Genomic DNA, 72,089 nt, shown 5'->3' with positions numbered 1-72,089 from the left:
ATCTAGCACAAAGCCCACTTTACATTACTCCTTATTTAGTCATTTTGATAAGTTACAAGTATGATATCATCACATGCACAGTACACGATCTAGCTAGCCTACATATATAAGCGATACATGTCTAGAATATAATCACTAATACAATGGTCTTTCGGCATCTGTCATCAGTTTCTTCATTTTACCATGGATATTATTAGACACTCGAGTATTTACCCAATGTAACTGGATGTACAACTTCACGAGGAAAATTTGTTTCCAAAACATTATAGCCATTTAGTCATAATTAATATACCTTTCAAAATAAAATTTTCATGAACACACATAGGTTTACATATAGTATTTCACATATCACATAAGGTATGCATGAATCACTAGTATAATTTGAAATCGTAAAATCATCTTTAGTCGTATAAGGGACATGTATTCGGTGGTTACTCACCTTAATAAATTAATAAGGTATCCTACTTTATTTCATGTTATGATGCTCTTAAACACCGACTATTCATCATCATCAATACGTTAAAATTACCAAAATAAACCTTAAAGGATTCTAACCTTCTTCTTCTCATAATGTCATTAAAACTTTATTTTAAGTCGTTATGGAAGTTTTGGAGGCAATCGGATGTCTATACACGTATAGGCATATGCCAAAAGCAACTTATTTCCAAATCCTAACAGGATAACGTATGACATGTGAGTTTTTACTCTTGAATTCCATATGCCTAGTAGGTCTTCTACGGGTCATTAAAACATGAAATTTCTTTTTAAGGTATTGTACTTTGCTCCAATGGCTTCCAATCTTTCTGAAACTTTCCCATTTGATAATATATTGTACAATAAGTATTCTCTAGTAACTCTTATTTCATTCATGTCTTAATACTCAAATATTTTAATGTCCCATGGAATCAAGGATGTACACATAAAGACATTAATCGTCCACTTCAAGTCTTATGTTGTCAATACTACATCGGTACCTCTATATTATTTTCTTACGACTTAATGGTCAATAATTATCGGCTTAATCATAGTTAAATCATCAAAGCGAACCTAACTCTATCCTTATACCATGATTCCAACCATTCAAACATGATTCCTAGTATTGTAGAGTTGTGAGGTTCCATTTCCATTCATAGAGTTTGCATTATCATTTAAATCCTTCAAGTTACTTTCAAAACTTTCTACATAACTTAATTTAAAACAATTGATTTTTTACCTAGAGTTTTGAAAAAAAATAGTTTTTGTCTAAAAACTATTCATTCAATCCATTGATAATTTATAAATGGAATTGCCAACTACACTCACAACATCAATATGATCCTTAGAATCAACATAAGGACTAGAATATATACTTATAACTCAATTAATCTTCCTAAACTTCCTATATTTGTATTCAAATCTACATATACAAGTTGAAGTATAACTCATTCAAGCTTATAATACAACTCTAGATCAAGCCATGGTTTCTAAATCCCCACATTCCACCATTAGAGGTGGACTTAACCATACAAAGAATGAAATGGTTTTACCTTGACGTTCTAGAGTATACTCTTAGCATTAAAACGTACTCAAATCATCTAAGGACATTGCCACTTTGAGAAATCGGGTTTGGGGACTAACCCAAACCTTAGGTCGAATTTATAAGAAATTCAAGAGGATAATACCTTCCAGATCAAGCTAGAGTTTCCAAATCCCCAAATTACACCATTAGAGGTGGACTTAGCCATACAAAGAATGAAATATTTTTACCTTGACATTCTAGAGTATACTCTTAGCATTAAAACATACTCAAATCATCTAAGGACATTATTACATTAAGAAATCGGGTTTGGGGACTAACCCAAACCCTATGTCGAATTTATGAGAAATTCAAGAGGAGAATACCTTCCAATGTCTAATGATAAAATATCTTTCTTTTCTTCTTCTAAACATTTAAAAACACGTCTCAAACCTTCAAATCTCTCTAAAGATTGCCATAATTCCTCTCTTTTTCTCTCATGGTCAATTTTAAGGAAATGAAGTAGGAGGGAAAAAGTTCTAGTTGTAATAATTTGATTACTTAACACTTAAACCCCTCTTGTTCTAGGTTTATTCATATTGATGACAAAGTTAGGAAAGAGTTCTAGTTGTAATACTTGTAACATCTATTTCAAGGATTGGCTGGAGTTTACCATTTAAGGGGAATTTTATGCATGGACTCGGCGAGTTGGGAGTCCAACTCGTCGAGTAGGGTCGTGACATCTTGGACGCGGGTCGGAACTGACTCGGCGAGTCGGAAGGCCCGACTCGGCAAGTCAGAGATGTTTAGAGAAAACCCTAATTTCGGGGTTTGCCCCCTATATAAACGTTATTTTCTGCCCTAGTAGCCTCCCTTAACACCATAGAAGAACGTCCACGGCCGCAAACCCTCTAGTGTGTGAAGTAAGAACAATTGGGAGCTTATCTTTGAGATTTTAGGGAGGATTCCAAGTTTGAAGAGGAAGTATCAAGGGAGAAGTGTTAGATCAAGCATCTATTTCGTGTTGGCCATCTGTCTGAGGTATTAATCTGCTACCTTAAGCTTTGATTTCTTTGTGGAGGTTATGGCCAACCTTGAGGAGATGGAAGCAAACTTGGATCTGGACCTATCACAAGGATATGATTCCAGATCTAAACCTCCTCAGGTCCCAAATATCATAAAGTTGCACCTTTTATTAAACTTATTCCCTCTCCAAGAATGAAAACCTTGTTTGAAGGTTAGTCTTGGTGTTATGGCCATGTGAGGCCTTGCATGCACGTAAAGTTTGCAACTTTACGTGTTATCTACACTAGTAGAGGATAGATCTGAAGTTTGGGACCTTCAGTCCCACTGGAAAAGGCCGTAAACATAATGGACTAAGAGAATCGGCGAGTCGTGCAAGAGACTCGACGAGTCGAGAGGGTTTCCTCGTTCACGGCCAAAGGTTCACGACCAAGGGTTCACGGCCAAGGGTTCACGGTCAAGGGTTCACGGCCAAGGGTTCACAGTCAAGAGTGTTCAGTTGGGAGTTTACGGTCGTAAACATCAAGGAACTCGACGAGTCTCTCGGATGACTCGGCGAGTCAATGAGTTAAGCAGGGAACCTGATGAGTGGCTGATTGCACTCGACGAGTCAAGGTCAATATGGACTGTTGACCTTGACTACAAACCTAGACATTGACCAGGTTTGACTCATAGGAGCCTTAGGGGCTGAGTTAAGATTATTTACTTGTTGGTTATAGGCAGTTTGGGAGGAGCAGCGTAGGACATACCTGAATTCAGTTGCCGGTTCAGCTTTGTGAGGTGAGTTTTTTCACCATACCAATGGGTCTAAGGCACCAAGGCCGGCCCATTTTACGTTAGTCAGTTTACTTGCTATGTAGAGGTGTGATATGTATGTATGCATGATATGCGGTAGAGATAGCCTTTGTGGCTAATGGTAGAGATAGCCTTATGGCTAACGGTATAGACAGCGTTTATGGCTGATTGTAGAGATAGCGTTGTGGCTAACGGTAGAGATAGCTTTATAGCTAATTGACGTGTGATATATGGTAGAGATAGCTTTTATAGCTAATGTGATATGTGGTTTGTGTGGGGTATGCTCTGGGGGACTCACCAAGCTTTCATCTTACCGTCTGTGGATTTGTTTCAGGTACATCGGAGCCGAAGGGCAAAGGCAAGGCGTGATGATGCGGCATGCACTCTATCTTTCTTTTCTGACATGGTTCGGGGGACACTCTGTTGTTTTGAAAATAATAATGTTGTAATGTTTGTGGTTTTGAAAACAATTGTTGGGATTTTCATGTTTATGAAATATGGTTGACTAATTAAAAATGAAAATTTTCTTTGTAAAATTTGGGTCGTTACAAGTTGGTATCTGAGCCCTGGTTTGAGGGATTCGGGCACACTCTCGGGTGTGTCATGACTCAAACTAAGGAAATGGTAAATTGTTTTCAAAAATAAATAAATAAATAAAAGTTAAAAACTTTTAAGGAATTGAAAAGATGAGAGTGAAACGCGCGTGATCAGCCGAGCCAAGTAAGTAGTTCCCCAATATGTTAGCCACGTTATATTGATATTTGAGTTGTGATAATCATATGGAACTTGCTATGTGTATGCTTTTAAAATTGTATACGGTTAGGAGCTTATAGCCTTAGAATGATTGATTTGGCCTTATTTCCTGTTCCCCGTCTGGTTGTGGTCCTAGGGTAGAATCTCTTATTCGAAAGTCTATTTGATCCTTTTCTGTGTATAATTTGCATGCATAAAGGCAACCTGTTATGATTGGTCTGTTTGATGTGGGTAGAGAAAATCTTAGAACAGCCTAGGATTTGGGTTATGCGGTGGTTTGTAGTATATGGTTTATTTTGGGACGAATTGGGGGTTATCAGGTAGAGCGTTGGGGAAAGGTACATGTAGGAGTGGAAGGTAGTATTGGGCCCGTACTACTGAAAGCACAGGACCTGTACCCGAACCAATGCTAGATCTGATCACTCTAAGGAGAACCAGTGTGGGAAGATCCCATATATATAATGTGTCCTGATTATTATGGTATATGACATTCCAGTTCAGCTTGGTGGTGACACGTTTCAGAGCGGGAGGATCAGGATCGGGATCCGGATCCGGGAATGGATCGAGTGACACTACAGACGTCATAGATGAGAGGCTGCGCGAGCTTATTGCAGCCAAGGTTACCAGGGGCATCCTTGACGCTACCCTAGTCATCTTTGGGACGGTCAAGGAGGGCATTATGGAGATCATGGAGGAGAGACTCAGATCATTCAGGGATGAGATTGCTTCGGGCCAGATTGGGGCCCGGACTCCCTCGTTCTGGGAGTTCAAGGCGTGTGGGGTGTCGGAGTTTTTCGAGGTCAGGGACCCCATTGTCAGCCGACGCTGGGTGGCAGATATCGAAAACGCCCAGTGCACGATTTCTTGCACGGATGTGGCAAAGGTTGGGTTTGCTTCTTGCATGCTGAGAGACAGAGCCCGGGATTGGTGGGGCGAGGTTACTAGACATGTGGGACCAGTCGGGGTGGCTGAGATGACATGGGCTGAGTTTTTTTGGCGATTTGATTTGGAGTTTGCACCACCCATTGAGGTGCAACGACTAGTGCGAGAGTTTCATGATTTGCAACAGACCACCGAGACTGTGGTGGAGATCACCGCCAAGTTTTGGGAACGAGCTTTGTTGATCCCACAGTATGCTACCGACGAGGAGATGAGACACACCCCATATCATTCCATGCTGAGAGATGATATTCGGGAGTTTGTGAGCTTTACGGGGTGCAAAACCCTAAATGAAATGGTGGAGAAGGCCCGGGAACGGGAAATGGAGTTGGAATCCCGCACGAAGCGGAAGCCCGAGCAGGCTCAGGCAGCAGTAGGACAGGCTAAGAAGCCTAAGACGTCAGACACTCCCAGCAAGGGTCAACAGGGTCGGGGCGGATGTGCCAAGTGTAGTCGGGTACACAGTGGAGCTTGTTGTATCGCAGGCTCGGGATGTTATGCATGTGGCCAGCAGGGCCATATGAGCAGGGACTTCCCCGTGAAGGGCTTAATCTGTTTTCACTGCAACCAGGTCGGCCATAAGCGGGTCAACTGTCCGAAGTTGCAGGGAGGAGGAGGAGCGGTGGCGGCGCCTGCACCCGCCACAATGAGGATTACCGATGGTCACCCTGCTAAGGTGGAAGCCCCGGTAGTTAAGATTCGCGCGTTTCAGCTGACCACCGAAGAGGCTCGAGCAGATGTTGTAGCTGGTATGAACCTAATATTCCATGCCTATATTACCTTTCTATGACTTATGTGTGATCTATGCTTTCATAGGGAACTTTTTGGTCAATGGTATGTCTGCTCATGTCTTGTTTGATTCAGGTGCTACCCGATCGTTTGTGTTACTTGCACTTAGCAAGAAGTTTCGGGACACGCCAGGAGCTTTTGTTTCCCTGCTCGAGGTAGAGATTGCGGATGACCGCACCATTAGTGCTGCGAGGGTGTATCGGGATTGTGTCCTGAATGTGCTCGGTGAGAGGTTTCATCTTGACCTAGTCCCTATACCGTTGCGAGGGCTGAAAGTGATTATCGGAATGGATTGGTTGGGGGCCAACGGGGCCATGATCGACTGCGAGCATCAGTTGGTGAGGGTTCGGACCCCAAGTGGGGGAGAACTGGCGATATACGGTGATAGGGCATCGTAACGGCCGACCCTCTGTTCGGCTGCGAGGGCTAGGAGGTTTCTACAGTAAGGATGTATGGGATTTTTGGCTTATATCTCAGATACAAGGGTTGAGACCCCAACGGATATATGCAGCGTGCCTGTTCTTCAGGACTTTCGGGATGTTTTCCCCGAAGAGTTACCAGGAGTGCCCCCGGAAAGGCAGGTGGATTTTCGCATTGATTTGGTGTCGGGTGCCGCTCCGACAGCAAAGGCACCATATCGGTTGGCACCACCCGAGATGCAGGAGTTATCTACACAGCTTCAGGAGCTGTTAGACCGAGGGTTCATTCGTCCGAGCAGTTCCCCGTGGGGAGCACCAATTCTTTTCGAAAAAAATAAGGATGGATCCCACAGGATGTGTATCGATTATAGGGAACTAAACAAGCTAACGGTGAAGAACCGTTATCCGTTGCCAAGGATCGATGATTTGTTCGATCAGCTGCAGGGTACATCTTGGTTTTCCAAGATTGATCTTCGGTCGGGATACCATCAGATGAGGATTCGGGATGAGGATATACCGAAGACGGCTTTCAGGACTCGGTATGGGAATTATGAGTTTGTAGTGATGCCGTTTGGGCTCACCAATGCCCCAACAGCGTTCATGGATCTTATGAACAGGGTGTGTAGACCGATGCTGGATCGATCGGTGATCGTTTTCATTGATGATATCCTGGTCTATTCTAAGACCAGGGGCAGTACGAACAACACTTAAGGGAGGTGCTGGAGACCCTAAGGGCGGAGAAGCTGTATGCCAAGTTCTCCAAGTGTGATTTCTGGCTGCGAGAGGTATAATTCTTGGGGCATATCATCAACAGGGAAGGTATTTCGGTTGATCCAGCCAAGGTTGAGGCTGTGATGCGGTGGGAAGTACCGAAGAATGCATCAGAGATTCGTAGCTTCTTGGGTCTAGCGGGTTAAAACTGAAGATTTATCCAGGATTTCTCCAAGATTGTTGTGTCATTGACCCGTCTGACCAAGAAGAATGTGACGTTTCGGTGGGGTACGGATCAGCAGTTAGCCTTCGAGACCTTGAGGCGGAGATTGTGAGAGGATCCGATCCTTGTACTACCGGAGGGATTAGATGATTTGGTGGTGTACTGTGACGTATCGATTTCAGGGTTAGGTGTGGTATTGATGCAAAGAGGGCACGTGATAGCATATGCCTCGTGACAGTTGAAGCCGTATGAGGCAAATTACCCTACTCACGATCTGGAACTGGGGGCAGTGGTGTTTTCCATCAAGATTTGGAGGCATTACTTGTATGGAGTGTGGTGTACCATTTACACCAACCACAAGAGTCTGAAGTATTTGATGGACCAACAGAACCTAAACATGTGACATAGAAGGTGCTTGGACGTGCTAAAATACTACAATTGCGAGATTCTATACCACCCAGGGAAGGCCAACGTAGTGGCCAACGCTTTGAGCCGTAAGACGGCAGGTTCCCCGATTGGGAGTGTGTGTTTGAGGATGACGGTGATCTCTCCATTGTTGGAGATGATCAAAGAGGCTCAGGTTGAGGGAGTGAAGAAAGAGAATTGGAAGGTAGAGAGGATCCGAGGACAATATCCTTTGTTTGTTAAGGATAGTCGTGGTCTCTTGACGCAGTGTGGCCGGGTGTGGGTACCGATGACCGGGGGAATGAGACAGAAGATATTAGAGGAAGCGCATAAGTCCAAGTTCTCTATACATCCAGGAGCTACGAAAATGTATAGGGACTTGAGGCTGAGTTATTGGTGGCCCTGCATGAAGCGGGAAATTGCTTAGTTTGTGGAGCGGTGCTTGACTTGCAGGAAGGTCAAGGCCGAGCATCAGCGGCCTCATGGTAAGGCCCAGCCGCTACCCATTCCCATGTGGAAGTGGGAGGAGATCACGATGGACTTCATTACGAAGTTGCCAAGGACGGCGAGGGGTGTGGATGCCATATGGGTGATTGTGGATAGACTGAAGAAGAGTGCCCATTTCATTCCGATATCCGAAAGTATATCCGCAGAGAAGTTGGCGGATATTTACGTGCGTGAGGTGGTGGCTAGTCACGGGGTGCCTGTGTCGGTAGTTTCTGACTGCGATGTTCGGTTTACATCTAGGTTCTGGAAGAAATCCCACGAGGAGCTGGGCACTCAGCTACACTTTAGCACGTCATATCACCCCCAGACCGATGGTCAGAGCGAGAGGACGATTCAGACGCTGGAGGATATGCTACAGGCATGCGTGTTGGATTTTGGAGGGATTTGGGATACGTATCTTCCACTGGCAGAGTTTTCATACAATAACAGTTATCATGCCAGTATCGAGCGAGCCCCGTTCGAAATGTTATATGGTCGAAGGTGCAGGACCCCGGTTTGTTGGGATGAGGTTGGACACCGAGTTATGGGGAGCACTGAGGTAGTGCTCAAGACTACCGTACTGATTCAGCAAGTGTGCGACCGACTGCGAATTGCGCAGAGTCGTCAGAAAAGTTTCGCCGACCGTCGGCGTTCAGACCTAGAATTTCAGGTGGGGGATTTTGTACTATTGAAGGTGTCACCCTGGAAGGGGATCATCGGGTTTCAGAAGAGGGGCAAGCTAGGGCCCCGATATATAGGACCGTTCCGGATTATTGACCGGGTAAGTAAGGTAGCATACTGCTTGGAGTTTTCGGCAGAGCTTAGTCAGATTCACAACACATTCCATGTGTCGCAGCTTCGGAAGTGTGTCACCGACGAGGCTGCGGTTGTCTCGTTGGATGACATTCAGGTGGATGAGAGCTTGAATAACATAGAGAAGCCTGTTGCAATTCTGGATAGGAAGACCAAGGTTCTTCGGCACAAGGAAGTAAGGTTGGTAAAGGTGAAATGGTAGCATCGAAGGGGTTCCGAATGGACTTGGGAGTCGGAGGAGGAAATGCGAGGGCACTATCCGGAATTGTTCGTTTCAGCAGACTTCGAGGACGAAGTCTAGTTCAAGTGAGGAGACTTGTAACATTTATTTCGAGGATTGGCTGGAGTTTACCATTTAAGGGGAATTTTATGCATGGACTCGGCGAGTTAGGAGTCCAACTGGTCGATTAAGGTCGTGACTTCTTGGACGCGGGTCGGAACTGACTCGGCGAGTCGGAAGGCCCGACTCGGCGATTCAGAACTGTTTAGAGAAAACCCTAATTTTGGGGTTTGCCCCTATATAAACGTCATTATCCGCCCTATTAGCCTCCCTTAACACCATAGAAGAACGTTCACGACCGCAAATCCACTAGTGTGTGAAGTAAGAACAATTGGGAGCTTATCTTTGAGATTTCAGGGAGGATTCCAAGTTTGAAGAGGAAGTATCAAGGGAGAAGTGTTAGATCAAGCATCAATTTCGTGTTGGGCATCTGTCTGAGGTATTAATATGCTACCTTAAGCTTTGATTTCTTTGTGGAGGTTATGGCCAACCTTGAGGAGATGGAAGCAAACTTAGATCTGGACCTATCACAAGGATATGATTCCAGATCTGAACCTCCTCAGGTCCCAAATATCATAAAGTTGCACCTTTTATTAAACTTATTCCCTCTCCAAGCATGAAAACCTTGTTTCAAGGTTAGTCTTGGTGTTATGGCCATGTGAGGCCTTGCATGCACGTAAAGTTTGCAACTTTACGTGTTATCTACACTAGTAGAGGATAGATCTGAAGTTTGGGACCTTGAGTCCCACTAGAAAAGGCCGTAAACATAATGGACTAAGAGACTCGGCGAGTCGTGCAAGAGACTCCGTGAGTCGAGAGGGTTTCCTCGTTCACGGCCAAGGGTTCACGGCCAAGGGTTCACGGTTAAGGGTTCACGGCCAAGGGTTCACGGTCAAGAGTGTTCGATTGGGAGTTTACGGCCGTAAACATCAAGGAACTCGACGAGTCTCTCGGATGACTCGGCGAGTCAATGAGTTAAGCAGGGAACCTGATGAGTGGCTGATTGCACTCGACGAGTCAAGGTCAATATGGACTGTTGACCTTGACTACAGACCTAGACTTTGACTAGGTTTGACTCAGAGGAGCCTTAGGGGCTGAGTTAAGATTATTTACTTGTTGGTTATAGGCAGTTTGGGAGGAGCAGCGTAGGACATACCTGAATTCAGTTGCCGGTTCAGCTTTGTGATGTGTGTTTTCTCACCATACCAATGGGTCTAAGGCACCAAGGCCGGCCCATTTTACGTTAGTCGGTGTACTTGCTATGTAGAGATGTGATATGTATGTATGCATGATATGCGGTAGAGATAGCCTTTGTGGGTAATGGTAGAGATAGTCTTATGGCTAACGGTAGAGACAGCGTTTATGGATGATTGTAGAGATAGCCTTGTGGCTAACGGTAGAGATAGCTTCATAGCTAATTGACGTGTGATATGTGGTAGAGATAGCTTTTATAGCTAATGTGATATGTGGTTTGTGTAGGGTATGCTCTAGGGGACTCACTAAGCTTTCAGCTTACCATCTGTGGATTTGTTTCAGGTACATCAGAGCTCAAGGGCAAAGGCAAGGCGTGATGATGCGGCGTGCACTCCATCTCTCTTTTCTGACATGGTTCGGGGGACACTCTGATGTTTTGAAAATAATAATGTTGTAATGTTGGTGGTTTTGAAAACAATTATTGAGATTTTCATGTTTATAAAATATGATTGACTAATTAAAAACGAAAAATTTCTTTCTAAAATCTGGGTCGTTACACTTAGATTACTTAACACTTAAACCCCTCGTGTTATACGTTTATTCATATTGACCACAAAGTTGAATAAGAACGAACAACTCTCATGTTCACCCATTAAACCTTACATCATAATTATTCTTTCAATATGATCATTTGACTAGTCAAGCTAGTTATTGTAAGTTTAACCAACTTGTCACTTCTAGTCCCTATTCCAAATTTACACTTTTAATCTGAATCTCTTTAATTTAGATTTTCCTCATAATTTCCTATAAAAATTCATTTTTATTTATCAACGTCATTATTTAATTAGTTCAATTTTATATCATTTACTTAATTTATTTATTTTTTCAATTTTTTTTACAAAAATAGTCAAAAAATTTAGACCCGAAATGAATATATTACAATTTTAGCCTTGTTTGCTAGCGATTTCATTTGCAAGCTAACTTATGATATGGATTAAGCTAACTTATGATATAGATTGAACGTATTACCGTGACTTCATAACCTTTGATTTAACTTATGATACGGATTGGACGTATTTTGATTTTCTGAGTTTGGTGACTATTTTTATAATGAAAAAAGATTACATGGTTACTATTTATAAGCGTTGCAAAGTGCTACAATTGTTTATAGGACATCGAGGCTTTTACCAATTTATGCGTTAGAATGTTTCCCTCTTTCCCATAAATATACCCCTCTCGAAAGCTAACTGAATTTACCCGCCACCGTTCCTTCACCTTCTCCTTCTTGCCCCCCTTTACACACACATACGCCTCTGTAAATTCTTTCAATGGCTGCGGATTCGAGAAAAACCACTTCGGAGATGTTGATCTCAAGAAGGCCCAAGAAGAATCGGAATCGTGTTAATTCAATTTCTGGAACTGGAAATAGAGATCTGAACATTGCCGATGCTCCTGATAGAAGTCCGATCTTGGTTAAACCTAAAACAGAGCAGGCAGCTGTGGTAATGGCAGCTAGAAAAGTTCCAGTTCTGTATTACCTCACAAGGAATGGCAACCTTGAACATCCTCATCTCATCGATGTTCCTCTCTCTTCTCCCCATGGTCTCTACCTCAGAGGTACTCACCTTTTGTTTGATCGTTTAACTTTTAAGTAGCTCGAATTCGAATTTCTTCTCACTTACTTTTACTGTTTTTGTTTGCAGATGTTATGAATACAATGAATTATCACAGAGGAAGAGGAATGTCAAACATGTATTCCTGGTCATTCAAAAGGTAACTTCAGTTTGTTTACGTTCTCGTTGTTGATGATTTGTTCTAAAAATTCGTGAATCGAAATTAGGAGCTACAAAACTGGATATGTATGGCACGATTTATCGGAGGATGATCTGATTGAATCGACAAATGGTCATGGTCATGATTACGTCCTTAAAGGATCAGAGCTTCTTGAAACATTACAAAATCCGACGGACACGAATCAAACCGGCGGCGATTGCAACTCTACAACAACCGCGGCGGTGGCCATGATCAAGCGACGGAATCAATCATGGAGTTCATTCGACAATCCACAAGAGTACATGGTCGTGAAGTGCGAATCTAGCAGAGAACTCGCGGCAAAGTTCGCCGCCGATGCTGCTACACAAACGGAGGAGCAACGGAGACGCCGGAGTTTCGAACGAGAAAGGAAAGAGCACGTGACGATGACGCTGGGTAGAGAAGAAATACCATCTCCACCGCCTTCTAATTCGAGCTCCGAGGTGTCAGAGGGAGCGAGATACATCGATCCGACGGTGGACGTGCGAAGTGGAGATCTGACGGCGGAGGATCGACATGACGCTGGTGGAAGGATGAAAGCTTCTGAAGTTCTGATGCAGCTGATTACGTGTGGGGTCCATAAGTCCATTCTCGGTTAAAGATGTAAGTAAGCTCCATGAAGGGTGCATGGTCGGCGAAGCACAGGATCAATAAAAATATGCATGTAGACATGACATGTAATGTCACTATTTTGTACATCCTATCCTATATATTAATGTATTAACTAAGATGAAATCTACTCTTTTTTATGATGTAATTATTTAAAAAATAAAATTGAAGTTTTATTATGTATTTATAATCATCCCTTTAAAATTATGAAGTGAAAATCCAATCCGGTTTTTAAACCGATCCGAAACAATTTGAAAATTCGGATTTGCTTAGCTCTTAGTTAAATAACAGTCACATAAGTCACATAAGACCCGATTTTTGTTTGGAATCGGTTTGTGAAGATAAAGCGATCCGTACCACTAAGGAATTGACCACCTCTTTCTTCGTATGAATTAAAAAATACAAACCAATAATGGATGCTTTTAAAAATCAAATTTGAGATCTTTTATATTAAAATGCGTGATTAAGTATTGTCAAATTTCAAATAAAATTGCCATAAAATACTTTAGGTTAGTTGAAACAAAGGTTTTCAAAATTCTTGTAAACAATATTGGATTGACCATCCACGCAAGTTTTTTTGAATGGTTTAACTAATGAGACTGTAATTTCAGAAAAAGCACGCAAAATTTTGAATTATATAAAAACCATTATTAGTATTTATTCGGTTTAACCATCTCAGTAATTTATTTTTAAAAGTCAACAATTATTATTGAAATTAAAAAGAACAAAATAAAAAATAAAAAATAAAACAACTCCTCCAACAATATTTTTTCAATTGTTTTTGCACATTCCCAAGAAACATTTACGATGTATCTTTTCAAAACAAACTATCAATCGGTGGTTAAAAAAATCAAAATAAAATGGTTTATAAATGTAGATCGGAGAGTTATAGAATTTATACCAATAATATTACACTTTTTATATTAAATTTTAATAAAAAAAAACAAATAAAAGGTTACCAATAATTATTATACTTTTATATTAAATTTTAATCAAACTACTATATACGAATCATTAGTAATTGTTGAAACAATTAACAATCCCTGTCGAATATAATTCTTGAGGTTTACTAAAACTGATTAGTTTTTCATTTTTTTTAAAGGAGTTTCATGGTGAGGTTTTTCGGATCAGTTTCGTGCACTGACATATTACTATGAACATGAGGTTATGTCTCATGTAGTAGAGTCACTGCAAGCAAACGAACTTTCATGGCCACAATGGTTAAATCAAGGTTCTAAATAACGTAAGGCGTGACTTGGCGGCAATGTCAAGCCTCACGCTTTTCCGAGCCTTGGCGAGTCACGACGTTTGTAAGGCGTGACTTACGGCGGCAATTTTCTATATAATTAATATTTGTATATGTATTTTCAACTATTATTCATTTTTATACACATATATGAGTTAAGGCGGCGTTTTGACAAAGCTTGGCGGTAGGTGCAAGCCTTGGAGCCGTGGCGCACCATGGCGGAGCCATGACGAGCTTTTTAGAACCTTGGGTTAAATACTATCAAGATTTGAACATAGGTTTCATCACATCTTTAACATACATTATCAAGTCACCACATGATTATTTATATTGATATAATGATCTGATATGATTGTTAAAGAAAATAGAACTCAACAAGAGAACACGTAATTGAGGTTGTTTTCTTGTTGTATAAAGAAAATAGTCACGTGGTGAAATTTCAGAGCAGTACTGTTTATGAACATTTCTTCCTCCATGCAACTTATATAAAGAAAGAAGACAAGAAGTATACGTTGTAGTTTTGTGTATTTATTGACCTTGTCATTGGAAAGTGTTTTGTGTAAGTAGGAAGGTTTCAAGATAAACAACTCAAGGCTCTGTCTCTATGCAACCTGTATCCTATGGTGGCATTCATGTTCCTCGTGATCCCTAGTCTAACCCTAAAACATATCATTAAATTCACCATATGGTAATAAGTACAAGTAAATACACGCATGCCCACCTAAGAAAATAGATTCTTATTATTTTTTACACAAACATTTTTTATTATACATCACAATTTATGTATGAAATAGTTGTACTATATAATTATATAAAATATAAAATATTGTGTATAATTAAAATATATTATTTTTGGCGGTCCACTGATTTTGAAGGTCCTGTGCGAAAAATAAAAATGGACCCTATATATAATTTTTTTATATAAGAAAATTTTATTAATATTACAATAAAATTCAACATTTAGTACACTTTCGTTAATTATATTAGTATGTATATTTACAAACGAAAAAAATATTCATCTACAAATAATCAAAGAAGATAATTAATAATGGATTCCTGACATAAGTCACTTGACGGAATTATGATAGATTGGTAACAAAGTAGCAACCGTTTACAATGATATTCTCCAAATACGTAAAAATAAAATAAAATTAAAATTAAAAATAAAGTAAAATTAGACCAATGTCGTGTGGTCTCACACCTCGCACTTCCTCATGGTCGGCCCTGCTCTTCTATATATTTTATTTTTTTTTATAAATTCTCATATTATATCGTTATTAAATTTTCACCATACCATATATTGTTATTTAAAATTTCAATAAAAATGTAAAATTTCACTTTTCATTTTGTAAAAAAAAAACCTAATAAATTTATTTTTATTTTATTCAATACAAATAACAAAGAAGTTAGAATTGACCAAATTAACTTTCTTATTTTATTCGATACAAGCAAACAATGAAGTTAGGATTGAAGGTCAATTAATTTTGTATTATAAAAAAAATTATGTTTGAAAAAAAGGCTCAGAAACGAAGTTAAAAAAGGCCAATTAAATTTATATTCAAAAATCATATCATCATATCATATCATACTATATTATAAATGAATCACTTTTCTTTTCACCATATTTATTTAAAACTCCCATACATTTTTTCTTTCACCATATTCATTTGAAACTCTCATGACTTTTCATTTTCTTTCTAATAATAATTATAAGTTGGTTAATAAGGTTAAATAAATATCAAATCTAAAGTGTAATCATATATAAACTTAATTTCAATATTAAAATAATAGTTTTACTTCTACTTATATAGTTATGTTTTTTTAACTTTTAATATATTATACTTAATTTATTAATTTTAATATAGTATTGTTAGTAAACCATTATCATTTTAAAAATACAATTTCGCAACAATTTATATAAAATACTTAAATTATTAATTTAAATATAACATTACAGGGTCAACTTAAATATAAATTTTAGTTTAACTTAAACAACCCAAAAAATATTTTGTAAATAGTTAAAAGTGATAAATTGTAGTGTCTTTCTAATAATTATTATAAGTTGGTTAATAAAGTTAAATAAATATCAAACCTAAAGTGTAATCATAAATAAACTAAATTTCAATTTTAAAATAATATATTTACTTCTACTTATAAAGTTATGTCTTTAACTTTTAATATATTATACTTAATTTATTACATTTAAAATGTTGTTGTATGTAAACCATTATCAGTTTAAAGCTATAACTTTTGAACAGTTTGGACAAAATACTTCAATTATTAATTTAAATATAACATTACAGTATCAACTTAAATATAAATTTCAGTTCCACTTAAAAACCAAAGAATATTTTGTAAATAGTTAAAAGTGATAAATTGTAGTGATAAATGCAAAAACTAAACTGTAATCTCAATTTAACTAAAATATTTCCTAACGATATTTTTATAATCGTTAAAAATTTTCAAATAAGTAGCTTAAAATAATTTACAATAAAAATAGTTAAAAATAACTCTATATAAATGATTATATTGTTACCTTTAAAATAAAAAAAAACAATGTTTGATGTTTTAAAAAATTATAATGATAGAAATTAAAACATTAAGCAAAAAAATTTATAAAAATTAATTAACAATAACAAAAACTATAAATAACATTAAACCATATATTATATTTAATTTTATTTATGTGTAACTCGCGAGTAGAAGTCATTCAAACGATTGACTAAACTACAATATCAAAATTTCATATTATATTCTATTTATAAAATTATGACTTTAACTTTTTAACATATTATAGTTAACTTATTAGTTTAAATATGTTGTCGTATGTGAGCAATTATCATTTTAAAGTCACAACATTTGTATAATTTATGAGTTGATGCAAAATAGTTAAATTATTAATTTCAATATAATATTAAACAATTAACTTAAATCAAAATTTCAGTTAAACTCGAAAAAAATCGAGAAACTGTTTTATAAATAGTTAAAGATTATAAATTATGGTGTTAAACCTAAATTGTAATCCTAAATTAACAACAAAAACCATGAAACTGTTTTTTATAATCATTAACTATTTTCAAATAAATAACTTAAAAATAACTTACAATAAGAATAGTTAAAAGTAATATTATATAAAAAAAAACTATAATATTTTCTTTAAAAACAAAAACAATGTTTTTGTTTTAAATAACTACAATCATAGAAACTAACAATATTCATCAAATAAATTTTAAAAACGTTAAATTTCTAAAACCAAATTAAAATAATTAAGAATTTCAAAATATGTTATTTTAAATAACTTACAACAACAATAGTTAAAAAAAATTATATACAAAAATTATATTATAGTCTTTAAAAACAAAAACAATGTTTGATGTTTTAAATAATTACAATGATAGAAATTAAAATCTTAAACAAATAAACTTTTTAAAATTAATTAATCATAACAACAATTATAAATATCATTAAATCATATATTATATTTAATTTTATTCATAAGTAATCTGCAGGTAGACATTATTAAGGCACTTAGGATTATATAATTTTAAAAGATATCTACATTATCATATAATTCAAAACAAACAATGTTTATACCAACTTATTATAAGATTTATTATATAAAAGCTAATAACAATGTCATTGATATATTTAAAAAAACATATATTTGTTAAAATTTTAAATATATTGTTGTATTCTACGCAACGCGCGAGTATTCCTCTAGTAGTTTGTAAAGGAAAAAGGCTAGCAAAATCATCCACCGTAAAGAAAAAAGGTGTCGAACTAAATTTAACTTCACAAAATGCATCGAGCAGGGAAAACCAGGAAATCGAACATGTGATAACATAACGTATAATGAAGCAAGACTCGCCCACCCTTTTACTAGCTGAACTAGATCTTTTTTTTTCTAACATTTTTAATACATCGTTATTTATATAAATATAAAATAGATAATACGGTTAAAACTTAGGCTTTATTTTTTCCAGGGCCATGTACGACCACACACCTTGCACCCCTTAGGACCGGCCCTGATGTTTGGATCATTACTCATTAGTAAGTATTATCCAAAAGTCTAGAGGGATAATAACTTTGTAGTTCCTAGGATAATAAACTATCATTTCATAAAGTAACAAACTTTTGTTTTTATACATATTAAATTATTTTATTTTATTGTATACCATTATCGGTAAACATGCATTTCGTGTTAAAAAGAAATCTTGTATTACCTGTTTCATCCATAGTTTTGAAATTAAAAGGCATAATTACATGGATACTATTAAATATTAAGCAGCGTTGGATTTGAAAGTGCTTCCTCAAACTTTAAGATTTTCTAACATTTCCAATTCTATGGCGGATGTGGAGTATTCACCGTTCTAAGGAAAATCACACATGTTAATCTTCGTATTATAAATATAAATTTTCTTAAACTTATAATTTATAGTCAACTACTTGTTTTTGTTGGGTTTAGTTCAAAAATAGTTTCTAAAAACTCTTATCATAGCAAACGGAAGACTTTAAATTTCGAACATAACATAAACATTTTATACCCACCAAAGATCATCTTCCAAGTTATAGAAAGATTTAAACATCAACCAAAGAAAATGATGAAGAAATAACAACCTTTGTTGTTCTTTGGGTCCTCTTGGGAGACTTGGAAGTTGATGAAGAATGTGAAACCTTTGAGATACCAACATGAAGCCAAACATGAAGCCAACTTGATGTAGTTGCTAGTCAAAACTCTTAAGCTTTAAGTTCATATCCAAATATGACTTAAAGAGAGCAAAATGTAAGCAAGTAATCTTCTAACACTTCTTTGCAAGAGAGAATATGAAAGAGTATGAGGAGCTACGGTTTTGGTGAGTAAAAATGAAGGGATGAAAGCCTTCATAAAGCTAAATCATTACCCAATGGTTCTTAACACTTTAAGCACTCCATATCCTACAGCCTATATGTCTCTCATGCCTTTTAAGCCATGCTTATTTTCTCTTATTATATTCAAAAGAGCATGTCTTGTTTCCTAGAAACTAGCTCATCTTTTTTTTTTATAAATAAAAGAGAAGAGAAGTTTATAAAATTCTTATAACTCTTTATAAGATATAAACTTTAACTTTTAGCTAAAAGACAAAAGAGTCTTTCTAGTCCAAAATAATATACATGACTTAATAAATCATACCATATGATATATATTATGTTACTTGCTAATGAAAATTAGTATTTCCAAGAAGTAAATAATTTTCAATTAATTATAAGAGTTTATTGAATATTTATTAAAATTAATTTCTAATAAATAATCAATTATATCAAGTTGTTGTTAGTGTGACCCATTAGTATCATATGTTAATTAGCAATATCACTTTAATATGATTCTTGAGCATACTAGATATTTCAATCTCCCACTTGCGCAAGATTCATATTAGACTAATATAGACAGTGGTGAACGTCTAGCAACATTTCAATGCCCCCAACAACATACGACTTTGTGCCATTCTATCAACGCCCAATTCCCAGAAGCCCAAGGCTACAATTGGTGTATAAGGTAAGTTTATCAGTTATCCATTTGCTACAGACATCATGTTGAACATGAGATATGGATCGCGGTCAATCTCATTAGTTGTTCAACTTTTGGTAAGGCGCCTTAGATGTCTAACTCTTAACCCATAAGAGGAACAAATCACATCTTGACTACATAAGCCTCTTGCATAGTTCACATGATACTTGAAAATGGCTTTTATAACTTCCCGGATAAGGAACAATATTTGACCATATCAAAGCATAGTACTCCATACACTTAAGTCCCACTATGTATCTCAGGTGTTAAGGATACAAAGATAGTACCTTTTAATCAAGTATCATTAATGATAGCGATCCATGAGATGACCTTGATGCGAGTCAGTTCAGTACTAGTTCTCTGACAAGTACCTATGAAACTTGGTTACAACCACTTGCCTACTTTCATCTAGTGAGAGTCAATCAATCCAATTCATATTAGTCTTACTTTATAATTGCTCCCACAATTATAACCGACTATGAACTTTTAGAATAATAACATTATTCATGGATTAAACATGTTAATATAGAACACAACAAGTATTAATGTGATGACTATATCCCAATATATATCATAACATTATCTAATAGTTGTTATAATGTTCCAATATCCAAATACCAAATCCAAATCAAAATCCTATTTCTAGAATAATAAAGTTTTACAGCTGAAGTGTGGTCATTCATACTTAGCTCAAAAGAAAGAATTTATCAATGGGTCTAACAAAATTTAATTTGTGTGAATTCTGTGAATACTGTCATATCCATACTTACTTTACTCTAAGTATAGTTAAATTTCTTGGAGAATATGATTGGTGTTCTTTCGTGACATAGAGTCTCTTAGCTTGATAAAGTATAGTCTTGAAGTCATAAAGATTTCTATGTGATCTTTGAATGGAAGAGATCAACATAGTTTTTCAATGATCTCATTCACCCACTCATATTTGAATTCAACTTCTAAAGTAGTGTATTCTTGTTATGTAGTAGATTGTGTCATTATGTTTTGCTTGGACCTCATTCCAACAAGACTTACCATTCATTCCATAATGAAGTCAAAATCCAATTATAATTCATACTATTTATATTTTTTTAGAAATTAACATCTTGTGTAGCTCTTTCCATAAAGATCCTTTATAAATTGATTGTCTTATATACTTTCTCTTAGTTCTTCTAAAGTGCTCTTAGAATGCTCTCTTAATCATTCAGTGATTTAACTATGTATTCAATTAGTATCCTATGAGATACTTACAGCATGATCATATACCATGTCCTATGCATAATATGGCGTAAATGATGAATTCATTTGCCAAGAAAATGGAATATAAATTATTTTACTAGTTCAAACCTATGAGCTAGGTACTTTTGAGGCTAGCTCAAAATGGTGTCATATGACAATGCCAAGAATTCTCCAAAAGAATATTGTGTCTTGATCCCTTTCAATATATTGCTAATACATGCATGAAGACATAAAACTTTTAACATCATTTTATCTATCTTTTATAGATTTCACATTCCAATAATGTATCTTCTCATTCCTAAGTCTTTCATTTTAGAAACACTTTCCGAGTCAAGGTGAAAACGATCTTGCTTAGTCATAATGTGATTTCAAATGATTAAGTATGTCTCATTCATACAAGGTTAGGAATTTCACTATGCTCTCACTAGTTCTTAGTAAACACACATGTTCTATTCATTTTGATATAAAAACATACTGTGACATCCGTCAAATTTTGGTCAACAAAAGTCAACAAGGGTAAAAAAAAAGCCAATTGTGCATATATTAGGTCAAAAAGGCGAAATGAGATTTTCGTAACATCCCTAATGTATTATTGAATATTATAATACTACGTACGCTATTTTGAATCCATTATCGAATAAACGCTTTTATTGCAAACAATAAACTACGGTAATGTAGAAATTCGATAAAACACACAAATATTACCGGGAATTGGGTAATATTCATAACACAAGGTTTACGTGTTCGCAAATCCTTAAACATGTTTTAAACATCATATGACCTAGTATTTAGTTGATACTCCGGTTTATTTCCGGGAAAAATGTCATACGTCAAGAAAACGGAAGTTATTGCGTTTAATGCACGTATTTTATACAACGAATTGGGAAAAAACAATTAAATCATAAGGTTTTAATATTATTGTTAATAATATTAAATAACAATATTTTTATTAGTTATTAAATCATACCAATTTCTTATAACACATTACACTTTTATAAAAATATCAAACTTTGATAAAAGGTAGACTAGTTTTATAAAAACTATATGAGACAAATTATGTCTCTTCTCTCCCAACATATCTCCCAATATCCAACATTATCATATCATCTATATAATAAAGAAATCAAGAAACCATGCTTGAATATTTTAATCAAGATGCCTTACTTGATTAAAATAAGCTAGAAAGCTTACCCTAAATTAAATATTCACAACACCTTACATCTTCCTTTCCCCATGCAACCCACCCCACTCTCATCCCTCCTCTTTATAAGTTTAGGCCGAAGCCCCCTCCCCCCTCCCTCACTTCATCTTCAAAATCTCTCTAACTCTCTCTAATCCCTCTAAGAACTCCCTACTTGATTCAAGGCTTTTTGGTAAGTGTTTTGCAAGGATTTTTCGGTAAGTTTCTTCCATATTTTCGAGTTCTATCACTCATCCATCATCATCTTTTGGTTATTTTACTCATAATCTTGAATCAAAAACCCTAGGCGATATCTTGAATTTCAAGGAGGTGTTGTCTTCCAAAGATTGATTCCTACCTCATCTTTCTCGCCATTTCTTGTCATCTTCTAGGGAAAGCACAAAAGATGAGTTCAAACCCCCTTTTCTACTAGTTTTCACTCGTTTTACTCTTTCGAGGGAGGTTACATGTCATGCAAACAAAATACATTTTGGACAATAACTTTACACAAAGGTCCTAGATCTAATATATGTTGGAGAAAACCTTTAACCTTTGGGTAATACTATTACATGCATGTTTATGTTCTTTTATGAAGATATATACGTATATTCATGTTTTCAAAGAAACCACACAAGTCTTATTCTTTCATATGCACAAGTTTCTCATATTGGAGCTATTGTATGGTGGATAATATCTTTATCCATTGGATAATATTATTACACAATGGATAAACACAAACTAACATTTTTACCAAAAGTCTAGTTTTGAAAGATTAAAACTTTGTGTTTACACATTGGATAAAACCATTACCCCTTGGATAATACCGTTATCCATTGGGTAATACTATTATACACTATATTAATACTATGGAAAAGTGATATTTACACATATAAGGGTTTTCATTACACCAAAACGTAAACTTGTTGAAATAATTATGTAAGACAAAGTCTTCACCATACCTACCAGAGTACACACTAAAGTCCTTAATTATAACCAGAATCTCGGTAAGAGAGCATGATACTTGTGTATAGATCTATACAGGACTGACAATCCCGCACCTAAGCTGCTAGCTAGAGCTAGACCGGCAGAATCTCGGTAAGAGAGCATGATACTTGTGTATAGATCTATACGACACCAACGCCTGAAGAACGTCGCAGCAGTCCAACTTCGGTTTTAGCATGGTTGTAATAACTCACATGGGAAATCAACGATATATTTAGTTTACGGGGTAACATGCGTTCAAATGGTTTTATATAAAAATAAAACTACGTAGTACTACTTTAAGTATAGAAATACTTATACATTTTTGGTCTTAGGGTTTTTAAGACTACAACTCATATTAAAGGAAATATTGGATTTTCTGGGAACAAACACTATATTTTTAAGTATGGTTATTTACTTATACACTACATTTATAAGTAAGGTTATTTACTTATACACTACATTTATAAGTATGGCTATTTACTTATACACTACATTTATAAGTATGGTTATTTACTTATACACAACATTTATAAGTATGGTTATTTATTTATACACTCGATTTTTGGATAATAAAAATCACATGACAAGTCACACTTTTTATAAGTTTAGAAGTTATGGGAAATTTTATTTTATAAATGCTTTTAGATACATACTACACACATACATTCTTCTTTTACGTTGAAGGCGTACAAATACAAAACATTTTACAAGGATACGATTTCTACACAAGGAAAAATATCAGATTTTTCTACAATTGAACTCTTATGAACTCACCAACTTTATGATGACTTTTAAAACGACATGTAATCTTAAGAAACAATTAAGCTCGGGTCAGCGGAGCTACTTTTGAAGACAAGACACCAAATATCATTACGAGAACTACTTTATTTGATAACATGCAAACCTTGTAATGTATTTTGATACTAAGTAATATTTGGGTCGTGTAACTGATATAATCATATTATATGATGGTTGTCTATGTACTTGTGTTTCAATGTATACAATTATTGTGATACTGTGATCATAATTCCACCCCGGACATTTCCGCCATCCGGTTTGGGGTGTGACACATACCTTGTGGTTTTATATAAAATGATGATTTCAACATTGAGATGTTTGCTTTATATCCACATGTGGATCTCAAGATCTACACATTTTGTTAGGATAACATGGATTAAGAAAACCTTCAGGTTAATCTATATAGATATCTTCCAGTAGATATTTATTAGAAAAAGCGGTCTTTCTTGAAATCTATTTAGTATATCTCATATTAAGAATATTAATTTATAGTAAATAATATCCTTGTTGATCTTATCATAACAACTTGTGAAAAAGGTTTGATCACAGTCAATGTCATGAGTATGATGAGGACCATAGTCAATGACATGAGTATGAGAAAATCCTTTTACTACAAGTCTTGCTTTAAATGTGTATTGTTATCCATGTAATTTATTCTTTCTAAAAGAATTATTTACTCCTTCTAGCCTTGCTATAGGGGAAATTTTTAATCAAGCCCATACTTGATTCTCGTACATGGATTACATCTCATGTTCATGACTCTAAGTCATTTATCAGATTCGAGATCTGACATAGCATCTTGTTATTTGATGGATTCTCCAGAAACCATCAATAAGAGCTCATATATGATAGATTCCACATTTATCAAGTCATAGATGAATTCTACCATTAATACGAACAATTTATGTTTATGAATTGCTATTATACAAGTTTAACAATCCTTGTTAAAACTAGTGTCAACTATTACTACATAAGGTTATGGTTCTTGAGCTGCTTCAAGTTCCATGCACCTCCCACTCGCTTTGTCATTAGAAGCTTGCTTTCTACTAATTTAGCTTTCACAAGAATAAGAGAACGTATTCTTGGTGGGTTTGCATATAATAATCTAAGCCACATTTAGAGTATTATATACAAATATGTATTTAGTAGATTTTGGGTTTAGAAGCTTTAGTCTAACATAGGCTTCAGATCCATAGAACATTACGTAAGATGAGGATGGAGCCTTTCCATACTAAATCTTATAAAGTATTTAATCTACTTATTAGTTGGTATTTGTATTCAAGATACAATTAATAGTGATTGAAGTATTATCCCAAAAAGATTAAAGGAGGATATCTCTACCAATTAAAAAGTAAATCATACCAAGTTAGATTTAATTCATCCTTTATTATCATTAAGGCCTTAGATAGTTCTTACTGGCTTGTATCTTGTGCTTAATCTCAGACATTCATTAGAAAGGAAGTTGCACACCAAAGTGTATAGTTCCTTAATAATTATTTTCTCTACACTTTAGTGAAAATATCATTAGGAATCCTTTATATATAAATAAGATTTACATATGTCAAATAAACTACATTATTTGCCTTCAAGTATCCCTTTCTTGAAGTTGGAATATGTGAATGCAATTTATATAATAAAGATAACAATGTCAAAGATAAGTTTGATTTAAAACAAGTTTAAGTCAAAAGTGCTTGTATATAGAACTTGATTTTATTTATAAAATGTTGATTTTTACTTTATAATTCTATTAAGAAATCTAGTCTCATAAATAGAAGTTAATCATTTCAGAATATGAATATTATCGTTATGAAAAATGATTAAGTAAATGATCAAACATTTTAATAAAATAACTGATACATAAATTTAGACATTCTAAATTAAAACATACATTGTTCCAAAACAAATACTGTTTTACATTACAAGTACTTTATGTTCTAAGCATAAATAATAAACTAAACTCCGAGAGTGTATTTCTAACTTACTTGTGCTCAACTTGGTTACTCTTCAGTAAATATCTGCAAGCCATTTACAAATACTAGATTAACATTTAAGTACCAAGTACCTAAGTGTTATATGAAAAGTACGAGTTCTATCTAGTAGATACTAGAAGTACTAGTCTCTTCCAGACTTTCTTTCCAAATAAGAGAAGTAAATCCTCTTCTAGTGTCCAGTTTCTCCACAAAAGAAACAAGATACATCTATGTGGTATTTAGTAGATTTCTTGGGCTTAAAGGTGTTCAATCCATAAAACATGGGCCTCCTGGACCACACAAGGTGATTCTTTTGGGCCTTGTACCTTTCCGAGTTTGATGTTAGCGACATCTTTAGCGTCACAGTGATGCCTTACTAGGTTTCATGTTCAGACTTACTTCTCAAAGAAAATAGTTTAGGACTAAGACCTTTAAGTGTATATAATTTCATATCCCTCACGAGATTGTCTTTTAATACATGAACCCGTTCATTGAAGTTGTATCTAGTGAATTTTATTGTTTCATTAAGTCAATAAAGAAAATGACAATTCATGATAATGAGAATGGATTATTTAACTACAAAATATTAACAAAATTCATTTAGTATTTTCAACATTTAATATTCAATAATTAATACCCTTTTAGTTTCCAAAAACATTAATTATCAAAGTCTAGGATTCAAGTTGCAAAACAAATAAATGGTTAGGTATCATTTATCCCATCCATTTGAATCCAACCCCGTAGATATCGATTATCAATTATATCTTACTATATAATTCCTAGATTTATGGGATCGGTAATAACAAATTTAATTAGACATGTTTGATCCCATCTATGCCTCAGAACTCTCTTGCTTAGGTATCATTTATCACAAAAGATTTCTGATCAAATCATCCAATTTGAAAAACTTGTGTAATCGGCCTATAACTTGGTTATAGAAATCGCGAATACACCCCGGCCATAAAAAGATAACACTAAACGGTTAGGTATCATTTATCACACTAATGCATCAAGAGATGTGCGAGTGTATTTAAAAAAAGGATTGCATAGATTTGAGGTTTGGTAAGGGGTCTTTTATATGTTTTATAATTCTAGTTTTAAAAAACATATGATATCATGGTTATTACATGCATATAATAAACCATGGTATCAATTTTCAAAAGAAAATCACTTTTAAAGGTTCTATATAAAAAGCTACTTTTTATATAATTTGATGCAATTCAATTTTAATAACCGGTATTAAGTTTGAGTGCATTTGAACCTTTTATATCTTTAATAAAACTTCATTTTATTACTTATATATTTAGAGTTTGTATAAGTTACAAAAATCACCATTTTAAAACTTATAATTGAGTATTTCAAAATTTGCCGTTATTAACGTTTTATAAAACTGAATTTTATTTTAAAAAACAATAACTTGGTACATCTTATGTCCAATTTTGAAAACCAAACTCCATGTGATGTTTATTTTGTCCAAAATTATTTTAGCATGTGAAAAACTAATTTATCAACAACATAAAATAATGCATAAAATAAACAACACAAACATGCATAAAAAGATATGTGCATAAACATAACCAACTAATGACATTTTTGTGAGCCAACACAAAAGATGTCAAGTCCATTCCTAAAGGGACATTTAAGGGGACCAAAAATCTTCTTGTAATGTTGTTGTAAAAGCTCCCACTTGAGTAAACACTCATTGCTTGCAAAAGATTAGAAAATCTTTTTTAAATGAAAATTTCAGCCACATGCAACACTTTTCATAAAAAAGTTGCAGAAAGTGTTGCATTAGGTCAACAGCCCTTTAAAGAAAATGTTACTGTTGACAGCATTCATGACACTTTTCAGAAAATGTCATCTTTCTGTCCAGCACTTATGTAGTCATGAAAATTGCCTTTTCGTTTTCAAAAAATGGCTTCAACTTCCTTTCTTGTTACATCTTTGTACAAATAAATTATTTCTAAAAACTAATATATTACTTTACAAAAATAAACCAAGAAAACTAATATATTTAATTATTACATACCATATTAATAAATAAATTATTACAACCATTTTTATAACAAAAACAACAAACACAACAGCAAAACAATCATAATGGTCTTTGGCTAGTTTATGTACATCATACACATCAACATACATATAAAACAACTTTTGTTTTTTAAGACAACTTTAAATGACAAAAGATACATGAAACTTTTGTCACAGAAAAAAAATAACAATTATAAAGTTGTCATAGAAAATATGTATGAACTAATTTTTATACAAAAACAAGTTATCCATATTCACCAAAAACTAAGATTTTCAAAAATCAAAAAATCTAACCAAACTTGCAAAGTGGCTCTTGATACCAATTGTTGGGTTTTAGTTCAAAAATAGTTTCTAAAAATTCTTATCATGGCAAACGGAATACTTTAAATTTCGAACATAACATAAACATTTTATACCCACCAAAGATCATCTTGCAAGTTATAGAAAGATTTAAACACCAACCAAAGAAATGATGAAGAAATAACAACCTTTGTTGTTCTTTGGGTCCTCTTGGGAGGCTTGGAAGTTGATGAAGAATGTGGAACCTTTGAGACACCAACATGAAGCCAACTTGATGTAGATGCTAGTCAAAACTCTTCAGCTTTAAGTCCATATCCAAATATGACTTAAAGAGAGCAAAATACAAGCAAGTAATCTTCTAACACTTCTTTGCAAGAGAGAATATGATAGAGTATGAGGGAGCTACGGTTTTGGGGAGTAAAAATGAAGGGATGAAAGCCTTCATAAAGCTAAATCATTACCCAATGGTTCTTAACACTTTAAGCACTCCATTTCCTAAAACATACATGTCTCTCATGTCTTTTAAGTCATGCTTACTTTCTCTTATTATATTCAAAAGAGCATATATTGTTTCCTAGAAACTAGCTCATCTTTTTTTTATAAATAAAAGATAAGAGAAGTTTATAAAATTCTTATAACTCTTTATAATATATAAACTTTAACTTTTAGCTAAAAGACAAAAGAGTCTTTCTATTCCAAAATAATATACATGACTTAATAAATCATATCATACGATATATATTATGTTACTTGCTAATGAAAATTAGTATTTCCAAGAAATAAATAGTTTCCAATTAATTATAAGAGTTTATTGAATATTTATTAAAATCAATTTCTAATAAATAATCAATTATATCAAGTTTTTGTTAGTGTGACCCATTTGTATCATATGTTAATTAGCAATATCACTTTAATATGATTCTTGAGCATACTAGATCTTTCAATAATCCCAAAATAAGCATCTAAATTTAAGTATATGTGTATATTAAACACCTAGTTCACATAATTAATGTTTTGATACCATCTGAAACACCTCTCGTATAGATAAATAGTTTTAGTGATAACTTGAAAATACTTAATAATTTTTTAAAGAGTTGATGTGGAATTTCGGTCACAAGTATAGCAATCAATTTAGAGTTATTGTTTTTAGACACGAGGGTATTCAGTAGTATTATAAAAAAAAGTTAAATGAACCATTACAAGTATGTGGTCTTCTAAGAATATCTTATTCATGTGTCTAGTTGTGCATCCATCTTCTAGTTTAAGTACATGTCAAAATAATATCGTTAAACTAGTAAACCTAGTTAGTAACCGAGAGTCAGACTTTATAATGGAATTAAATAATGATTAACACAATTCAAAAAATCAAAACTCCCAAAAATATTTCAAAAATCATTTGTATATAATAATATAAGTAGAGGTAAGAAAATTTTAGAATCAATCATTCAAAATATAACTAAAATGTAATGCACATGCTTTTATATTCCCAACAAAAGTTAGAAAACTACAAATGGTGCGACATGAAAATTACAAGGCGATGTAATTCTATACATGAAATACATTGCATGTATTTTTTGTGTCAATGATTTTATTTTACATTTATTTATTTCATTTCAAACGTCATTTTGGCACTATATTTTGGTTACTTGCTCTCTATCACTCTTATAACCAATTTCCAATAACTTATATAGGTAGTTTAACATCAAATAACATTGCTTCCACTGGTTAAACATCAATTAATGTAACCCAATGATGTTCTAGAAGATTAAAGTTGCATTGAAAGATTTATCTTAAACTTCAAGTTTCATTAGAGCTTATAAAGAAGCAATATTGCCCAATAAGCTCAATACCACCATTAGTTTGATACATTAAACTCATGAGAATAAATTTATGCTTCTAATTCAAATTCTAAGTAGGTAGGATATGGATAAAACTATTATACCAAGAACCTATTATGAAGCATGTATGTACCAAAAGTGGGTAAGACCATGTATAAGGGAATAAAGGTCTTACTCATAAATGGTACATGGGTTGTTAGTGTCTTACCTATTGGTAGAAAATTTATCGGTTACTGGAATACAAAATAAAATATTAGGTGAATGATGAAATAGAAAGATATAAAACATGATTAATTGCAAAATGATTTAATCAACAAGATGGCATATATTATTATAACGAAACTTTTTCAATGGTGGCTAAACTAGACACTATTACATATGTTATTACTCTAGCTGCAAATTACAATTAAAAGTTGTTTTAGTTGATGTTAATAATTCCTTCGTGTATGAGGACCTTGATTAAGATGTGTATATGAGTCTTCATTTAGGTTATTTTCTATGAAAAGTGATGATCAAGTTTGTAGGCTTCTCAAATCATTATATGTGCTTAAACAAGCTCATAGGAAGTGGATATATAATCTTACATCATCGATACTTTAAATTTGGAGTCCAACGAAGTGTGAATGACTATTTTTTGTGTAACATCCGTCTCCCGAGGTATCATTTAGATTATGTAAATTAATATTAGCTTTGGTCTAACACTTGGACAATGGACCTTTAGGGGTGGACCTTCGCAAAAATGGGCCAAGAAGTTGGGCTGCCCATAAGTCGTACGCTGGGCGTAACCTGGCGTACGCGGGGCATAGTGGCACATTGGATTCGAATGACTCGGAGGCGTACGCGCAGCGTACCAAGAGGTACGCCCAGCGTACGCGGTCAGATGCCAAACCCTAATTTTAGGGTTTAAGATATATAAATACCCCATTATAGCCTCCCCTCTAGCCTCCTCACCAGTCCCTCACCCTCAGAAAACCCTAGTTCGCCTCATACTCCATTGTTGTGTGTGCTTGACCTTTTTGAGTTCATTTTTGTGAAGAAAGGCTTGGAAGAAGTGAAGAGAAGTTGGAGGAGAAGCACTTGATTATTTTGAGCTCAAGGATCTAGAACAAGCTCATATTTTGGCACCCAAAGGAGGTATAAAGCTCCTACCTTTCCTCTTAGAAGTATAGATCTAGGGTTTTGAAGCTTTTGACCTTTTTAGGTCCAAAGAATGGATCTTGTTCATGCAACTTCGTTTTTGAGCTTAGGGTTGCCACCCTTGAAGCTCAAAGTGTCCCATAAGCAGTAAAGTTGCAAGCTTTGGAGCTTTTATGTAGCCATGCATGAGATCTAGCCATTTCCATGGAAGTTTATTGTTATTTTTAGAGTTGGGTCCATTTGGTGGGTTGCAAGCCATCAAGTAATCGGCTTGATGGGTTAGGATGAAGTATTAGAATCGGATCTGTAGTTTGGACGTAGTGTCTTAAGGGATTAAGCAGTTCTGGAGAAAATGGCTTAACAGGAGAGTACGTTGGGCGTACACACCAGTACGTGCAGCGTATAGAAGGGTACGCTCGGATAGTGGGCTTTATGTAATTCGGCCTCGGTTTGGGCCAGGCCTTGGATATAGCAGTAATTGGGCTGAGATAGGCCTTCAGAAGTCAGTCAAGGGTCCAAGGACTTGATGGGCTTGTGAGGAAAAGCCCATTTGAGAAGTTGGGCCCAATTTAGAAATTTTGGCCATTAGTGGGCCTTAGGGGGCCATGAGTGGACTTATAAGGATTAGTTAGAATTGGGTCTTGGATATGGCCCAAAGTTAGAGCAAGGGTAAAATGGTCATTTTACCCTTAATGGGATTCTCAGTTTTTGGCTAAGTGTTTATTTGGTCATAATAGTCGGAGTGTAGTTGGAGCAGCAGACAGAGTTACCTTGCACGAGTTCTCAGCAGCCAGATTGAGAGGTGAGTTTCTCTCCAGTAGGAACGGGTCTAAGGCCACAATGCTGGCCCGTTTAGATGTTAGTAGTTCCGGACTTCGGTCTGATGTCGGGGCGGTCCCGAGAAGAGTATATGTATGTTTGAAATCTCTGTGATTCATGCATGTTATGTGTTATGTGTTTCGGGGCAAGCCCGATGCCGGGGCAAGCCTGATGTATGTTAGCTTATCTGTTATATGTTATGTGTTCCGGGGTAAGCCCGATGTCGAGAAAATCCCGATGTATGTTAATTTATATGTTGTCAGTTATGTGTTCCGGGCTTCGGCCCGATGTCGGGGTAAGCCCGATGCAGTTTATATGTTATGTTATGTGTTTATGATATATGTTATGCTATGTATGTGCCGCGGTAAGCTCGATGTCAGACGTAGTCTGATGCGGGGGTGAGCCCGATGCCGGGCAGGAGTCCGATGTCGGGTAAGCCGATGTCGGGTTTGTCCCGATACAATTGGGAGTAGTCCCAAATTTATGCTATTTGTTGTATGTTATGTTTATGGTATGTGGTAGTTTGGGGGAGCTCACTAAGCTTTCTGCTTACAGTTTCAGTTTTGGTTTCAGGTACTTCAGCTAGCAAAGGGAAGGGCTCGGGTTGATAGCATAGCACACAACACAGTCTTTTTGGCCTGGGAGATGACTCTGATATTTTTATCACATGATTCTGGGAGATGACTCTGATATTTTTATCACATGTTTTTGTCACAGTATTTGATATGATGTTTTGAGATACATGATACATGGTTTTTCTCTATGATTATGGATGGTTTATGGTTTTATAATAATTTTCAAAACGAAATTTTTGGACTGTATTTTTGGGTTGTTTCAAGTTGGTATCAGAGCCTTGGTTTGAGGGATTTGGGCACACTCTCGGGTGTGTCTGAACTCAAACTAAGGAATTCGTATGGAAATTTTCAAAAGAAAATCGTTTTTCTAAAAAGAACTTCGAGAAAAAGAAAAGAATTTTGAAAAGAGAAAAGGGTGTGGTGCATGCGATCAGCCGAGCTCAAGTAAGTACTCCCAAATTACCCATACAAGTTTATGTTATGTTATGATTATCAGCTTTATGAGAACAGCATGCTAGATTAGGACTAAGGATCTAGGAAGGATGCCCTATGTGCCTATTATATGTGTATCATCTTTATGAGAATTGCATGCTAGTTTAGGACTAAGGAACTAGGAAGGATGCCTTATGTTCCTGTTATATGTATCTCAGCTTTATGAATTGCATGCTAGTACAGATTGGTCAGGGATAGTCTGAAAGAGATATGCTCGATTATGTTTACTCGATGCTCGAATGCTGCTTTCTTTGTGCTTTTAGGAGTCTTAGTTATCTTTCACTAACTAGTAAATGAATATGTTACGTTACATATTGCGAGGATTAAATAATTTCAGAAGGTTAGGTCTAGCTCTATTACGCAGCTCTTGTTTGATTCCAACCGTTGTAGGGCAGGATCTTTCATTTGAAGAATTATCTAGTCTTAGTGATATGTAATAGTATTCACAAGCTAGTTAGGGGGAGGTAGCAGAGACTTCTTATGCAGCTGATGGCGGAGAGTGGGTTGGTGATTACCCTAGGGCACGCCTAGGAAGAGTTTAGTGTGAGATCAGCAGTAGTAGTAGTAGAAGGGACTTGGTGGAGTCGAGGCAATTCTTGAGGAAAGTACGGATAGATGTGGAAGGTAGTATGGGCCCGTACTACTGAAAGCAGATGATCCGTACTCCAATCAAGAAAAGCTGAAATGAATCCAGGAAACTTGTACCATGTTAGATCCCTCAAGATTTGATGAGTATTCTGATGTTTATTATGGTGTATTTTCAGTATGGTGGTTCTACGTCCTAGGCCGATGGGCACTTTAGGAGAGGGATCAGGTTCAGGCTCTAGAGCCGAGTAGTTAGATGAGCAGACCAGGGAGTTCATCTCTTCGGAGATTACGCACAGCATACTAGACCAGACTCCTGTGATTTTTGGATCGGTCAAGGAGGGTATCTTAGAGCTTCTGGATGAGAAGCTGAGCGCTTTCCGCACTGAGATAATGAAACATCCCAAAATACAACCCAAAAATTTCGTTTTTAAAACATTATTAAAACCATCAACCATCCAAAATCATAATCATGTATCATAAAACGTCATAGTATCTGTCTTAAATCAAAATCTCATATATAAATATCAGAGTCTAACTCCCAGGCTGAAGACTGTGGTGTGTGCCATGCAATCATCCCGAGCCCTTCCCAGTGCTAGTGGAAGTACCTGAAACCAAAACTGAAAACAGTAAGCACAAAGCTTAGTGAGTCTCCCCAATCTACCTCATACCATCTACACATAGCATGTAACTATGAGATACGGGCCTCGCCCACACTCGTGGAGATACGGGCCTCGCCCACGCTCCGCTAACTGGGTGATACGGGCCCCGCCCACACTCTGATATCTAGGAGATACGGGCCTCGCCCACACTCCACTGTCTAGGAGATACGGGCCCCGCCCACACTCCACTATCTCTGAGGTACGGGCCTCGCCCATGCTCAGCTACTTCGAGATACGGGCCTCGCCTACACTCGGCTATGATGAGGTACGGGCCTCGCCCACACTCAACTACTAAACCCAACATACAAGTATCACACAGACAACATGTAAATCTAATCTACGATTTATACATCAAAATCAACTACTACTATGAGATACGGGCCTCGCCCACACTCTGCTAAGATAGGATACAGGCCCCGCCCACACTCAGGTACTTTCATATCATACTACGGGTTGGCCTTGGTGTCGTAGACCCATTCCTACTGAAGGAAAACTCACCTCGTATAACTAGCTGCTGATATCCCGAGTGAGAATGGATCTTGTTCATGCAACTTCGTTTTTGAGCTTAGGGTTGCCACCCTTGAAGCTCAAAGTGTCCCTTAAGCAGTAAAGTTGCAAGCTTTGGAGCTTTTATGTAGCCATGCATGAGATCTAGCCATTTACATGGAAGTTTATTGATATTTTTAGAGTTGGGTCCATTTGGTGGGTTGCAAGCCATCAAGTGATCGACTTTATGGGTTAGGATGAATTATTGGACTCAGATCTGTAGTTTGGACGTAGTGTCTTAAGGGATTAAGCGGTTTTGGAGAAAATGGCTTAACAGGAGAGTACGTTGGGCGTACACGCCAGTACGCGCATCGTACAGAAGGGTACGCTCAGCGTACGCTCAGACAGTGGGCTTTATGTAATTGGGCCTCGGTTTGGGCCAGGCCTTGGATATAGCAGTAATTGGGCTAAGATAGGCCTTCATAAGTCAGTCAAGGGTCCAAGGACTTGTTGGGCCTGTGAGGAAAAGCCCATTTGAGAAGTTGGGCCCAATTTAGAAAATTGGGCCATTAGTGGGCCTTAGGGGGGCCATGAGTGGACTTATAAGGACTAGTTGGAATTGGGTCTTGGATATGGCCCAAAGTTAGAGCAGGGGTAAAATGGTCATTTTACCCTTAATGGGATTCTCAGTTTTTGACTAAGTGTTTATTTGGTCATAATAGCCGGAGTGTAGTTGGAGCAGCAGTTAGAGTTACCTTGCACGAGTTCTCAGCAGCCAGATTGAGAGGAGAGTTTCTCTCCAGTAGGAACGGGTCTAAGGCCACAATGTCGGCCCGTTTAGATGTTAGTAGTTCCGGAATTCGGTCTGATGTCGGGGCGGTCCCGAGAAGAGTATATGTATGCTTGAAGTCTTTGTGATTCATGCATGCTATGTGTTACGTGTTCCGAGGCAAGCCCGATGTATGTTAGCTTATCTGTTATATGTTATGTGTTCCGGGGTAAGCCCGATGTATGTTAATTTATATGTTGTCTGTTATGTGTTTCGGGCTTCGGCCCGATGTCGGGGTAAGCCCGATGCAGTTTATATGTTATGTTATGTGTTTATGATATATGTTATGTTGTGTATGTGTCGGGGTAAGCCCGATACCGGGGCAAGCCCGATGTCGGGGTGAGCCCGATGCCATACGTAGTCTAATGCCGGGGTGAGCCCGATGTCGGGCAGGAGTCTGATGTCGGGTAAGCCGATGACGGGTTCGTCTCGATGCAGTTGGGAGTAGTCCCAGATTTATGCTATTTGTTATATGTTAAGTGTATGGTATGTGGTAGTTTGGGGGAGCTCACCAAGCTTCGTGCTTACAGTTTCATTTTTGGTTTCAGGTACTTCAGCTAGCAAAGGGAAGGGCTCGGGTTGATAGCATGGCACACACCACAATCTTTTTGGCCTGGGAGATGACCCTGATATTTTTGTCACATGTTTCTAGGAGATGACTCTGATATTTTTATCACATGTTTTTGTCACAGTATTTGATATGATGTTTTGAGATACATGATACATGGTTTTTCTCTATGATTATGGATGGTTTATGGTTTTATAATAATTTTCAAAACGAAATTTTTGGACTGTATTTTTGGGTTGTTTCATTTTGTTCGATAATACTATAGTGGTCTACTAACATAAGACAACGATACTTGTTACTTGTGATTCAGTTGTTGAAATAAATAATGTAAAAAGAGTTTTTTTTAATTATTAAAGGCCTTGGTTTGTTTAGAATATTTGTTATGGATTAAGGTAAATGAAACTATTGTTACTCTTTGTGTGTATCAAAGAAAATATTTCTTTGAGATTTTACATGAATTTAGAATGCTAGGTTGTAAACCTATTAAAAAACTAATGGATCTAAACTTGGTGGTTGGTTGTTAAGGCTTGATTCGAATGACAATTTACTTACAAATATTTTTAAATTACAAAATTTGATTGGTAGGTTCATTTATCTTATGATTACCTGCCGTGTACCTCTCTTATCATTCAAATTTTGAGGCATTTTATGCATTCTCCTTGAATGGCTTATTTGCAACTTTGTGTCTTTAAGCCTAAAGGCTTCTGTAAATGCAAACTAGGGCAAATGCATTGATATTAGAAGATGTGTCACTAGATTTTTCATATTTTTGGATGAATCTTTATTTTATTGTAAGATATGAAGTAATCTACCATTTCATGGTCATCCAATGAGTCAGAACTCTCAAACTTTAACTCCCATGGTCACCATAGCTTCTTTCGCGGTTTATTTTTTCCTCTGCCTTCCTACGTATAACGTTTAAATGTCAAAAGCCGACTAATTTCATTCAACCCAACTTAATCCTCAAATTTCCTAACTCCTAAGCATACATGTCTTCAGATTCAAATATATTTTTCACATAATTACTAACTTTCTTTATTGTTGGTATGAAAATATATAGCACCCTACGATTTTAATCTTGGTGTTAGCAAAAGCGAAGCTAAACTTGCGGGTATGTAATTAAAGATAATTTGTAGCTTTAAAGTAAAGAAGCAAAATAGGGAAATGAGTAAACAGAAAAATAAAATACAAAAAGGGCCCAACCGGGTTCGAACCGGTGACCTCTTGATCTGCAGTCAAATGCTCTACCACTGAGCTATGGACCCTTGTTGTTTACGTTGTTACATATTACTTAATTGTACTTTAATTACGTAATTTTAGCCTCGTATTTAACATATAATATTTTAGACACATATTATCCCGTTTATGAAATTACTAGAATTAGAGTTCTTATTGAACTTATGTGTATGTAAAATTTGGAAATTTGTTAAGTGGAGGTGAAAACCACATTCTTAAAAGAGTAATTTATGAAATAAAAATTATATAAATCAATCAAAATATCTTGTAAAAGCTAGAAAAAAAAAAAGTATGCAAACATTTTAAGTCATATGGTTCCTTTATATGGTTTCCAAAATAGCGGTGACAAATGTTTTTGTGTAAAACAAATTTGTTTGTGGTCCTCTATTATTCAATGTTTAAATGTAGACATTATTTTAATATTTCGGAGTAACTTACATGTCATAAATGATGTGAAAATTGAAATCATCATTGCGTAACAAATTTATGAGAAAGGACCTCGGTCCTACTGATATTATTTTGGGTTTTAAGTTGATTAAAAACAACACTGGGTTTTTTTTTTTTTTTTTTCTTTTGACTCAATCTCATTATATTGATAAATAAGTTTAGTTATATTTGTGTGAAGCTTTTAATATCTTAATGATCTTATGACCCTCTCCTAAATTAAAAGAAAAAAAAAAGATCATGTGAATACATTCTTGCATCTAAATATGTTAAAGTAATTGGTTCTTGTTGCATTTGTCAAGTCACTTTCATAAATTAAAGCTTTTAACACTACTTGAAGCCTTGAAGGATACCTTTTAAAAAGTAAATCACCTAGTGGATATGTTTACAAAAGGGTCGACAGTTTGACACTTCAACAAGTATTTGAGTCGTTGAAGGAAATGAGATTGAAGTCCATCAACTAGTCATAGTAAACTGACAATTCCCAATGATTAAAATTACTAATAACTCACATATAATGAAATGATTTGCATAAACCATTGTGGTTTTATTGAGTCAACATTTCCTTTGTTTAAAAAAAAATACTGTAATGTACTTTACATTAAACTCACAAGTTTTGAAAAAATAATTTCATTGAAAAGCATGTTAACTATCTACAATAATCAATTTATTAACAATAAGATCGTATTTAATATAATCTATATAACTATTAAAATCAACAAGGGTCCATAGCTCAGTGGTAGAGCATTTGACTGCAGATCAAGAGGTCACCGGTTCGAACCCGGTTGGGCCCTCATTTTTATTTTTTTCAGTTTGTCACCCAAACTTTTTTTCCTCTATCCCTCTTTCACTTTCAGAGTTTTGCTTTTCCATTACGATAAAGTTCGTATTGTCACATCACACGTGTAAGAAATATTTTTTAAAATCATTGCATTTGACCAAATGTTGTTTTTTTACATTTTTGATTAAAAATAATCACTTTTAACACCAAGATAAAAGTTGTACAAATATTATCATAAACTAATACTAATATTGATACATTCCAGTTTCCACCAAGAAAAAGCACAAAAGAAAATTTTATTTCTTGAACAAGGAAAGCAATCCACAAAACAATGACAGCATCAAAAAAACCAAAATTGGCACAAGAGCTAAATCACATGATCAAAACACAACAAACTGTATAGCCATTTGCAGACATTGCCTTTCTATTTCTATTTCTATTTCTATTCCTATTCCTATTCCTATCTTTAGTAGTATACTTTTCTATACCTTCTTACTTTCCTCCTATCAAACCTAAAATCAAAGGTTTATCCCCTTTTCCCTAGCCATCTCAATCACTGCATTTGCCTCATTACCACATAACCCAAGGTATGATTTCCACAGTTTCAACGAATACGGGTATACCGATAACGCCCTTTTGTGAAAACTCTCCAAAATCGACTTAAACTCCAACATCTTCCCTAACACCCCCCCTGCCTCCACCCACGCAGACTCCGGTGCCACCGGAACCGCCTGAAACAGACAATTCATCAACACCGACCCCGCCCAAAAACAAACACTGTTACCGTTACTGTTACTGATACCAGCACTGGCACTTGATTGTGTAAGCATCTTACACAGAGAAAGTGCCAGCTCATAATTCCCGGGCCTCAACTCCATCAAACCTTCCACAAAATCCACAAATTCCGCTGCTTTTTCAGAAACTTCAAACGGGACAAGACACGGGCCAAAACACGATTCGAGAACCGTGTTCATTAACGAGAAATCGGATGAAACCGGACTCAAAAGATTGTTCATGAGTTTTTGAATTTTAGGGTTTTTGATGGTTTTGATGAAGTTTCTCGAGAGTGGCTCTTGAGGGCGTGTGGCACGTGAATCGGTTACATAGCGGTTCAACCGGGTCAAGAAACCAACCGGTTTGCTCAAATCGGATCCGTTTTTTTGAAAAAACAGCGCGTGCTCACTGACACAATGGATATAGTCTTTAACAGAGGCAACTTCTAAGGCTTGTTGGATTGCAATTTGGGCTTCTGTGTGTTCGTTTTGTAACTGTTTATGAAGTGAGAGGTTGAGAAGTCCAAACACAATGTCACCCTGGCTCGAACTATTTAAAACCCATCGTTCCATTAGCTCTTTTGCAAAATCGGTTTTTTCATTCCGAAGGGCGTTTTCGGCATATTGGTTCCAAATACACTGTACGCCAGGTTTCCCGGCCCAATTCGTTAAAGCGTGTTCGAAAGCTGAGTCGACATTGACCGGGTCAAACTCGTTGACCCGTATCGACAGAAGCACGAGTTCAATACTCGAAGGGTATAACTGTAAATACTTGTTCAACAGGTTCTTGGTAGAGTCGAAACCTTCAAGTACAGCTGTACATCGGATGTGATTAAGAGCAAAAAGGTAGGACTGGGATTCTTTGAGAGTTAGAGAGTCACTGATGAGTTCCATTAAGGCGACAACTTGCTGTTTTTCATCAAGGGTTAAATTGACAGAATGCCATTGAAGTCCGGGCAGCTCTTTCGGGCATTCGAATTGCTGGAGTATGGTTTCGGGCAGTTTTTTGTACATGATCAAGTATATGGAACAGATCCATAGGACACATTTGTCAGAGGTTGTTAGGTGTGATTGGATATTGAAATCGGATGGATTTTTTGTTGAGGGTATGAGATCGTATACTTTTCGGATCGCGTTGTTGACTTTTCCAGAAGAAATTAAACAATTTATCATTTGTAAAAAAAGATCCAATATGCACGCGCTATTGAAATCAGGAACAGATGCATGACGACATAGTGCTGACATGGCAGTGTTGTACCCGTGTAATCTGTCATCAAGTTTTTCCCGGCTATTGATGAACATCAGCCATAGCTCATATGATGAGTCATTGTGCTCAATCTGAAAACCAAAATCAATACCTTTGTTTTATATATAAAATAAAAAAAAAAGCAGAATCAATTTAGGTACGTACAGCATAGTGAAATAAGTCATCTTTTCCAATTGACTTCTGATTGCTATAGTAAATGTGCAAATATACAATCCATAGAAGTACAGATGTAGGATGTTCCTCAAGGGCTCGAGCCAGGACTATAAGAGCCTGTATATTTTTCATTTTAAAATATAATAATTAAAATAATAATAATATATAAGAGATATAAGTATAAGAAAGATGAAAGATGAAATACCTCTCTACGTCCCTTCTGTTTGTTGACATCTCTAGTGAGTTTAAGAAGAGCCATTTCAAGTGGTTGATCAGTGTCATCCATATGCTGATCTGGCAGACCTTCTTTGAGATTTTGACTATGGAAATATGATGATTGCCTATTCCAACCTCCATGGACTTCAATGCGTGTTTCAGGGCCATGAAGATATGGTTCATCTGAGTGCAGATCTACAAGGAATGAAGTTGAAACAACCAATGAAGCACTGAAATACTTCTGCCAACGTTGTTCAACAGTTTGAGCTAAAAGATACTTATAAGGATGTGACTCAGCTTTCAAGCTGTCTAAACACACAAGGTAAGTAGGTGGAGCCAAAGGAACACAACCATTTCCACTCTTCAATACTATTCCACCTTCACCATCTGCAAACATAACACAACAATAAAACTTCATTACACAAAAAGAAAAAAACATATTGTATTATCTGATCATGATTCATATTTCATAATTCATAGTTTCATACCATTGGATGAATAATCTTTAAGATGTTGCCATGGACACTCATCATTGTTGCATTTACCTCGTAGCTCAAACATGCAAAGAGGCCATGAGGGGTCGATTGGTAAATTGTTGGAATAAGAACCAATTTCACCAACATTAATGTCCAACTTTGAATTGGAAACAAAATCAGTAATATCAGTAGGCTGTTGGTGTTGGGCCCCACAAACCTCTTCATCAACAACTTTCGTCTCGTCTGTTTTTTTTAACTTTACATGACTGAAAGCACTCCTGAGAATCGGATCAGTCAAAGATTCATAGAAGTTTCCGGAAGCTTCCATTATTTCCCCATCTTCTCTTTCTACAGCCAGCTCCATGTTCCGACTCTGAACAGATTCCATCTTCTTGGGAATTCTATTGCCTAACCTAGCAAACAGTTGAGACCTCAAAGTTGCTTCTAGAAGCAATGAATCCTCAGTGGGGTCCACCACGGATATTGAATTTTCATTTTTAGTCCTTTGACTCCTTTCGCTACACGTTCCTTCATCTAGACTGGAATCAGCAGCTTTAAGCTCAAATGCAGATGTCTGTTCATCATCATCATCATCATGAAGTGAAGAACAAACATCGTTTGCTTTATCTTCTTCTTCTTCTTCTTCTTCTTCTTCTTGAGGCTCATCTGATGTGCTAGTATCAGGTTCACCACATGATTCAGTAGTAATCAACTTTGGTCCAGTGTGCTGACATGGCATTGGCATGTTTGAGTTTGACCAGAACATGGTTGAGTCTTCCATGACATGAGACCGAAGATTAGCTGAAAATAATTCGCGTTTATGGTAAAGATAGGCACATTTAGTGTTGGCTTCAGCTAATGCCCTTTGGGCCTTTCGATATGCTTTTAGGGCATTTCTTTCTTCAATTTCACATTTTCTACGGTGTTCTTGAGCTTCATCTAGTTCCTTATCTTGTTGTTCTTCAATCTCAAGTAGTGATTTGAGATCCATGTCAGCAGTTTCTGAGATGTTTGTGGGACCATAATGATTCCAGAAAGTTGGATTCTTCAAACGTGCCTTCATTGGTTATGCCATAATAATATCTTTTCATTTATTCTTGATATAAAAACTTTAAGAATCTATATTGTTATTTACATAAACAGAAGTTTTGGTTGCAAAAAATTATGTGTACCTGTTTATGTGGAGAAGTTTTAGTGGTTTTAGCCACTAATGGTGCAGAAGACTCCACCATATTTGTGATCCTGTTATGTCTTCTGCTATTCCTGATTATACCAGTACCTAAACAGCCAACAGATATCATGTAGTATGATTTATAATTTCTCTAATGATGATGAAAAAAAATTAGTATAAAACAATTCATAAGTTCTCTTCCAAACCTGATGGGAGATTAGTTAAAGGCATGTTGTGATTTCTCACTTTTTTTGTCTGTTGTGTTACACTGGGATGTGCTGTATCTTTGTCACTATAGCTACCATCATATCTACCCTTTGGCCCATCACTTTCAGGGGCAGAAATGTCCGCTACAAATGTTGACTCTGTAGGAGGCCTATCTTGTTGGTCAACAGACATTTGGGTGTTTGTAGGAGGCTCAGTAACTTTAAGACGCTTCTTTTCAGGCTCCTTTGGTTCCATAAGTTCAGCAGAATCTCTGCTCCAAACAACAGTACCTTTTGAGTTCATATTTTTTATTGAACTTGAAGCTTTCTTCAACTCATTTTCACGAATTGCAATCAACTGCCTTAGGTCTTGGAGTTTACTGCTGTTGATATGAACATTTGGGCCTACTTTGTTTTTGCTAGGGGCATTAGATTTCTTGATATGAAATGTGTTTCCATTATTATTCTTGGATGAGGTTCCATTAACTCTGTTCATTGATGAGAGAAATGTACGACTCCCAGATAACTTTTTGGGTACTTTGGTGTTGGTTTTGGCAAACTTTTGCACCATTTGTGGATTCCTGTTCCCCACTGAAATGGGTAATTTTCTATTCTCCATAACTCCCCTTGTCATGTCGTCAGATTCAATTGTGTTTTCCATGTGTTCTTCAGAGTCACTGCCACTGTCATCATCTGAAAAACTAATCACAAATGGCACTCGATTCTTCTCTGTACCTTTACGATTGTTAGATTGAACAGAAGTTTTTAAAGCCACACCAGAATATGTAGAATTGCGAGTTAGACCAGATTTCCCTATCATGTATGCATCCTTGTTCAATGGAACCCGTGGAAGAGTGGTGCTATCAGGGAACTGAGAACCTGCAAACTCCTGGAGAAATCCATTGTATCAGAATGAGAACAGTTCATATTACCTATAATAGGTAGAACACGTAAGTTCCCCCAAAAAGGCTTCCCACTACAGAGCAACTCAGTCGGATATACATTAATTGCACTTACACCTATAAAGGACAACATACTAAATGAATAACATACAGATGTATGACGTCAAGCAACCAAGCAAATCAACTAACAAAATGGTCATAAGATGACTCAACCACTAGGGTAAATAAAATCAAACATTAAGAAGCAACAACAAAAAGAGCGGAACAATAATCCACAGTAGGAATCGATATTAATCTGACGCCTCATTAAGCAAGTACGCAAGCAATATTGCTATAACTGGATAGAATATTAAACATACCCCGCCTAAAAAACCCTTCGTGAATAAAACTAAACTGGAAAACGAATCAGTGAATAACGATACCAAAAACCTAGAGAACGAAAAACATGAGGATTTCACCAACGACGTCTCTGATGTAATCAAATTAAATGAAAGTATCCAGTGAAAAAAATCTAAATCAACAGATTTGTATGCGTCCAATTTTAATAATGACGGACTTTAACAAACAAAAAATTCATTGAAATACTCTAGGGTTTTATAGACGTACGTCGTTTTCCGAAGCAGAAAGCTCGCCTTCTTCTCTGGTTTTCGATGAATTCGCGAAGACTTTTGCATTGGTATCATGATTGGATGTCGTAGGAGGAGAAGGAGAAGTTGTGGTGGTGTTCTCCATTTTCAATCTCTCCCGCTCTCCTCCCCTTCGCTGCGAATATCTCTGTATGAATGGCGGTTAAAAAAAATGAAATATTCGAAGTTTTCATGAACTAAAAAAACTGGTCAACTCATAATGCTTTTTCTTTTTGTTAATTCCGTTTAGATGGATTTTTATTTTTACAATTCGGATTCGGGATTTCATTAGACGAAATTTAAAAAAAAAAACACATGGTAGCTTAAATTTTAGTCAATTAAATTAGGGATGAGCATTAGAACCGTCTGAACCAGAACTGGAATTGGTAACAAGGTCCGGTTACCGGTTCTCCATTTTTATGAAAACCGGTCCCGGTTCTAAAAATCGGAACCGGTTTGACATTTTTTTCGTTTTCTAAAATATGCATAACTCACTCATATGAAGTCGGAATTATTTGATTTTTTTTCCAACATGTAATTTGGAGTTTGTAGTTCATTTTTTACTGTACAAACATATGTTTTGGTTAGATATTGAATCAGACACATGCCCCGAAATAAAGAATATCGATGCTGCGTTTTTTCTATTTGAACATTTTTTTGTTTTTTTGAATCTGTCATATTTTTTTAAATGAGCATAACTCATTCATATGACGTCGGAATTACTTGATTTTTTTCGATGCATGTAATTTGGTGTTTCTAGTTTATTTTAGACTATAAAAACACATATTTTGGTTAGATATTGAATCAGTTATAGACATCGGAAGACAACATATCAATGCTGCGTATTTTCTGTTTCAGCATTTGTTTTTTGAAATCTGTCCCGCTTTTAAAATGCGCATAACTCACTCATAATGAAGTCGAAATTACTTGACTCTTTTTTCATCATGTAATTTAGTGTTTGTGCTAGAATGTAAAAAGACATAATTTGGTTAAATATTGAATCATTTACAAGCTCCGGAAGATAACATATCATCTATAATATTTTGAACCGGTTCTATTTTGAAAAATAACCGAAAAACCGGGACCGGAACCGGAACCGACGGTCCGGTTCCCGATTCTTATAATATACAAATGTGACATCCCCTAATTTCTCGGCCAGAAAAGACCAATTTAATTTATGCTTTTAAAATAAAGTAAGAGAAATCCTTTTAAAAGATGTTGCAGAATTGGTCCCCAAAACAAAACATGATAAAAATTTATCAAAACCTTTCTTTAAGAAAGTATATATTTTCCTTTTATATCAAAACCTCGGGATGTCATGTTCCAATACAGATCAAAAGCATAAACAAGACATTATAAGCCTTACAACAGTTATTTACAACTACTGGTCTATAATCCATAAATCTTTCATCATCATCCGACTATGCTCGGGGTCCACTACCTGTAATATGAAAAGTTGAGTGGGTCAGGCTTGGGAACCTGGTGAGCATATAGGGTTTTCAACCCACAATAATAATAATAAACTTATTAAGTTCATCAATCAACAATAACCCTGATTACTCATTCCCGTTATCCTCACTTTACGTCCCTAAACACCTATCACAAGGGACCTGGCCTAAGGATTTTCATCGGGGCGACAACACTGCTTTGGGGGTTTCCCAGCAATTTATGTCAAATAAGGCAGCCATGTGGAGGATGGAGTACAGCAAATGAACACCCAAGCTCATTAACACCTACAGGTTGCGAGCCTGCCAGCGTTCCACTGGACTGTCTAGAAAAGTCTGTGGTCGTCATCCATACTCCGCTAGATGATTGGATCACAATAACATTGAGGCCTCTCATCATTTTATTTCATCACACATCAACTATCTACCCATGTTTTACCCAACATATTTGTAGATAAAAATACATATACGGTTTAATTTATTTAAAAAATCTGTATAAATCATTCATTCATCATCCATCTCAAATAAATAAACAATATATAATCACATAGCACGTATTTTATATAAATTATTTCATATCTATGTGTAAGATGAAAGTGACTACACACTCACTCGATAAGACGATAATCGGGCAGCACTTCGTTTCTTAAAACGATCGTTTCCAATAAAACCGGGGGCTTTAATGAAAAACCGGGCCCTGTGAGGGTGGAGCTTCAAAACCGAAAAGATAAATTTTTCCGGGTCTTCGGGCACTTCGGAACATGTTTCGGGTGTTGAAAATGATATCGGGGCTTCGGGGAAAGTCAAAATGATAAAAATATTGTTTAAGGGGTGAAAAGTGGCAATTTTCCAAATCTAGCCTGGAGATCTCGCAACCCCCCTATTTATAGGGTGCGAGACCGAAGTTTAGTGGCTAAGAAGGCTCGACGCGGCAGCTGCGAGGCTCAGAGGTGGCTCGGATGCGAAGGGCGCGTCGGAAGCTTGTAGGCGAGATGTGGCTCGCTTCGGACAGGCCATGTATGCGACACGCGTCGGTCTCTGATTGGGCCACGCTCCGGACTCATCATCAGCATCGGACACGGGTCAGCAGCGAGGCGAGGGTGACGTGGCCGAACACCAGCCATGCGAAATTCCTCGGATTTCGGACTTTTCTTGATTTTTGTGCCCCGAACTTCTAAAATCAATAACTTTTGCATACGGGCTCCGTTTTTTACGTTCTTCATATGCACGCGTAGACGAAATTATGCTCTACAACTTTCGTTTAGACTCCGTCGGCTAATTTTGATTTATTTTTAATATTATTATTTTTAACAGACCGAGACAGGAAAATCCGTTAAAAATTCATAACTTCTTCATCCGACATCCGTTTTCGTCTATCTTTTTATCGTTACGCTACTATTAACGAGATCTTCGATTCTCGTTTAGGTTGTGTCGGCTAAAAATCACTTGATCTAAAATTCGAGTTTTTAGTTGTCTACTGCTAAACTGAAACTTAGAAAAATCATAACTTCCTCATACGAAGTCAGATTTGGACGTTCTTTTTATCAAAATTCTCGGTTTAACGAATACTACAACTTTCGTTTACATTGCTAAGGCTAAAAAGCACTTTATCGTAAATTCACTTTCTACGTCACACAGCGTCGTGCCGGTTCTGTCGCGAAACTTCGACAGGTCATAACTTCTTCGTTATAACTCGGATTTCGGTATTCTTTATATCTCCGGAATCCTTGTTTTGGCCACTACAACTTTCTTAACAAATATCGGCTTTATTTAATATTTATTTTTCAACGCTCATTTTTATCCTTAATTCATTAATCATAATAATTAAGCAAATAAGCACATAATTCACATAATATTCACATAATTCCTCTTTATTACTTTAAAATGAGTTACAAAGGTTGACCTAGACTATTACACCATTATTAATGCTTTAGTCCAGAAACGCGGGCATTACAATTCTCTCCCCCTTAGGATGATTCCGTCCTCGGAATCACACATCAACAAACAAATACGGATAGCGACTCATCATGTAACACCCAAAAATTCAAACCAATTTAAACTTTTAAAAACATTTCAAATCATTAAAAATCATTACAACTTTGTTTTCAAAATGCATAATATCAGAGTTTTCCCAGAAACATAGACAAAACATGTGGAGCTGTACGATCACGCCTTCACCTTGCCGCGATCCCCTGATGTACCTGAAACAATAAACTAAAACTGTAAGCCCGAGAGCTTAGTGAGTTCCCCCAAAATACCGATACATATACAGTCCACATATACACATCATAACAAATTGAACAACACGTAATGGGTCCACAGCCTTACAAGTTGGATTCCCCTGGGCCCTCAGTACGAGTCTGGAATGCCTACCGGGACCTCAGCTCGTATCTGGAATGCTCTCGAGTCCTCAATATGAGTCTGGAATGCCTGGCCAGGTCCTCAGCTCATATCTGGAATACTCTAGGGTTTGTTGGCTACCGCACGGAGCAGTACAACCTCAACCCATCCCACATAACATATAACACAACTACTGAGCATGCAATAATCATATAACATCACAGGTAGTCCTACAGATCTACCTAACTGGCATAACCACTAGCATGCAACACTAACTGATACTCAACGTAACCACTGCTAGGACAACATATACATTGGGTCGGCCTTGGTGCCTTAGACCCCTTAGTATAGTGAGGATAACTCACCTTGCAACTGTCGTCTGAAACTAGAAAGTTCAATTCCCGGATCACCAACACGGACTCCACACCCTATAGATACCATAAAACCCTTTTTCATAAATCTCCAAATTACCAGAATACCCTCAGAAGTCAACTGGTCAACTCTTGGTCAAAGTCAAAGTACACAGTCAAAATCAACAGTCCATGTTGACTCGACTCGTCGAGTGCAGTTCACCGATTCGTCGAGTCCTTCCTGAACTCGAGAAGTCGTGAAATCCTTGATTGGCTCGTCGAGTTCCCCTTTAACTCGCCGAGTTCATACGTGTCCAAGAATTGGGAGAAACCCTAGCCGACTCGCCGAGTCTTCGAACGACTCGCCGAGTTCAAGGCAATCTTCAACGAACTCGCCGAGTTGTTCATCCAACTCGTCGAGTTCACGACCATCTTCAACGGACTCGCCAAGTTGTTCATCCACTCACCGAGTCCTTGCAGACCTTTATCCATGCAGACGCTTTTTAAGCCATGACAAGGTTCCAGATTACAGATCCAAGCTTCTAAGGCATGTTTATCACGTAAAGTTGCAAACTGTATGCACATGCAAGGCTCTAAAGGCCCTAAATGACCAATCTAAGATTCTAATGGAGATTTACACCTTGGGAGAGTCTCATCCTTACACAAGCTAGAAACTTTATGGACTCAGAAGCCCAAGGGAGCTCAGTTCTGAAGTTACAACTTCAGATCTTAGCTTGCACACAAGAATAGCTTCCAATCATACCATGAAAACCCTAGAATTTGTCCAAAAAGGGGATCTATAATGAAATGAGGTCAGGGTAACGATTTATACCTTCCAGAAGATGCCCAATAAGGTAGATTTCAGATCCCACAAGCTCCTTGCTTCTGAATACTTGCTCTCCAAGCTCCCTTCTCCACAAAATCCTCTTCCAAACTCAAGAATACACAAATGGAACACACACACTCGATTAGGGTTTGAGAGGGACAAGAAGCAGTAAAGGGGAGGCTGGGGGAGGCCAATGATCCTTTATATAGGGTGCAACCCTTAAGATTAGGGTTTTCTCTTTTCAGCACCAACTCGTCGAGTCTAGCTGCCGACTCGGCAAGTTGGTCACTTAACTCGCGTCCAGAACCCGCTCCGACTCGACGAGTAAGCATACCTACTCGTCGAGTACCTTCTTCAATTACACTTAAGTCCTTCAATCATACTTCTAAATTTTGGGATGTTACACATCATGTCACTCTCCGTTTCCCAGGTGAGATTTGGCCAATTCGTATGTTTCCATCGCACAAGCACTAAATCGACCATCTTGCGTCGCAACTTCTTAGTCTTACGGTCAACGATTGTCTCAGGTTCTTCAATTAACCTCTTGTTTTCATCCAACCTTAACTCAGAAATGGGAATTATGTCGGGCACATCTCCCGTGAACTTTCTCAAATAACACACATGAAAGGTGTTATGAATACCCTCTAGTTCTTCCGGTAATTCTAGCTTGTAAGCTTGATTCCCGATCCTCTGAAGAACTTTAAACGGTCCAATAAACATTGGACTCAATTTTCCCCTTTTACCAAATCTTATAAGTCCCTTCCATGGCGAGACTTTAAGTAAAACCGAATCTCCAACTTCGAATGATATCGGTTGTCTTTTCTTGTCAGCATAGCTCTTTTGACGATCTTGAGCAGCTAACATCCTTTCCCTAATTACTTTTAACTTTTCAGCAGTCTGATGGACTATTTCAGGTCCCATAAACTGCTTTTCCCCAGCTTCCAGCCAACATGACGGCGTTCGACACTTTTCTCCATCCAAAGCGTGATAAGGTGTCATCTTGATGCTCGAGTGGAAACTATTATTATAGGAAAATTCTACTAGAGGTAAATGTTCATCCCAGTTATGTTCAAGAAGCATATTAAAGTAATATTGTTAATTAACATATGATACTAAAGGGTCACACTAACAACAACTTCATATAATTGATTATTTATTAAAAATTGATTTTAATAAATATTCAATAAACTCTTATAATTAAATTGAAAATTATTTATTTCTAGGAAATAATAATTTCCATTAGCATGTAACATTATATAATTCATATGGTATGAATTAATAAGTCATACACAACATTTTGGAGTAGATAAATTCATTTGTCTTTTACCAAAAAGTTAAAGTTTATATTTTATAAACTTTGTTTATAAAATATAAAAGCTTTTGTCTTCTTTTTCCTTTCTTATTTGCGAAAATTGAGACACAAAATATGGAGTGATCTTTTGACTACTTTATTCAAAAGAAGAGCATGATCTTATACTTATTTAATGTAAAGTAATGAGAAGTGTGGTGAACCGTCTAGCTAGTAGCTGCATGGGTGCTTAATGGTTAAAGACTCATGAGAGTGAGGCTTTCATTCTTTTGTCTTGACACACACACCAAAATCGTAACATGCTTGGGCATGTTACACTCTCCATGTTGTTCATCTTTTTCTTGAAGATTACTTGTTTTTATACTCTCTTGAAGTTCATACTTTGGTTATGAACTTCAAACTTAAGAGTTAAGAGTTTTAGACTAGCATCTACATCAAGTTAGCTTATTGTTGGTGTCTCTAAAGTTCATCATTCTTCATCAACTTCCAAGCCTCCTAAGAGGATCCAAAGAACTACAAAAGTTGTTATTCGTTCTTCTTCTTCTTTGGTCGTGTTTGTTTTTTTTTTCTAAACTTTGTAAAAAGATCATTGATGGGTTTAACTTGTGTATATTATTCAAAATATTATAAGTCTTCCGTTGTTAAAAATCATTTTTTTAAACTAGTTTTTTGAATAAAACTCAACAATTGATATCAGAGTCAAGTTGCAAGTTTGGTTAGATTTTTTGATTTTTAGAAATCTTAGTTTTTGGAGAATATGGATAACTTGGTTTTGTATAAAAACAAGTTCATATATATTTTCTATGACAACTTTATAATTGTTATTTTATGTGACAAAAGTTTTCATACATTTTTTGTCATTTAAAGTTGTCTTAGAAAAACAATGGTTGTTTAATGTGTATGTTGATATATATATATATATATATATATATATATATATATATATATATATATATATATATATATATATATAGGCTTAGGTTATTCTATTCAAAGTAATTATTGTGTTATTGTATGCATAAATGTGAGCCAATCATTTTTGGTAAATTAAGAAAGTGATTATTGTGTTATTGTATGCATAAATAGGTAACATTCACTTTCTTAATTTACCAAAAAGTTACTAATTAGGAAACACAAGTTTAATTAATAAAAAGTTTCGAATTTTCAGATATATTTGATTTTCTTAATTTTGAATTTTCATTTTTTTAATTAATTAGATTATAATTCTAAGATAATTCTGTTAGAATGATATTCTATGAGAATGTCAGATTATCTATTTTGAAAAAATAAATGTTTTGAATGAATGAATATTTTAAAGACAAACAATAGTTTTGAACCATCAGTTTAAAAACAACCTTAAAAACTTCTTGGAGAAAACAGAATTGGAATTCGTGATTCCATTCTAAAAGAAAACATCAAAATCTAACAACGAGTAATACATTCTAAAAGAATAATGTGGTCCGTTTTAATTTTGTGGCCCGTTCTTCAAGCATCAACTTCTGTGATTCCAACAGAATTGGAATTTGTGATTCCATTCCAACAGAATTGGAATTCGTATCTTACCTAACCAACTGCAAATAAAATCATATTCCCCAGCATAAACAAGCATCTGAATACCATCTTCCAAAAGCACTGGAATCCTAACCTTGAAGTTGGAACACAAGAATACCCCGTTTGACTTAGGAAAAGTCAAAATTGAACCACTTCACATCTATCATGAATTCTGATTGACATCCATTAAACCCGATGTATGTTCTAAATTCAATTCCGATCGTGATTGATCCGGATTTTGAAGATATGATTTCGACTTCCAATGAAGCTTGCAATACACAAACCAATTTTCTATCCTCTGATGCTCGAACAGTGAACGATAATACCGATTTTTGCTTCTGAATGATTTTAGTTGCAACATTCAATCCCAAGTTAGTAATATTTGAAATTGCTGAAGGCTGATACGATCGATTTCTGTTTTACCTCCCGATTCCAAATCAATTACACATTCAATTATAAGCGAGCCTTCGTTTAGGGTTAATGCGATTTCAAAATCGAGTCAAGAACTGTGATTCTAAAGATTACACATCGTTCTAAGTGTGCGACTGATCTCCGAACGAAAGTGGCTTGTGCGAATTTGATTCCAAGTGCAAATCATAATCAACAAACGAAAGCAGAATATAAAGCTTGAACATGAACGAAAGTGTTACAGAGCGAAACCGATTTCCCCTGACTTTCGCTTCTTGACCTGCAAATTCTGGTGAGTTCGGTGGCGATGGTGGCTCGGTGGTGGCTGATGGTGTTGGTCGGCGAACGGGCAAGCTCCAGCCACTTATCTTCTTCAATCATCGGCATCGGTTAGGTTGAAAAAGTAGGGATGGATCGGTGATAAAGAAGCAGTAACGGTTTCAAGGGATTTAAAGGAAAGCAATCCAATATTTTAGGGATTAATTAAATTTTTATTTAATTAACAAAATTAATTAATAGGTAATATTATATATCCTTATTTAAGTTTTTGAGATGATTGGCCCACATTTATGCATACAATAACACAATAATTAGTTTAAACAAATGAACCTAGCTATATATATATATATATATATATATATATATATATATATATATATATATATATATATATATTGTGTGTATAAACTAGCTAATAACCATTGTGTTTGTTGTGATGTTGTGTTGGTTGTTTTATAAAAATGGTTGTAGTAATTTATTTTATTCGTACGGTATCCCTGAGAAATTATAATTATCAATAGTACCCACATAGAAATGGTCATATTATGCATCGAAAAATTACAATTTCTCAATATCCCACTGAAAAATAATCATATTGTACACTAAATTTCTTAGTACCTCAGAAAGTACAATATCTAATGCTCATAAGAAATTGTAATTTCGCAGAAACCCTATGAAAACACCATATTTCAGATGTGAAAATAAATACTTTTACACATGTGCGGTCCATATACTAAAATATGGTATTTTTTCTATTATTTGTTGTGTAAAGGTTAAATGGTTTGGGATAATTTGCATGTTTGGTACCTAACTTATTTTTTTAACCCGGAAGGTCCCTACAGTTTGTTTATGTTGCGCGCTTGGTCCCTTTCTTACCTAAAAGACTATTTTGTCATTGATTTTTTAATTTATTTAAATAAGTTGGGATAGGTAAGGTAAGGTAAGGTGAGGTGGAAGTGGGGTTGGGGTGTGTTTATTTAAATAAATTAAAAAATTAAGGGCAAAATAGTATTTTTAGGTAAGACAGGGACCAAGTGCGCAACAAAAACAAATAGTAGGGACCTCTCGAGTTAAAAAAAAAGTTAAGGACCAAACATGCAAATTACCCCAAACCATAGGGACCATTCGTGTAATTTACTCAATATATAAAGTATATGAGAGCAAAACACAAATAAACTAATTTATTGACTCATTGTAATCCTCCTTATTTATTCGTTTCAAAGTGTATTTTAGTAAGATCACAAAAATATATATAAAAAATAATTTAGTTTAAATTGAGGTATCACTGACTTAGGCCTGACAATTGGGTTGGGTTTGGGTTGGCGGGTCACGGGTTGACGGGTTGGCGGGTCAAAATACATTGACCCAACTCAACTCATATAATATATGGGTTGGTGGGTTGGCGGGTTGTAAACATCAACCCAACCCAACCCATATAAGTATGGGTTCATGGGTTAGTGGGTCGAACCCAACCCGTATAACGCATTTAATAAGCAACATATTTAAAAATGAAATAAAAAAATACAAATAAAATGAAGTCATAAAGTCTTAAATATTCAACATAAAGTCATAAGCATAAAGTCATAAACAAGAGTGACGACAACAAGTGGTGTGCGACAGCCGGAGGACGAGAAGACAAGTGGTGTGCGTGTGACACTGCAACAATCGATGACTCGATGCCTCAATCGACAGAGACGGGAGACACAGAGTCGTGAGTTTGGAGACTGAAGACTGAATTTCTTTTTGATTAGGGGTCAGGGCACGCTAAGTCGACTCGAAGTTGTTTTGCAGTTTTGGAATTCGGAAAACGATTAAACGATAATCAAATATTCAAAACTGATAAATAATTAAATATATTTTTTAAACATTATATATATATATATATATATATATATATATAAATATAAATATATATATATATATATATATATATATATATATATATATATATATATATATAATCGGGTTGGCGGGTTGACCCGCGAACCCAAATAGGTAACCCAACCCAACCCATGAAACAAACGGGTTGTCGGGTAAAAAATCTCAACCCAAACTCGTTTATTTTCGTGTTGGGTCAGTGTCGGGTTACGGGTTGAGTCGAGGATTGCCACCCCTAATCATTGTGGCCTGTTTCACATCTCTAGGTGGCAACATGATATTGGGTGGTGGTCCCACTTATGAGGTCAAATCAATACGCTTTCGTTTCCGAGTTCAACTTAACTAGAGAAAAGAAAGGAAATGAGTGGAAATGAGAAGAAAGTAAAAAAAAATGTTTCCCAGTTTCATTAAAAAAAGGAAGTGGATTGATCATTTTCCCTCCCAACTTTCCTTCTGGTTTAGATGGATTTGGAAAAAAGAACAAAATGATTAAATTTCCTTTCATTTCTTTTCAAATCAGGAATACAAAAGACAAATTTATTTTCTTTTCCTTTATCTTCTTTTCTTTCGTTGCTTTCTTTTCTTTTCTTTACTTAAACTCAGGAATTACGCGTAAGGAAGTAGAATGTGTAGGGTATTTTGATAACCAAAACATAAAACGTGGAAGCATAACTTTGGATCTTTAATCTCGAATCTGATTAAAAGAAAACTTAAACATGAAAGAACGATTACATACCTGATTTCATTATGATCTTCGAATCTGAATAACTAGAGTTGAGTTTTCCAGTTGATCTCAAGACCACCTCTCAAACCCTCGGTAATAAAGAAAACGAATTTCTCTGTGTATTTTTGTATGTCTTGATTGCTCCTAATCACATGTATATATAGATGGAGATATACCCTAATGTGAGAGATGGAAGGGATCTTGAGGATCTTGAGTCAAACCGGGAACTCAACCCACAAGGTCGGGGCCGACCCAAGGCAAGTTCAGGAGGTGCCCTTGAACAGGGCCCATCCTTCACCTGGGACCCAATTTTTTAGCCTAATGTAGTAGTACATCCATTAGGGCACTTCTCCTCTTCACCGAAAAGTCGAAAACCAAAACACGTTCTCATCCAAATCAAAGAGAATCAAAATTGAAAGCGGGATCATGATTAAAATCGATTTTAATACTGCCTCGTTTCCAGTCGCACACATGAAGATAAAGCAATTGATGGTGGGGAACGATTCAATTCTTGGTAACGATCTCATAATCCTAGGATATCTCCAGATTTAAAATATCGCATCCTTCAAGGCTTCAGCAATACAGTAACAATTTCTGCATCTTGGATCCCCTGTTCTTAAAAATTCGTAGTCTTCAACACTCTTCCTGTTCTTGAATAGCAGCCTTTAACCATGACCCACCCTTATGTGAAAAAATCGTTGTCTTCGGCACTTCTTCTTCCTTTCAAACCACAAGACAACAACATTGCTCTGAACTTATTCTCTTATTTCTTGACATCTTATAAGTTGTAAGTAAATGAGTATATCTTTATATCTTTTATTTTTATTTTTTTACATTTTAGAGTATGTTTTCGATTTAGATTTACTAGGTTTTTAGAGTAATGCATTTGGTTTATCAAAAGTCTAAGAGTTTTTGATTCCTTTATTTCTAAATAATATGATGTATTATACGTTTTTTATTTATCATTCATCCTTTCTGATTTTCATTTTTAAGAGATAAATGTTGTATTTAATTATGATTTTAACATCTCTTCTAATTTTGATTTTTACAGAATTTTTAGCTTTAGTAGGACAGTCATCCAGAATCTATTTTATATGTTTTTTAATACGTAAACTACAAATAAGGTTACCAGTTGTAGATTATACATATTTTGAAATGGTATTTAACAATTACGATTATATCAGATCATCACTTTTGAATTTTAAATTCCAGTCATCCCAAATTTTATTTTTCTATCTTTCTGATTCAGATTTTCACATTTCACTTTTTGTGAATTTGATTTGATTTTCCTAAGAACAGGAAAAGAGAAAACTGCAAATAAGGTGTTATGCTAATACATCTATTATAGAAAAGTTTGGTTTGAATAATACAATTTATAAGCAGAAAAGAGTTTTTTTTTGTATCAATGTACCATCTGGAATGAAATTTTGTCTTTTATATATAGTACGAGTTTAAATGATTAGAACTTTTATTGTTTATTTTTTTAGAATTTTCAAGATTTAAGGCCCTTTTAACTAAATTGCAGAGGGCCTCTAAATTCTCGGGGCCGACCCTGCACAAGGTAAGTTAATATTCTATAAATCGGTCAATCAACAATTTATATCTTTATCATAATAATTGGATTTAATAATATATCCTACGTATTTATGAAGTGGTCTCATAATTATCCAACAGAATGATCACTTTCCTTTATAACTTTCCTTCCGATTTGGAAGGACTTGAAAAAAAAGAAAAAAACAAAATGATTAATTTCCATCCACTTCTTTTCTACTCGGGAACTAGGGGTGAGCAAAAACCGCACCGCAACTAAAAATAACCGCAAAAACCATATAAACCGCAACTGATTAACCGCAACCGCAATAAAAACCGATGGTGAGGTTTTCTGTTTTTCAAAAACCGCAAACTTGCGGTGCGGTGCGGTTATTAGTTTTCAAAAACCGCAAAAAAACCGCACCGCACCACATGTATTATATAAAAAAAATTATTAATTATTAATATATTAAATATTAAAAATAAGACAAGTTTCATGGATGAAAGAAGGATAAAATTGTAGAAGACAAAAATCCTGGCACCACTCAGCCCTTGTGGCCATGGAGGTTCGCCTGCAGTGACTCCAGGGCATGAGGCAAAGCTTCATGTTTGCAGCGGGGGATTAGTCGGTGCGCGAAAGCTGACCCGGAAACCCTCGTTAAAGAAGTTCCCTTTCCAAAAAAAAACTTTGGAAAATGATGAAATTTGACAATTTTAAGATATTTATTGTTAATTACTGGTGATTTAATGTTTTTAAGATATTAGTTGTTTGTAATTTAAGTTAATTGTCATATACCTTATGGTTTTTTATTATTAGAAGTAATATGTTTAAACTCTTAAAACTGTTTGAACTGTAAAGTGTGGTTAAAAACCACACAAGATAACCGCACCAAATCCATGCGGTTAATAACCGAAACACAAAAAAACAAAACCGCACCGCAAAAATAACCGTCTAACCGCACCAACCGGTTTTGAAAATGGATTAACCGCATTTGCGGTTAGTGGTGAGGTTTTGGCCAATAACCGCACCGAACCGCACTGCGGTCACCCCTATCGGGAACACAAAAGTCAATTTTTTTTCCTTTATCTTTTTTATTTCCTTACTTTCTTTTTTCTTCTCTTAGGTGTTGTTTGTTTTTCTGAAGTCAAAATGTCTGCAGTCTGCGGACCATATCTGCAAGCCTCTGCAGTAGAATAGGTGGACCAAATGTCTGCAGTCTGCAATAATAAGTCTGTTTGTTTTTTTACGTCTGCAGGTACTGAAATAAACTGATTTTTCAAATTAATTTTATGTTATAAACATAAAAAAAATGCATTTTAGCAAAAAAATGAAAAAGGGAAAAAAGATAGGCGACCTTTTTTTTTTGGTTTAGGTTAAAATGAGGCCTGAAAACCTTTGAAGACAGTGACCCATGTCTGCGCCAAGAAGACCTCGTGCAGACGTTTTTTGATATGTGCACTTCCAAAAAACAAACACTCTGCAAGAGCATATGTTTGCGCGTTGTCTGCGCAGTGCAGACAAAAGTGGTTGCGCAGATCTGCACAAAAAAAAACAAACAACCCCTTATTTTCTTTGCTTACGCTCCGGAACTACGCGTAAGAAGACCAAAGCGCATCCATTGCTATGGCCCGTTTTGCACTGAAGGTTGCGAAATTGATATTTGGAAAAAGCTTATGAAAATTAGCTTAATTCTCCTTTTCTTCGTCTACAAATGTCTTAAATATCTTAAATTGGTGTGACTTTTGGTTAGAACAGTATCAGTAGTATACAAAACATAATTCTTTAAATTTTAAAATTTTTTCGACTAATTGTGTGCAAGTAAAATCGTAAATCGCCACCTAATTGAAAAGTAAAGAAGATTTTGGTTCAATTACACTAAAATTTGATATGATTGACCTATTTTCGGTTTTACATTTTTTTAAATACACCTACAACAAAACCACCCTTAAAAGTCCAAATATCTATGTATATGTGTTAAATGCACCATTCTAGCATGTGTTATGTATTTATATCGTTCCAATTTTTGGAGAGATTAATTATTGCTCTATCACTTCTCATGACCCATAGATGATAAAATTAAACATAGAACACGAAAATATTAAACTTGATCATGGTACAACAACCATAATATTTATAACCAAAGCATGCACAAATCACAAGGTCAAAATTAAGTCACCAATAACAACACATTCATAGCCATAAATCCATGATGAACTCTTGTGATCTCATTCACCATCCCATTAGTGTTCTTCTCACCTTATCAACTACATCCATCTTAGCTTTCTTACTCATTAACGCAAATCCTCGAGTTTCATCCAATCGGAACCTGTAAACTTCCCACTCACGCTCTGCAGTCGAGTGTCTGCCAACTTCAGCCTGCAACACCCAATTATAACAATGTCATCCAAATACAAAACAATTTACACAATTATAATCATAAACTTTTAAACGCATAATTAATAAGAAAAAAAAGTACAATGCTATGCAACTCACAGAGAAGATGCATATTCCGAGTGTCTTCAATGCAAATGTGACATCATAAAAAACACGTGGCCTTCCCTTCCCGGAAAGCTCAACAGGATTAGCAACAAAAAGTTCTGTATCAGGGCCACGGTTTGTGATAATGACTCTTAATGGATGTAACATCTCTTCTTTTAGACGTGAACATAAAGCAACTTGGTTTTCCTTATCCAATATCTTTTTCCCATCATCTTTTTGTATAAACAAGTCCAAACTTCGGTACCCTTTCACACTACTAGAGATTCTTCCATATGCAATCTGAATAAAAACACGATAACCTATTCATTTCAAACATCAAACAAATAAAATAGTATTTTTTAAATGTGATGGAAGTCAAGATGAGTATATATACCTGGATATTGCAGTCTTTAGAGATCTTTAAAATGTCATAGATGAGAGCTTTCTGATCAAGGCATTGTATTTGAAGCAAAGTATGAGCTGGACTCATTAAATTATCAACCGTTATAACAGCTTGTGATCGATCATCTTCCTTAGTGGCAAGTTGAAAACTAAACAATTCATCAGCAATTTCTTCTGAAATTGAAGTGAACCCTTTTTGGCTTTCATATTCTGGCCCTGATAACTCAAGTTCACAGCTTATACAATACTCTCCTAACACGCTACTTAGATGCTCACATGTTTCTTCTCTTCTAATTTTTGTATGCAATAAATCCCTAAAAAAAATATTCAACATCAACAAATGTTATTTCAATTACTTCACATCACATGTCTAAATATAAGATTTCAAAAAGGCTTACAAGTGATCGGTGATAAAGAAGAGGTCCAAGACCTTGCCATCTGGGTTTGTCATTACTTTTAAGCTTTGAATTGTGAGCTCGAGTTCACAAAGAACTTGTGTGACATCTATAAAATTGGAATGTTATATGTCAATGAAGTTTCAGAAGGAAAAAAAAAAAAAAAAAAAAAACAGAATGGTGTTAGTGGTTACCATGGATTAATCCTTTTCGATCAAGAGAGAAGACCTTTAACAGATAAATTGGAGGTGGTTTAGAAGAATCGGGTAATTGATTGAGATAAAACGCAGGCAAAAACGATGGACAACAAGATAAAAGCCGCTGTTTTAAGCTCTCCCAATCAATTTTCAGCGAGCATGGCCTCGAAACAACCCATAACACGATGTAACACCATTTCCCATCTGTAGAAAAATCTGATGCAGAAAGAAATCTTAGGGTTCGTTGTTGAAACTTGAATGTTGAGATTATGAAATTCATACTAAATCAAGGAATCTCAACAGGTGATTTAAACATAACATGGTTACAATTAGTTACAATAGGAGTAGAGAGAAGAAGGGGAAACCTCCACGGGTGACATAGAGTCCGAATTCGAGTACATTCCGTACAAGGTCACAGCCGAGCCCAGGCTTGTCGGGGCAGTTCACCGTGACGACGGTTGGTTCGTCGGAACTTTTCCGTTCCTCGATCAAAACGACGTCTTCCCACGACATCCCCATTCTCTCTGACAAGAGAAACCGGTGGTTCTGAACTTCTGATGTACAGAATTGACTCCGCCGGAGACTAAATCGAACTCCGACGACTAAATCGAGTCGAGCATTACCGGAGACGGCGTATTTCCGGTGTTGCTTTGAGTAGGTGAGAATTCAGTTTATCATCTTTCAATCTTTGCTTGTCTAAATCGAGCGAAAGAGATACAAACGGTGGGGATTCATGATTCATGTGCTAATGTGCTATAGGCTGGCTGGTGGCGGCGTCGCAGGTGGACCCATGCTGTGTAGATTCCACGTCAACCAGACAAACAACACGTATCCAAGGTCATGAACATATTACGATCATGTCATGATTCATTATCGTTTTGTCTTTGCCCATACACAATAACACAAAACTATACGACTCCATTTAAAATTCTCTTTGTGGTTACAATAATGATCGCAATAGTCAATTCTTAGGACACTACGGACTTGCATTTTGGTGCTATGCGCGCCAAACAACTCCAATCATGCGTCATAAATCATAATTGATACCAAACTAATGATTCCCACAATAATCATGATAATGGCGTTTTCTTTTCGCCCCACCCAAATTAGGTAAATAATATAATATTTAGTTTCTTTTATGATTTAACTTAAAATAAATTAGATGAAATTGCAGTTATGGTTTTATCTGCTAAGCATTTTTCTTTCAACTTTTATGATAGTTTTGTAAAATTGTTAATATGGTAAGCATTTTTCTTTCAACTTTTATGATAGTTCTGTAAAATTGTTAATATGGTAAGCATTTTTCTTTCAACTTTTATGATAGTTCTGTAAAATTGTTAATATGGTAAGCATTTTTCTTTCAACTTTTATCGTAGTTTTGTAAACTTGATTTTTTTTTTGGAAACGGCAAACGAATTAAGTGGAAGTCTACTCGCAATATTTCAACGAGCACCCCGGTTAAGCTCCTTTACAGGGCAAACCTAGCCCCCATAGGGATTTCTAGGGAAAAATTCCCCACAAGTGGCACCACAAGATGTAGTTTAAAGGAATCGGACTACCAACCTCATACTCCACATGGATATAAAACTCGATGCATCAACCCAGCTAAGCTAGAGATCACTTGCTAGTTTTGTAAAATTGATACCAAAGGTTCTTTTGGTTTTCAAATCTTACAGTTTTGGTCCCTCCTTAACCCATTCCTTGGAAGAAGACATGTAAAAAAATTAAGATTACCCTTCTTTTTGTCTTTTCTTATTCTTATTATTATTTTTACTATTAATATTATTGTTTATAGTTATTAAATAAATAACTAGGCCCATTTGCCCTACTCCCATCCCTGCCCTATGGATGAATGTGGTCTTGGACTAGTACCAAAGTCTTTAGTATCGGGTTTTCTTTAGGCCAACCTAAGCATTGGAACCAAACCCATATAGAAATTTCGGGACCGGTCTAGTATCGGGAGTGGTCCGGATAATTTAGTGTAAAGACCAGGTTATTGTTGGGTTTTATTCGAAATATTTTTTCCCAAAAACGCTAATAACAACAACGGAATCTTTAATTAGAATAAACTTAAAACCATTTTAACACATCAATGATTATTTTGCAATCATGGAAATATTAAATCAACCATAGAAAGAAAAAAAAATACAACCTTTGACGTATTTGATTCTCATGTGAGATTGGAAGTTGATGAAGATGACACAAAGCTCCAAAGAATAAGCTCTTTGTAATGTATCCACCAACAGTGACGGAGGCTCTATAGGGCTAGGGGGCCATGGCTCCACGATTCTTTTACTTAATACACGTATCTATATAGATATAGGCTTGGTTTTATTTTTTTTACTACCCTCCTGGCCCCTGGTTTATTATAGATACATGTATATATGTAATACAACAAATAGAATTTGATAACAACTTAACTCCAAAAAACCAGAAAAAATATTTCTTCTTTAATTATCTTATCGCTTAACTAAGGAAACTAACAAATAGTCAAACCAAGATCTAGAAAATCACTAAAGAAATCAAAACGAATACTAATAAAATTAGGATATCAACGGATTTGGAAGTTAAAACTTTATAAAAAGTCAATAAACTATTTTTAATATACAATTTATCAGCACAATGTTTGAGAAAGTACAAAACCATATCATCAGTGTTGCCGTAAAAAACTGCTCACCAGAAAATATCGTTGGTCCCAGAGGCCGGAGTGCTCGCCACTCCATCTCGCCTTTTGCCGACAGCCTCCCCTAATTCCTCTTCGGCGTTCGGTCTCTGTCTCTTGACTAATCTTTGTGCGGTCTCTGTCACTCTTCAGCCCTCTCTACCGCTCAACGATTGCTATTCCGACCAACAATCTCGATGACCAGTGCTTCCTCTTCAACGGACTTGTGATGACCTTCGTGCTCTCTGGCTCTTACTCTCATTGTCGGACTTGTAAGTCTCTCTCTCTCTCTCTCTCTCTCTCTAACCTCGTGTCCTTTCTTTTTTCCTTTCTCTTGTGAGATGATGAACTTTGAAAGAAAATGGAAGTAGTGTAGCAGTAAAACTGTAAAAATGTTAAGGGTTGTAACAAAGTTTTTCTTTTAATTATTTAGGTGCTGTTTGTTTTTTCTGAGACAAAATGTCTGCAGTCTGCGGACCACATCTGTAGACCTCTGCAGTAGAAGAGGTGGACCAAACGTCTGCAGTCTGAAAAAAGAAGACTGTTTGTTTTTTTAACATCTGCGGGCTACTAAAATAAACTGAATCTAAATAAGCTGATTTTTTTAAAACTTCAAAGTGATTTTTTAATATTTTTATGACTTTGTTATAAATAATTAACAAATCTATATCAACTTTTATGTATTATTGTATAAAAAATAAAAATAAAAATAAAAATGGTATGAATTAACGTATATATTTGATAAAACCAACAACTTTGGTTGCAAAGTTATAACTAAACATTATAATTAAGGATCAAAGAATTTGATACATAAATAGATGGAAATAAAATTCGATTTTTTCAATTAAATCTATTAAAAACGTACCATAAATATTTTCCCGAGAAATTGACGATATTGTATTAAATAATGTTTTACAAAATTTGGCAAAAAAAATATAAGAATATATATTATGATTTTTTTTCATATTTATATAAACAACTTCAACAACTATTATTGTAATAAATCTATATTTATAAATTTGTCAATAATATCATTTTTGTGTCGTCGAACATTTTTTTTTTCAGTATTGTAATTTTTTTTCAAATTGTTTATCATTAATAAAGTTGGAAAAAAATATAAATGTAAAAAGAAAACTTAAAAAAAAATAAAGATATATGTGTTTTTTAGGCTAGAAGATGTCTGAAGATGTTAGAAGACTCTGGTCCACATCTGCGCCAAGAAGAGGGCGCGCAGACATTTTTAGGTCTACCGTCTTCAAAAAAACAAACAGTCTGCGAAGACTAATGTCTGCGCGTGGTCTGCGCGGCGCAGACAGAAGAGGCCACGCAGATCTGCAGACAAAAAACAAACAACACCTTAGTCTTCGGCCCCTAGTTCTCTTGTTTGTGTTCCGCCCCTGTCCACCAAGCAAGGATCAACTACCAAAGATGTTAGTCTTCACTTGTATATAAGTTGTTCTTAAACCTTGAAAGTTCATACCAAATGAACCTTAAAAGGAGAAGCAACTTAAGAGCTTTAATCTTCACCACACCATGTAAGAAGGAGAAGATAGGAGAGCTTAAGGAGCTCTCGGTTTTAGCAAGAAAAGAGAAGAAGAAATATGAGGAAAAACTATCTAGTTTTTGCCTCGTTCTATTCCTTATATACTCTCACTCGTGTACCAATTCAAACCTAGTCATTAAATGAAGTATGGAACCTTATGAAAAACATGGTTTGAAGAAAATGAAAGACAACACTCAAACTCCTACCACACATGTAACTACTAGTTAGGAAGATAGAGTGTGACACACTTATGGTCTTGACCCTTAGGGTTTGTCATTTCTCAGGCTCCTCCACCCTTGAACGAATTCTAGAGAAACCCTGACTCTCTCTTCATCATTTTGAGCTTGTTTACTTCATTAAAGGCTTATTTCTCATGGCTTGGTGTGGAGTTGAAGATCAAGTTGTTCGCAAAGTGTTTTGGTGAAGAGCTCAATAGTAGATCTAGCAAATCCATCTCATTTCTGAACCATTTTGAGTGAAAAGCTTCCATCTTGATCTTTAGTTTGTTAGATCTTCGCTTATGCCCCTTTTATGTTTTATTTTGCCTTTTAGTGTGAGATCTTGGTGTTGGATGGACTCCAAGTCTCCAACACCTTCCATGCACTCTATGATGCTTCTAGAGCCTTATGAGTTGATAAATTTTGGACCTTTAACCCTCTTTTCAAGCCATGTAAGCCTTGGAGACGCCTTAGGACATTTAGAGTGCAAAAAGCTTAGATGTTGGTGGTTGTAGCATGTCTTAATGAATAAAGTTGGAAACCTTATCCATTTAGACATTGTTAGAGTTTAGATTTGAAAGTTGGAAATATGTATTAATGATTTAAGACAAAAAGTATAACACTCGTTGCAGGTATTTTCATTTCAGCCCTTGTATTTCTTTTTAGATTGCATATCAAGTATGTACGTTGGGCGTACTAGGGATACGTCTGGTGTAAGTCAAACAATTTTGGGACGGATCAAAATGTGAGTACGTTGGGCGTACGTCGGGCGTACATGTGTTGTTTCCAAACCATAATTCATTAGGTGTGACCACTACTTAATCATAAATAAACCCTCTTGGACCTTCTCATGACCAGCCTCCATATTCCCCAAACCCTAAAATCTAACCCTAGTAGGTGAAGGAGAGTTTTGAAGCTTGGAAAGTGATTCTTGTGTGTTTGGGGTTAGAAGGAAGATATTTCAAGTGGAGGTGGTGCATTCTAGCTTTTAGATCCAGAAACTCCATCTTTTTGTGCACCTTTTCAAGGCGGAGTCTAGTTCAGGTGTGAGTTCTATCAGTCATCGGTGTCGGGTGAGTCTCCTCACTTATTCTTACCTGTGGGGTAGAATAGTTGTATATTTATGTGGCGACCAACTGGGTCTAAGTGTTATTACTTTTTTTGTGTTGTTTACATATGTTGAGACTTCGGGTAGAGTCCAGGGTTTTTGATAACCCACATGACATGTTGTTTGCCCACTGAGACTTCGGGTAGTCTCCAGGGTTGCTGATAACCTAGAGTTGTTTTATGTGTTGTGATGTATGTGATATTTTGGGGAACTTACTAAGCTTTATGCTTACAGTTGTTTATTATATGTGTTTCAGGTAATTCTGAGGATCGCGGGAAAGTGAAGGTCTAATTGTACACACTCATTGGGAGATTATGTTATTGGACATTTTGGGACACTCTGATATTTAAATGTGAAATTTGATGGGTTTTGAGCACTACAACATTCCTATGGTGTACATGCAAACCCTGAAGCTTTGGATCTAGTTTGTCTAATGAACATGCAATAATCATCCAAAGCCATAAACCCTAGATCTAGCATGTGATAATCGATATTAACATAAGAATAGGGTTTAGATCTTACCTTGATTGTTATGTAGCAATAACAATCTATTCCTTCCAATAATTGGCTTCTAAAAGCTTAGAGTCAAAAATGTCACTCCTCTAATGGCTCACAAACACCAAGAGCAAGAGGATGAAGAAGGAGAAGAGGAGAGGCACTCAAAAACGTCTAGAAACCCTAAGGAAACTCTTAGCCACGTTTTTGGTGCCCTAGGGGTGCTTAAATAGTGAGGCTATTAGGGTTATCTAACAAGGAAACCCTAATCTGACTGCTTAGGCCCTAAGCAACCCATGGACTCCTCCTTTAGAGGCCTTGGACGATTTCTAATGGGTTTCCCCATAGAATTCGTCCACCCCTCTAATAAGAAGTCCATTAGCCCAATATTCAACTATCACACAATTGATAGTTCTAGTCCCCTAAGTTTAATTAATCTCTTTTAGCCACATAATTAATTCTTAATTAATTATTGACTAATATTAATTAAACAATATGATTTCTCCTTTAATATATTATTCTCATAATATATTAATAAATCATAATTAATCATCTCTCTCCATAATCCATCCTATCAAGTTGCTTTGGTGAAGGAAACCCAAAAGGACCATGCACCATCGGGTCAAGTACATACCAAAATAGTTATGGGCTTAGACACTAATCCAATAGTCTCCCACTTGGATAAGTCTAATAACTATTCTGCGTATGACTTCAGATCCTGATCAGCAATCGTAGCTTTCAAAAACCGCTGTCAACTCTGATCTTATCAGAAACGCGTCCTTTAGACAAGGGATCATATATTCCTCGATTCTAGATATCGTATAGACGTGAGACATGGATTGAAATCATTCTCTCAGTCTATGTGTCGTTTCCCGATTTCCGATTTATGACAACTGACTAATTGAACAAATCAAATCAGTCCTGCCCCGGCCGAGCACTTTCCTTTGTCATCACTAAATCATCGAGAGGCCCACATATATCGCTTCTATCCCACTTTGGGTAAAAGGAATAGATAAACTTCGACTCGATGCTCGCTTGTACTCACTTACCGAATCACACACAACAATACGTTTTATAACACCAAGTTACTGGTGCGTTTACATATTATCAATGTATAACCGACTCGCAAGATACAACTCACACATCTCGGTTTTAAGAATATAAGATATTATCGTCTCACCAATCACTCGTGATAAAATCCATGAAGCGATCCAAGTGAGCGTGGGTTTAATCCAATGCTCAAATCATATTCGTAAGCACTCATGAACGTTGTAGCAAACTTTTGCTATGTCTAATACATTTTAGACAATCTACAAACCAATTCATGACAATCTTCTTTCATACCTACTTCCAAAGTATGAGCGACTGTGGAACGTTCAAATAATTCGATTATTCTCAAATAACTCATTTATTTAGGAAGTCAAAACATGCAAATTGAAACACAAGAATAATACTAATCTTATATGGCTTTTGAGTATAAATAAAACACTTTTATTTAATCACCATATTGATTACTCATTATTTGTTGTTTCGGGTAATCAACTTCTTACTTGAATTATAACGACAATTATCCCATGCTCTTAGCATGCACACTATGTTTACTTATGGTCCTTACTCTGTGAAATAATATAATTGAATAACATTTTCAATCACACTCATTTTACAATTCCCAATCCTTACCACAAGTGTAAGAATACCAAATTCTTGCCACTTATAGAATATGTTAGATTCTAACACTTTATGCAACAGTCCTTTCGTAATGTCATGGCACAAAAATCACCAAGACTCGGCCAATGAAATTAAAAAATGCTCAATTGGAGATTGTTACAAGACAATTCCATAGACATGAAGTCTCACATTCAAAGTACATTCCTTTGAACATCCTTCTTGCATAAAAGTTGTTCTAATCTACACATAAACTCTTAACGTCCAACTCCCAATAAGGAAACATTTCCATATTTGCCATATGACAACTCATTATTAATAGAACGGTCGAATACTACAATGACATGATACTTTACCAGTCTTTTGCTATAATATTTCTATTTGCCATGTTCTCACGATTTGAACTATGAAAAGGGATGTCGTAATCATAATCGAGTGTGAGGACGCAACAAATATTTCCATATATAGAATTCTCTTACGTTGAATCCTTTCAACATAACATCCATATATCTTTTTGACTAAATTTGAGCAAAATTTCTCGATCTAAACCTTTAGATTTGAAACGAAGTATAACATTCTCTCCCTTAGTTATAGCAAAACAACTTTTCAATCTATGCAACTTTGCAAAGTGAAACTTTTGTTTTCTATAATTAATATTGTTAACTTGCAATAATTATCATGCTCCCACTAACATGATGATTATATCCATACCAGCATAACATTTATGCTCCCACTAGCTTTGACACGTATTCAGAAAACAACTGAACTTCTAGAAAACAATGCTTATTGAATTTCTTAAGTTCATATTTCCAATACGATGTGCTTCGATAAGCCTTTATCTAAGCTTCTCAAATTCACACACATTCCTTAGATAGCTCACATGTGTGTCCAAACTAATTCAGAACTTATATCACTAAGTCCCAAAATGTTCAAACTAATTGCTAAATCTCACAATTCGAACTATGAAGAGGGATGTCGTAATCATAATCGAATTTGAGAATGCAATTTACATAATCGCTATCTCCTTAAAATCTCTCTTAGTGAAAGCGTTTCTTCACAATCATTTTCATGAAGGAGAGAAACCTTATGACACTTAGATTTTATGGTGCATGTGTTCCTATCCATGCAAATTTGTCATAAGCATAATCGTAAGAAAATGTTTGTGACAAATTCAACCTCTTATGGACAGAACTTGTTCATTCTTAATTTCTTGCCATCAAGGGTCCCATCATTGCTTCCAAGTTATTTAGCAGCTCACCTATGCCAGTCAATGTACTTTCATTGATCAAGGTGTTTGACCTTATGCATTCACTTGAGAACTCGTAGAACTCATATGCATAATCACTCAACTGGATTGGCACAGAAACACGATAGGTTACAATCCTCAAGTCGTGTGCTAGTGTTTAATAGGTTTACTTTTGAATTTGTTCTTGAAACTTTTCAAGATCTTTTAGACTCCCACTGACCTCTTGACATATAAGCTTCTCTTATCAAGAAACATTTCTTGACAAAACAAATATTCAAGAGTCAGTGTGTGTCTTTATCAAGACAAACCTACACACAATTTTGATACTAGTTGGTCTTTGTCTTATCCAAGAAATCACAGCTTACCAATTTCAAATGTGCAAGAGCAAGAAAACATTTTCCTACTTCACATTTGATGAGTGTGTTAAATTTCTTAAGATGATGTCACTTAAATCACAATTTTGGAGTACGACTCTAAAACTTGATTTTGGAACGAAGTACGATTCATCTTATTGACTTAACCCATTTTGACAATTCCCGACTCCTCTTCTTAGCCATACTAGTGCACTAAGACGTCCTTAGAGGATGAATTGTAATATGGTTCTTATAATCTTTAAGACGATCATAAAACACGATCCAAAAGTTCTCTCCCTTCTTCTTAGATTGGAGAAACTTTTGCCTAATTGATTCTTCTTATTTGTTCTGCCATTCATTGAAACTTTTCAATGATTCAGAATTATACTTAATCTTTTAAGTATAATCATATTTACTAATCTCTTAGCAAATCATGACGAATATTTTATCGTTCTTTGTGGTGGACTTGACTAGTGCACAACACTGTGTACCAAATCTAATTATCCTTCACTTGACTCACATACTTATGTGAACAAGGAATTAGTCTCAATTTTCCAAATACGAAGATTCTCATTCGTCACACAATACCAGTTGCATGATTCCAAGTTTCTGTCCAATTGAAACTTGGGTGATAAGAATCTTTCCTCATTTGGTAAATTTCTGACATTACCACAAATAACATAACTAAGAATCAAATCCATTCACAATATTGCTAACAATAGAACCATTCAAACACCAATTTTCATAAAATTCATCGCAAGGAAACATAAATAAGATAAATCAAAATTTGTTTTATTGCGGAAAAATATTGTCCTTACAATGCGATTACAAATGAAAACTATGTAAATATTACTTAGCAATTTATCCTAACTCTAAAGTAGTAGCTTAAATATCTGATCCTTGAATCATGCGATCAAAATCCATTTCTTCACGATCAGACTCAGCTTGCTCCTTCCTTTAAGCTTCCTTTCCTTTTTTCGATCCTTCAAAACATCGAAATGTAATCTTATCACATCATGTATTAAGAATCTCCAAATAGGAACTTAATAGAGTTAGATAGTGGATTTTTACCTGAAGCATAGCCATACATCTTGACTCTCCCATCTCTTAGATCTCTCAGGTAGTCAGGGCAGCTTCGTAACCAATGGCCCTTATTTTGGCAGTAGAAACACATGGATTCTTATGGAATGGTACACAGGACTTTCTCAGACTCAGCCTTTCTCTTACGTAGAGAAAACTTTTCTGGACTTCCAATGTTACTATTGCCCATAGAGGGTTGCGATATTGACTTACCAGACAAATTTGTTGACCAGTGCGCCAAATCATTTCTGATTCAGCAGCAATAAGCAAATAAGTCAAATCAATAAGAGTCATGTCGTGTTCCATTATATAGTACTCTCTAACGAACTTACCATATGATTCGGGAAGTGACTGAAGAACCAAGTCAACAGCCAACTTCCTTTAAACATCGATACCTAACAATCCCAATCTATCAATATGTAACCTTTTATCCAAGACATGAGCACAAATAGACTTTCCATTTTCATGTCTTTTGCCAATAGGGCTTGAGTGACCTTGAACTTTTCAAGTCTTCGAACACGTGGGTCAGGGAGAATTATTGGAGGAGGTGGAGGAAATGAAGCATGATTTCCATTTCCACAATACAATCGTGGAACATCATCTTCACGTGGAAAACCTTTTCCAACGGATTTAGGAAGACCATAGTTGTCAGACTTTGACATCTATGAAACGGGAGAAAATTCAAGTTTAGTTGATTGAGTCCTTAATCAAACACCCAAATGAGATATCAAGGCTAGGACCCAACACAATATCCTACAAATTGGAAGAGGGATGTCGTAATCCAACTCGCAGAACATTTGAAGGTAGGTAAATGACGATTTACCAATTTCCACCATGAAAAACGAAAAGAAGGTTAAGTTTTAAATGAATTGAAACTCCTAGATCTTTTGAGATTCATTGAACTTTTCAATGTCATGTTTAATCTCGATTATTCCCTTCCTTTGTGACTGGGATGCCGAGGATCACAAATAAGGTGTGAATAACCATGTGAATGTATGTGATGCCCTCAATGTTACAATCACCTAATCGACGTGCCGGTTAACCACACACGCTCCATCGATCTATGACAAACCTCGAGTCATCCTTCGCTACCAATGTCAAACCCAACTTAGTGTGCCGGTTAACCACACACGCTCCACTAATTGTCTCGACAAGGATACAAAGTGTAATTCCATGGAATTGCATCGATTTCACTTTTTCCTAAAGTAACTAAGATTTGGGAATTTAGTAAAAACATTTAGTTACTTTATTCATTATACTTTTAATGAGGAGAGGGGTTTGCCCTATCCTACCCGTTCGGCTAACGACCCTCCACCAGTCAAGAGTGT

The 72,089-nt window shown here is 35.8% G+C and overlaps 3 protein-coding genes and 2 non-coding genes across 5 annotated transcripts; 2 read left to right on the top strand and 3 right to left on the bottom strand.

Annotated features, from left to right (window-relative positions):
* The first annotated feature begins 11,506 nt into the window (after positions 1-11,506).
* Positions 11,507-12,902, top strand: LOC145136322 (protein SOSEKI 5-like). Its single transcript, XM_079070458.1, has 3 exons — positions 11,507-11,942; positions 12,029-12,098; positions 12,166-12,902. The coding sequence occupies exons 1-3, from the start codon at positions 11,654-11,656 to the stop codon at positions 12,734-12,736; spliced, it is 930 nt and encodes a 309-aa protein (XP_078926584.1). The 5' UTR covers positions 11,507-11,653; the 3' UTR covers positions 12,737-12,902.
* Positions 12,903-37,220: 24,318 nt separating this feature from the next.
* TRNAC-GCA (transfer RNA cysteine (anticodon GCA)) lies at positions 37,221-37,292 on the bottom strand. Its single transcript has one exon. It is a non-coding gene; the product is annotated as a tRNA-Cys (tRNA).
* A 1,137-nt stretch (positions 37,293-38,429) lies between these two features.
* Positions 38,430-38,501, top strand: TRNAC-GCA (transfer RNA cysteine (anticodon GCA)). Its single transcript has one exon. It is a non-coding gene; the product is annotated as a tRNA-Cys (tRNA).
* Positions 38,502-38,753: 252 nt separating this feature from the next.
* On the bottom strand, positions 38,754-44,456 carry LOC145136565 (zinc finger C3H1 domain protein). The gene is made up of 7 exons (XM_079070688.1): positions 44,259-44,456; positions 42,751-43,639; positions 42,546-42,652; positions 41,386-42,430; positions 40,887-41,284; positions 40,673-40,798; positions 38,754-40,599 (listed from the first exon to the last, which is right to left on the bottom strand). The coding sequence occupies exons 1-7, from the start codon at positions 44,382-44,384 to the stop codon at positions 39,007-39,009; spliced, it is 4,284 nt and encodes a 1,427-aa protein (XP_078926814.1). The 5' UTR covers positions 44,385-44,456; the 3' UTR covers positions 38,754-39,006.
* A 14,559-nt stretch (positions 44,457-59,015) lies between these two features.
* On the bottom strand, positions 59,016-61,146 carry LOC145138764 (ACT domain-containing protein ACR9-like). The gene is made up of 6 exons (XM_079072787.1): positions 60,757-61,146; positions 60,389-60,607; positions 60,198-60,303; positions 59,792-60,113; positions 59,413-59,697; positions 59,016-59,295 (listed from the first exon to the last, which is right to left on the bottom strand). The coding sequence occupies exons 1-6, from the start codon at positions 60,908-60,910 to the stop codon at positions 59,149-59,151; spliced, it is 1,233 nt and encodes a 410-aa protein (XP_078928913.1). The 5' UTR covers positions 60,911-61,146; the 3' UTR covers positions 59,016-59,148.
* Between the last annotated feature and the right edge of the window lie 10,943 nt (positions 61,147-72,089).

This window comes from Lactuca virosa, chromosome 9 (assembly GCF_052849685.1).
Source record: "Lactuca virosa cultivar CGN04683 chromosome 9, Lactuca_virosa_CGN04683_v6, whole genome shotgun sequence".
Classification (NCBI taxonomy): domain Eukaryota; kingdom Viridiplantae; phylum Streptophyta; class Magnoliopsida; order Asterales; family Asteraceae; genus Lactuca; species Lactuca virosa.
Note: the sequence above shows the minus strand (reverse complement) of the source record. Positions and strands in the feature narration are given on the sequence as shown.

Excerpts from the sequence above, each read along its gene's own strand:
- LOC145136565 (XM_079070688.1), bottom strand. The coding sequence starts at position 44,384 with ATGGAGAACACCACCACAACTTCTCCTTCTCCTCCTACGACATCCAAT. Across the intron at positions 43,640-44,258 it reads TTTCTGCTTCGGAAAACGAC|GAGTTTGCAGGTTCTCAGTT; the intron begins GTACGTCTATAA and ends GGATTTCTCCAG. Across the intron at positions 40,600-40,672 it reads ATGACTTATTTCACTATGCT|ATTGAGCACAATGACTCATC; the intron begins GTACGTACCTAA and ends TTTGGTTTTCAG.
- LOC145138764 (XM_079072787.1), bottom strand. The coding sequence starts at position 60,910 with ATGGGGATGTCGTGGGAAGACGTCGTTTTGATCGAGGAACGGAAAAGT. Across the intron at positions 60,608-60,756 it reads ACTCTATGTCACCCGTGGAG|ATTTTTCTACAGATGGGAAA; the intron begins GTTTCCCCTTCT and ends TTTCTGCATCAG. Across the intron at positions 60,304-60,388 it reads TCGAAAAGGATTAATCCATG|ATGTCACACAAGTTCTTTGT; the intron begins GTAACCACTAAC and ends CCAATTTTATAG.
- LOC145136322 (XM_079070458.1), top strand. The coding sequence starts at position 11,654 with ATGGCTGCGGATTCGAGAAAAACCACTTCGGAGATGTTGATCTCAAGA. Across the intron at positions 11,943-12,028 it reads CCATGGTCTCTACCTCAGAG|ATGTTATGAATACAATGAAT; the intron begins GTACTCACCTTT and ends TTTTGTTTGCAG. Across the intron at positions 12,099-12,165 it reads TATTCCTGGTCATTCAAAAG|GAGCTACAAAACTGGATATG; the intron begins GTAACTTCAGTT and ends AATCGAAATTAG.